General features: G+C 47.9%; 1 non-coding gene across 1 annotated transcript; it reads right to left on the reverse strand.

Annotated features, from left to right (window-relative positions):
- Nucleotides 1–42,339: 42,339 nt before the first annotated feature.
- On the reverse strand, nt 42,340–42,472 carry LOC142430070 (small nucleolar RNA SNORA8). The gene has a single exon (XR_012780546.1). It is a non-coding gene; the product is annotated as a small nucleolar RNA SNORA8 (small nucleolar RNA).
- Between the last annotated feature and the right edge of the window lie 29,617 nt (nt 42,473–72,089).

Here is a 72,089-nt window from a genome sequence, read left to right on the forward strand (position 1 = left end):
GGCGACATAGGGAGAGGGAGGGAAGACACTGTTACCATGTGGGGATTGCAGTGAGTGTCATGAAACAAATGTGTATGAAATGTTGACTGGAAACGCAGTTTGCTCCCTTCCACTTCTACTCAAAGCGCGATGTTGTAAAACTGTGGTGCTGTGGACAGCGCCCACAGCACTGGGATCAAGCCATCTGCCCAGAGTCCCTCAAGATGACGTTGTGAAACAGCCCAGTGTGAAGTGTGGCCTGTGTCATGTGCAGTGAGGATGCTTTTACACGGACCACGGGGTGAGTGACCAGACCAGAGGATTAAAAGCACGAGCAAGAAAATGTATCAAAGTTGGCTAGCCTCAGCATTTTCAACATATCTTTGAATATTTTTACCAGCCCATCTATCAACAGCTCATAGAAAACCACTTAGGAAAATCACTAACAAGATTAAACTTGTTTTTTTCTAATGAGAATTTGAAATCATCTTTACAATGTAAAAATTGAGGACTGTAGATGAAAAGTTGAAGTTTTACTAGTTTCAATGAGTTAATTTCATTGCACATCATCACGCAAATCCAAATAAGTAAAACTGCTGCTTTTCCCTCATGTTCTAGAAAACAATCTTATCCCAACTACACATGCAACCAACTAGGGTTCTTTCAACCGCATGTCTTCCTCAAAATTCTGTTTACATTAAGGCATGGAGGAGGACTTCAAAAACTTCCTGCAAGAATGGAATTAAGATAATAGGGTTTTCCCATGAACTTTAAAAAAAAAATGAATTTCTATCGTGAATCAGACGGAGGGGGACATACGTACCGGATAATCATTTCTGCACACAGTAAGCTTCAACCACAGGTGTGACTGTTCTTAAAGTATGATAAAGAACCTCCAGAAAGGAGCAAGTTTAAGTTGCTGGGTTTTCTCAAAAGGTTTTTGGTGTGAATTAGGTGACGATTTACACTGCCAGACACACATCCTGTGTGACGTCATTGTCTGCGGTCCTCACGATGACACGTTGCATACCCCACATCCTCCCAGCACCACCCATTCCCATCCCCCTCCCTCCCTAGCCTTTCTGAACTCTGTGCTTGAGACACTGGCCTCTGATTTCCAGCAGGTGATGATTCTCAGGGCGGCGTGCCTCACCCACCTCAGTGTTCTCCTTAGAGAGCTGCCCCGTTTGACTGGACACTGAACCACGGTGTCGGAAGTTCTGTCCAAAACATCAGAGCCGGTTTATTTCTTAGGATTTTGCATTTCTGTCCCCCTCCATCCGGGGCCCCCTAACGTGATCCCTTTTAGAGCAGCCTGTGGCGACACTGGGCCACCGCTGAGTTCGTCTGATCTTGGAGTCAGAGACTGACCTTCACGTGGTCCCGGCTCATTGTCTCTGGGTGTCGCTCGATTGTCCTCATTCATAAAGAACTCTTTGTTTTTATCTTCTGTGACTTGAAAATGCTACGGAGGCGATCGAAGTGCTGTGTTTTCTGTTCTTATGATTTTGTCTTCAGGATGGTTTTGTTTGTGTTTGTTTCACCAAGAACATACTGTTAGGAACCCATCCTCAAAAGTCAGTTGCCAGAAAATAAATCGTTCTAATTGTTCAATTCTGTATCCCCTCAGGAGTCTTCTACCTGCCTGTTCTCTGTACCTGAGCAGTTGCGGTTGGAACCGGCAACTTGTAAAACTCCACACGGACTCTAGCCTCCGGTCAAGGAGAGTCTCCTCTGGCAGGTGGTGAGCTCTCAGCCCCCAGCAGCTGCTCCTCACGGCCCGGGGCCTGAGGTCACCGCGGGCAGGGGGTTTCCTTCCGTTCCGAAGTGGTTGGAAGGCAATTGCCAGGCCTTTTCTCCGCAGCACCCCGGGGGGGCTTTGGCCCCAGCATTTCGCCTGCTGCCTCCAGAGGCTCCCACATGTGCTGTGGTGGGCGTAGAGGCGCAGCACTGGGTGACCCCGCAGAGTACATGGAGCAGCACTGCCTGCCGTAAGTCACAGCTCTCGCAAGATTTCACCCGTGAACCTCTAGAGGCCCCTGGTGAACGAGATATTCCAGGGACTTCCGGTCGGGCCTGAGAGAAGAATGCCGCTGATCAATCGATGGGTGGGTGCTCACGGCGTCTTCCCATGGAAGCGTCACGAGCCTGGTCCTGTCCCCAGGCAGTGTTTCTGGAGTGGGCATGTAAAAAAAGTCCGCACATCTTCGACTTGCTGCAAGGTAATTTTCTCAGAGAATTCCCCACGATTTGTTCTAATCAAGCCTTCCGTGGCAGGTGACAAGCCCATCCCAAATTAGCCCCAGCAGAGAGTGGCGCGCCAGCTCCTGAGCGGAGTTAATGGGATCATTCGGGGTGGGTTGGTGCTTCAGGCCAGACTAGCTCCTGGGCCGTGTGATAGAAAATGTTCTCCCGTTCCATCTCCACTATTCAGCCCTGCTTCCTAAGTTCCTCACAGGGGAGAAGCTCCACCCACTCTAGCCAGACCTCCTACCTGCTCAGCCACCTGCAGAAAGAGCTCCCCCTTCCTTCCCAGCAGCCCCAGTGCCCATCCTGGCCTGTGCCCAGGTGGGTGACACTGGTGTCTCAGCAGGTTGGCATCCCGTGCCTGGCTCCCTGACGAAGACCAGAGTCCAAAGGGCACAGAGCAGGGGTCCTCTGAGGAGACCTGCGATGCTGATGTATCAAGGGACAGTAGGAGAGGTGGCGGCCATCTCTCACTCTACTCATCGAGTTTTGAGAGGTCAAACAGACCCCCCTTTGAAGAAAATATCATTAGAATTGACAAAGAAAGGGTCACCAGTCGTGACAATTAAGAAACAAACTAGGAGCAGGTCTGCTCTTCAAGGTTTTATAAAACAAAGATGATGAGACTTGGAGGGCTCAAACCACAGTTTCCTCAGTCCCATCAGATAGAGTTTGGAGTTCAACAGTGAAATGGGAAGCCAGGAGGTGGCAACGCATTGAAACTATGGTGTTGACAGAGCATGTGCCATGGACTCAGAGAAGGGACCAATCAACCTTGTGAGAAGTGCAACCAGACTGCCCCTCAGAGAAGCAAGGCTGGTAAATCGACAGGTCACTTACTTAGTTCTGCGGTCAAGAAAGACCAATCACTAGGAAAGGAAGCCATCAATGGAAAAGCAGTGTGTTAGTCCAGGTAGACTAGAGAAACAAATTCATAGACACTCATGTGTATAAGAAAGAGCTTTATATGAAGAGTAATTGTATTTTAAGGAACATCCCAGCCCAGTCCAGATCAAGTCCCTAAATCCGATATTAGCCCATATGCCCTATACCAGTCTATAAATTCCTCTCTAGACTCACACAGCATGTACAATGATGCCTAATGCAGGGAGATCACAGGCCAATGATAAGGCCTTGTGGATCCAGTGGCAGTGGAAGCATCTTAATGCTGGCATGGGTCTCCATATGTCTCTCCACCAGCTGAGTGTCTCCACAGCAGGAAAGGGAAGACTAAGAGAGTGTGTGTGTGTCCCACCTCCAGGGAAGAAGACCGGAGTTCCCAGGATGCTCAGGAGAAAGCCATGCCCACACAGAGACACCATTGGTTATGACCTACTTGACAGGCTCCACCCCTTCACTCAAGTTAACAGGATATGATGGAACTGCCACACAGAGGGTCATTGAAAGCAAGGGATACCCTCTAGGAGACAGACTGGCCAACAGCTGCAACTCACATAGACTGACAATCTAAAGATGGCATGAGCTGGGCTGGAGCCCACTCAAGTGCAACTAACAGTAACAGGAGTGGTTTTTCTTTGGGTACAATTGTCTGCACTGGGCATGGTCATTTTCACTGAAGTCGAGCATCTTTTCCTGCAGTGTCTGTCTGTCCTGTTCATGTGAGCTCTTGGTTTCATTTGTGATACAATACACAGGGTGGAGACCGAGCATAATTAAGATCCTTGTCTTTAAAGTGTGCCGTTGGCTGGCTCTTGGGTTTTCACTGTGCATCCGCCTGAGATATGAACCTGCACCTGGGGGAACAGGTTGCCAGGCCAATAGCTAAAGGGAACCAAACCTCCACCACCAAATAGCACCGCCTTCCTTCTCCTCAGGTTTGGAAAGAGACTGTCGGATGGGCGCTGGTAACGCTGAGCAACCCCACCCCCCCACCAGCACCTGCAGCCTGTGTCCTCAGGCCTGGGAGCAGACTTTCTTTAAATTAAACATAGACAACTGGGCTAAGTCAGCTGATGGGAGCGGCTTGAAAAATCAGAGTTTTCTATAATGTCATTAAATTGTCATGGACCAACGGTTGCCACAATTATGTATAATAATTGTGTGATGTTAGCCCAAACCAAGGAAAGTAATCTCCTTATGCAATATGTATGTGATTAATAAAAGATGAGCATTCTGGATTCCGCTGTCCTTGCCCTTCCAAATACTAATCATATTTATTCCTCTTATTCATTCAAAGTTTTTAATAAATGTAATCATGGCTTCGTCAACTCATAAGTGTTGGTGGAACAGCAATGTAGATCACATCTCTCCCATGATGACTGCAAAGCATTCCATTAAAATGGGCTTTGCACCAGGGCTTCCCTGAGGAAATGAATCTGTGACAATGGAGGGCGGATACCACCATGTGCCCACTGGGGCCTCCCCCAAAGCCTCCTTAGTTTTCCTTACACTTTACCATCCTTCGTGGCTGGGAGACTTCCTTCTTCCCACATTGGAGGGCAGGGTGGGGACAGCAGGATGGTCCTTAAGCCAGAAAGATGTAGACGGGCTTGTCTTCCTCCCGTGGAGTGGCTGGTGACGGGTGGGTCTGACCTTGCAGTTGGCAGTACAATGGTCACCATCCAGAGGGGCGCAGGCCTTTCACCACCACACTTCAACGGACATGAGAAATTGCCGTGATGAACACAGATGGAACGACGACCCTGTACTGTTTCCCTGTGAGAATCAGGGGGAGTTCTCAGGGTAATATAGGAAGGGGTGGCTTCAAAACATTCAGGGCACCAATTCCATTCATTGTCTTTCAATCCCATTCTCCATGAACTTTTGGAAATCCCCCCTGTGAGATTGCATTAGAGATTTTTCATGAATTTTCGATATTTACACAAGTAAAGTTCCCCCCTCCCCCCCAGCCTGATCTGTCCTCTACAGCTGTGAGCCTTTGAAAAGCAGAGTCTGGAGGAAACATTTCCCCAGGTCTGTCTAGTCGCTCTGATGACATTGTGAGTGTTGGGTTGCTAATGGAAAGGTCGGTAGTTCAAACCCATTAGTCGTTTCTCTATAAAAAGGACCTGACCACCTTCTCCTGCTAACCTAACAGAAAGGAAACCCTATGGGGCAGCTCTAGTCTGTCACCTAGAAGACAAAACAGACTCAGCAGTGGCATCTGGCAGCAGCAGCAATAGTCAACACGCCTCCCTGCTCACCTCAAAGTCTGAGACGCAAGCCCACCCAGAGGCACCGCAAAAGACAATGCGGTGATCCACTCACAGACCAGCCACAGAAACCACCACTGGGCACTCGGTCGGCAGACATGATAGTTCAAGGCCAACTTCCGAACAATGGCTCTGTGTTGCTCTGCTCTGGACATCGTTAAGCTATCAACTGAGTCACCGGGTTAAAATAGAATTCCCCGAACCAGGCTGCAGACTGGACCCAGTAGACGAAGTGGCCTAGGAAGGCAGGCCCATGCAGTTCCTGAGGATGGACCCCCAAGTCTGGGGTCCCTACCCCAGCATGCAGATGTAGGACACTTGGCAGCAAAGGTATGAGCCAGGATTGAGTGTGTCTGTGGAGGGTGGGGATGGGGTGTCCAGGGAACCATCCCCAACACTCCCAATAAAATCCCAATTGTGCTTCACTCTCTATGCCCATCTCACACAGCATTCATGTACCTCAGCCCGGCCCGGCCTATTTGTGCAATGCCCAGCCTTCTCTTCATTGGCTCTGGCTGGTCCATCAATAAGCATGTGCCTCTGTCTTTTCCAGAATAAAGAGGCATTTTCTTGGAGGTCTCTTCAAGGAAGATGTCTCTTCACTCAAGAAATGTGAGTAAGGTTTAACACCTGGCATTGCCTCCACCATCTTGCTACTGTGAAGAAAACTCCCAGGATGGTGGACCTCAGGATGAGTGGGAGTCCTTACCAACACCAGGAGGTCTCTGCACTAGCAACTCAGGTCTGCTGTGGGCCAGATCTCCTTGTAGGGAACAAGGGAACATTCCATTTTGTTAAGGCCAAGTTCATTTATTTGAAACCATACAAACATATAAAGATCGGTATCTTTATCGATGTTTTGGGAAAGAACAACAATCTAATAAATGATATTTACCTAATAGAACACAGCCTGTTAGTGGCTCAGCAAGGGACTGGATTGGCTTTTCTGGTTTCTGGTCTAATGGAGGACAGAGGGGTGGGCCCCGGTCACATCTGAGACTCTTCCACAAAATGGCTGGAAAGAGGTGACAACATGGCAGACTGAGCTGGTCGGAATTTTTATTTATTAGAGAGACAGAAAGGATAACACCCAATCCTTCATCCTAGCTTTTTCTTTAAGCTTCAATCTGGCCCTCATTCCAGCGGTTAGATTGAATTCTCCGAGAAAAGGTAAATTGAAAAGTGGAATTCTAACTCGTTTTCTTTTTAACTCTCACCCACATCCTTTCCCCCACCCCTTCTGCCACCCTCTGAGCCGCTGATGATACATTGGTTCTTAGGGGTGGAAAGCCTGCATCACCGAGCCTTAGCACCAATGTGCTCCACACATCTGCCTCCCTGACCCTCCTGTAGCTTCTGGTAAGGCCATGTAGAAACAGCTGCCCCAAGAATCACTCACCCACTGCTCCTTCCAGATAGGATGTCCACTAGCCCTGCCTCACCGACTTAGTTCTGAGACTCGTGGGTCAGCCCGAGTCACTCTTTGATTGTCCCTGGTCCTACGGCTGTGCGGGTCTCGTCTTCCATCAGGACTCCAGACTCCACTCCTGACCAACACACCTCAAGAGCACCATCATCCATCCATCGTCCATCTGTCTGTCCGTCTGTCTGTCCATGGAGGCTGCCATGTAGCTGGGATGCTGATTAGGCTTTAGTGGAGCTTCCAGACTCAGAGGGGCTAGGAAGAAGGGCCAAATGGTGGACTTGCAAAAATCTGATTGTGGTAAGAGTTGTATGAGCCCCTAATAAAATGATTTTTTTTAAATCTGAATTACAAAATTTTCTGAACTTTTGGTTTGCATTGTTCCCTTTGGATTTTGTCTCAGAGGCGTCATGTCATTGGAGGTCACCCTCTTGAAGGTGTGGTATATGCTCTTCCACTTTTCAATGTAGCAAACCTAGGATTGATGAACCTATAGAGACAGCAAGTAGAATAAGGGTTTCGGAGGGGGTGGGGTACAGTGGTGGAGGGAGGGGGTGGGTAAATGACGTCAAGGAGTCCATGTAGACAAAGGATGCTTGGAAATAGATTGGGGTAGCAATTTTACAATTCTGCTTGACGTGATTGAACTGTGGATATATATATATATATATATATATATATATATATATATATATATATATATAATCATAAGAAAAAAATCAGCCAATGGAAAATGCATGGATCAAATGGCCAGGGGCCTAGGAAGTTATTTGGGTTTTTGTTTTGAATTTTTTCCGGGCAGTGTTTTGTTACGTGAGACCTGTGCTCACCAGGAGTTGGGACTGGGTATGTGGATGTGGCACTGCAAGTTGGAGCTCTTTGTTTCTCCTTGTTGTGCCCACCATGACTGGTCAATGGAAAACTCAACCTGCCCAGAGAATTAAGCCAAATGCCTTTCCCCCATGGTCTTGGGAAGTTCAGAAAGCAAGCTCAATCCACATTTCTTATCAGAGCCCTGGTGGTACGAGTGGCTAAGGCATCAGCTGCACATCACAGGTCAGCGGTTCAAACACACCACCAAGCTGCAGCAGGAAGTTGGGAGAGTCTGTACCATAAAGAAAGAGTTCCAATCTTGGACACCCAGCGGGGTAGTTCTCCTCTGTCCGACAGGGTCACTCTGAGCCGGAGTGGCCTTGACAACCGTGGGTGTGGTGCTTTGGCTCATTTTGATAAACTGACAGGTTTTCCATAAAGCGCACCCCGTGACTTGAGAAACATTAGCCTTTGAGTCTGGTAAGAATGGCTGCAATATTCTTTTTCCTTGTTCTTACTTTTTAATTTCCGGAAATGGCCCAAGATCAATGCCCCAAATATTTTTGTTCTATAAAAACGTGACCTAGCTGTGGGAGCTGTGAGTCCGGAGCTCTGCCGTGCAGATAGATTCCAGGGAATGTGAGTGAGAGCTACCGGTGACCTAGCTGTGGGAGCTTCTGAACACAAGTCACTAGCACCGGGCCGCCTACCCACAGCCTTGGGGACGGAGGAGCGTGTAGGCAGGCGTGAGTTCAATTTCCTTCCGGTAATGAAGCCGGGCCCTCTCTGGGCAGGTGCCATGGGGCTGAACGCAGAGTTGACAAGTCACAGGAACCTGATCTCAGGAGTGCTTCCCCCAGAGTTACAGATTGTTTCCAGTGGATTCTAATGGGGCCCAAAGTGTCTCCAGGGACAACTCCTTTCACTCGGCCCCACCCTGGTCTGGCGTTCAGTGATACTGGCAGCCCAGGGCGTTTTCCTCATTAATGCCGCAGATAGAAATGCTTGCTGGAAAACTGCAGCTGTTTTTAAGGTCACTCTGCTCACGGATGCCCCGGGGGGCACAGGGGTTAGGTGCTCACCTAGTGGTTGGTTTGAACCCACCAGCCACACCCACTTTCAAGAGGAGGAGGAGGCCGTCTGCTTCTGTCAAGGTGACCCAGCCTTGGGAAGCCTATACTTCTACTCTGTCCTACAGAGTCCCTGTGATTTGGGCTCGGCCTGGTGAGAGTGGGTCTTGGATTTGGGGGTTCTTACGTTCGCATGGGGAAGCTGGGTAGAGGTGATGGGAGAGGGGATCTTCCAAGACCCATAGGTCACTTGGTGCTGGAATTTGGGTTCACAGGGGGCTGTGCCCTCCACAGGCTGAAACAGCATCAGAACAACACCTCAGTCACCACTGAAAGTCACCACTGGCCAAGAATGGATCCCGGGTCTCCTGCGGGCGGGGCAGGAAGTCCAGCACGGCGCCACCATCACCCCTCACTTTCCACCTACCAGCATCAAACACACTCCCCCCGGCAGAACTCAAAGGGCTCAAGAAGACCTGAAAAGTGAGCATTTGACTGAGGATCATACCTGGTGCTGCCAAGGACCCCCGTGGATGCACGGGTACAAGGGTGTGTCCCTCTGATCTGAGGACATGACTTACCCAGGCATGGTGGCTCAGGAAGGACTAGAACATGTCATTGGTTTCTATATCCATGAGGACTGGGCAGAAATGCCCACATGGTTATGACATTGAGACACTGAGAAGACCCTGCCAAGATGGAGAAACCAACAGCAGGGTCTCAGGAAGGGTCAGTGAATGCAAATGTTTGGTGCTTCCAACCAGCTCATTGGGACCCCAGCCCTTGCTGAGAATTGACGTCCCTACTATAGTCATATGGAACCCAGAGCTATGGTTTTAATAAGGTCCCCAGGTGATTCACATGTGTTCACAGAAAGCCTCTGGGAACCCATAAAACACACTCAGGCATCTTGTACCCCTGAGTATTCTGTCTCCCTGGGTGGGAATGCAACTGCTCAGTAGTGGGTTTGCAGCCTTGGCTAGGAGGTGGATGGACACTGGTTAATAACGCAGGAACGATACCTGCCCTTGTGGAGTGAGTATCCCACCAGCACGTGTGTTTTTCAAAGGAGCAAGGATCCTGTAACATCCCAGTCCCTGCTCAGCACACAACGACCAGTCTTAAGTTTCACTTGTAAGACAGGGCAGCTGACCATAGCCAAATCCAAGTCATCACTTGCTTGGTAAATAACGTTTTGTCGAAATACAGCAGTGCCCAATCATTACTCTCATCGATGGCCACTCTGACGGCAGCACAGGAGGTTAAGCATTAGGATGGGTTAAGCAAAGAATGGGAGCCATCAGAGGTCAACGAGGCCATCTGCTCCCCTGAAAGTCACAAGCTTACCCTTATGGGAGTTCCACTCTGTCTGACGACACATTTACCATTAAGTCAAAATGGAGTGTTTTTCAGAGATGGAATTTGTTGTGGTTACATAATCTGGTGTCAACTTGAGACGATTAGGAGCAAAGGGGTGGAATCTAGCCTGTCAATCAGGTCACAGCTTGATGACCTCACTTGTAGGCACAAAGGAGACAAATAGCTCATTGAAGGCCAGATACACTCTCTGACTGACACTCCTAGTGACAAGCCACATGGAGCTACACTGAAGGAGCCAGAGCCCTGGAGCTGGAGGAGCCACATGGAGACCCACACCAGAGCTCAGATGCTTCTACTGCCACTGGATCCAGATTTTCTACCCACTGGTTTGTGATATTCCATCATATGTGTTGTGTGCGTCTGAAGAGAAATTTATGGACTGGTATCAGACATATAGGCTAATAATGGGCTTATGAACTTGATCTCAACTGGGCTGGGATGTTTTCTTAATATACAATTACTCTTTGGTATCAAGTTCTCTCTATACATATGAGTATCAATGAATTTGTTTCTCTAGTCTACCCGGACTAGCACAGAAATTTTAACTGCCAGGCTAACTAACCCCTGTCAAATAGCAAATGTGGCCAAGTTCTAACCCTCTGCCACATCCTGTGCCAGGTGATGAGTAGTCACTGCCGGGCCATCAGCAACAGGGCCTGCCCTTGAAACTTGTACAGGAGGAGGGTCAGCATCCCTGTTCCAACCACTGATAAATAAGAGAAACCTCAAAAGGGATTCACGGCCATCAAGTGAATGCCAACTCAGCAACCACCCAGTAAGGAGCGGGCATGCAGAAGGCCACTGCCCAGCTGACAAAGGTCTGTGGGTGCTGGCTTGTGGGCCTCAACTGCTAAGAAGACCCCTGTGCCTTTAACTCCACCCCTCCCCCCTTGAGGTCCCTTTTGGAACTGGCAGGCCACAGTAGGACCTTGAAGTAAAGGAAGGCATGCTGCATTTCTCCCTATCGAAAATCAATGTACCTTCAAGTAGAATTTGATTTTCTTCTCATTATGTTGCTAAAGAGCCTGCCTGAGTCTATTCAGGATTACAAGGCACTGTATGGATTATTAGCACGATTGTGATCTCTTATCCCCGTACACAAGCCATGTGCCCGTGCGTGGACTCCCTCGGCACAGTTAACTCATTAGCTTAATGGGGACTGTGACCTCTATTGCTCCGGAATTGTGGCTTCTAGCTATTCTCCTGAGAGGGTTCTGTCTCTGTCCCTTCCATTGATTTCCTTGGGAGAAAGGCACGGCTTCCTACTCCTGCAGAGTTAGTCTCAGAAAACCCACATTGGAAGGTCTAACCAGGTCGCACAGGGTCGCTGAGGGTCGGAAATGACATGATGGCGTGAGTTTGGAGTCTGGCGTCCCTTGATTGCCTCCCTAAGCACGTTGCTCAGAGCAAGGTCCCCTACGGAACTGAGATGGCGACGGGCGGAAAGAGGATGTGCCCTGACATGCAGAAGGGGCTGAGAGTACCGCGTCTCCTGATTGCTGATGCAAGTTCAATCTTCCCTGCCCCCGGGCTCAGACAGGAAGCCCAGGTCTTAAATATCAAGAATCTCCCCTGAGATCTTGAGTTAGGAGGATCCAGAAGAGCCCGCTCAGCCCAGGCACTCACTGAGCCACTGATAGGGTTCAGGAAGGAACCTCAGAGAAGACTCAGGCCCGTGGTGACCCTGAGCTGCTGCAGCCCACCAGGTTCTCTCTGCCTCTCCAGGGTCCTCATATTACTGCCCTAGGCAGATACAATAGGGAGTGGACAAGGATGCCCCCATGTCTGCACCCCACCATCTACCCACCCCAAAGCCCAGGCTCTCTGGTCCACAAGGAAGGAGTGCACGATTGACAAGTGGCCTTACAGGCAAATGACCATGGGGTCTGCCACCTGCCTATCCCTGTGTCTTGGATTTCAGCAGAAAGAGAGTCCTTTCCTCCACTGGAAGCGGGGGGCTCTCGGGAAACCACAAAGCAGGAGATGCAAACACATCTGTGGTGATCTGCATCAGGGACTAATGAGGCAGCATTGCTTCGTCTTGGATCAAAAAGGGATCGAGAGAAGCGGGCCTCTGAGCCAACATGCTCAGCACCCCAGCACAGGCGGCGTCTACGACGCTCTGTCAGGAAGACGTACAGACCATAGTAGTCTCTTATTGCCCCCCCAAAAAATATTACTCAAGATTCAATACACATGCAAGTAGGCTCCCCTCCCTCCAGCTCTGCTGTATCTGGGCAGCCTGCCAGCTGGCCTGGTTCTTGGCTTTCTGGTTGGCAGAGAAGCTGCTCCTCCCACCAGCCCCAGCACCACCCCTGCCAGTAGTCAGTGGGCCACTTCTCCAGTAGGTGCTTTGACGCCAAATGCAAATGTCCTCCGCTCTCAATGAGAACTGTGTGCTTCACATCAGACCTCTCTGTTCTCCAAAGCAGGGTGTTTTCTGGTCCACTTAAGCCCATGGCTGCAAGCTTCCCGCGAAGTTCGCTGTGGAGCGCACACGAAGAAGACGTGCCCTCTGAACTCTTCCTCACCAGGGTCTCTCCCTGGATCCTGGCATCTTCTCCTCGGCCTGTGATAACAACGATGACAATGGCCAAGGCAGGAAGAGGCCGGAGAAGGCAGGTCACAGCGCGGAGGTGAGAGGCCACGTGCCCACCATCCCAGAGAAGAGTGGCAGAAAGGGGTGGTGGAAATGCCTTGTTCTCAGCAACCGCAAGCAAGTACCCAGCTTGAGTCGCCCAGCACACTGGAAGGAGGGAGTTCGCCGCCCACCCTTCACAAGAATGACTCTGGTTCGGAAAAAGAAAAACACGGTCTAAGTGCTGATTGTGCTTCTGAGAATGAGTTTGTGGTTTTGGAGAACAGTGTGCACCTTGCTCCGCTACCAACTTTTAAAAGAAAGTGTGCTTAAAGGGGTGTCAAGCAATACCCCAGTCAGAACAGCCTGCACCACGGAGTTCTTGAACAAATAAATACTGTGCCTCAATTCTGAGACTCATAAACCCAACCTTGTCAACATGTAATGAGTGTTGCCTTTGTCTGGGGGGGCTGAGTCAGGATGGACTCGACAGCACTGCGTCTCCTACGCACCCAGGTGCATGCATCATTTCATTGAGGGGCCACACCAGCCCCACAGAGCAGGGGTGAGTCCCCATTCGAGAGACATGGGGGCAGGGCTCAGGGTAGAAAGCCAACCTCAGCCAGTCACGGTTAAGATCCCCCGTCACATTTCCTTCACCTGGTGTGAGGACCCGTAGGGCCCATCGTAGGAAGAGATGGGGTGGCCCCTCTAGGGACTGACGTAAAACGTGGCTTCTCCTCTAGGTGACAGTTCCTAAATAAAAGGCCCCGTTACGTTGGCTGATGAGCTCCTCCTTAGGAGTTGGACTTTTCTGAGCCCCCAATGACTGCAGTCCAGGTAATTTATTAAGGTTGGAGACTGGTGACAGGGTCGAGGCAGAAAACTGGTTTGATTTGGAGTTGAAGTCCCTTCCTCAGCTGATGGAGAGTGCTGGAGCAGACTGGCACTGCGGAGTTGGCCATGTCTCTGGACAGCGGGAGCTGGGCACCCACTGGCGGCTGTTGCAGGAACATCTCCAAGGCCAGGCAATGCGCCTTCTGAAGAAGGCCAGCGCGCCGAGTATCTCAGTAAAGCACAGAGCACTAGCAGGGCAAGCTTCCAAAGACAGACAGGAGGTGAGAGGCAGCGGCAGGACACGAGCACATCTTGTCTTCCGACTTACGGGGCATCCCAGTGTGCGGTCTTCCTCGCAGATGGCCAAGAGATTCATTCCTGAAGCCACTTGTGGGCTGACCTCCTCTCGGGGCTGGCACAAAAAAACAACACCCAATTAGACCGCTGGATTAAGCATGGGCGCTCCGTACAAGAGCACTTTGGGTAGCTCTTGAGTGGCTTTCTCAACAGTCGCAGCGACTGACTGGACTTCTCAGGAGGGGCCCCTCGCCCATGACAGTTTAGAAACCGCAGCCTCTGGCACAAATGGCAGAGAGTTTTGCTCAGTGATTGGTTGTGATTTCTGGGAGAAAGGCCAAGGAACGAGAGGAAAATGAAAAGAAAAAAAAAACCAGTAGGTGATGGAAAAGCTTTTTCCTCTCTCTGCAGACGGAACCCTGGGAGCCTCAGGGGGGGGGGGGGCAGATCTCAGAGTGGTCTCAGACACATGTCCCAGTCAGACCAGGGGCTGACCAACAAAGTGACAATCTCAATGCCCTGAGTCGATGATCCGTGTAGTGTCTCTCCTTACAGGGCTTTCCACTTGAGTAAACAGTGACAGTCTCAGCACCTCACTGGGCAGTTCTACCCTGTCCTGTAAGGTCGCTGTGCATCGGCATCATTGGTAGTGAGTTTGGAGTTGAGTAACTGGCATCTCGGGGTAACTTCTCAAGCAGAATTTGAACTCATGGAAAAAAAAATACTTGATGAAATTCACCTTGGATTTGGGGCAGTCTCTGTTCACCCACTGAACATCAGAGTGGCTTGTCATGGAATTGGGGGTGTCTCTCTCCCTGCATTCTAAGAACTGGAGATGCCAATGCTGTTACCCACTAGTAGGTCCTTTCCTAAGTCTGCACTAAGTCCTGACACACGGACAGGAACCACACCTTCAGTCTGCCTCTCTGGGTCCTCCTGTCTCATCTCACCATGAGCCGTACAGTCTTGCAGTCCCGGCAAGGGGAATCGGAGTGATGAACGCCCCGCCCTGCCAGTGAGTCTGAGTGAAGACCCCACGGGGAAGCGCTAAGAGCTCCCACCAGTGAGATGAGAAGATCTGGGACCTCGTCGACACACGCTGTGAGGGCCCCTGGTACAGCACGCAGTGGCCTGCGGATGCAGGACACGAGTTGGGCCAGATCTGAAGGAGAAGGCTAGAGGGAAGAAGATTGCTATGAGCAACGCTTGATGGGTGTCATTTTCTCCTGTCCATGTTGATGGGCACCATCACGCCCTATTGCAAAGGCTTCCTGCAGACCCAGGCCCCACCTCATAAAACCCCTACCCACTCGCACACTCATACACTCACTCATTCATACACACTCATATACTCACACATTCACATACTCACACTCATATACTCACTCACACTCACTCATCCATACACACTCGTATACTCACATACGCACACATTCACATACTCACACTCAATCTCACACTCATATACCCACTCAGACACACTCATATATTCTCACTTACACACTCATTCATATACACTCATATACTCACATACGCACACATTCACATACTCACACTCATATACTCACTCATATACTCTCAAACACACTCATACACTCCCTCACACACTCACTCATATACTCATTCATACTCACATAATCACACATTCACATACACTCAAATACTCACATACTCATATACTCACTCAGATACACTCATAATCCCTCACACTCACTCATACACACACACTCATATACTCATTCATACACTCATATACTCACATATGCATATTCACATATCATACTCAATCACACACTCATATACTCACACAGTCACTCATATACTCACTCAGACACACTCATATACTCCCTCACACTCACTCATATACTCACACTCATATACTCCCTCACTCACTCATATACTCATTCATACACACTCATATACTCACACACTCATATACTCATTCACTCCCACACTCACTCAGACACTCCTCATTCAACTCACATACATTCACTCATCTCACTCACACATCACTCCTACACACATTCACACACTCACTCGCGCAGACATTCATTCACATACTCCTCCCTCACTTGCTCACACACTCACTGACTCACTCAAACACGGCTTTAAGACATGATTACAGACTGGAACTCTGACCAGTACTGAATTGAGGCCTATCTATGGAGATACTGTCTTGTTGTGAGCAAGAGGGACATGGTCTCAACCCTCAGAGAAGCGCATTCTATGGGGGAAGGAGGCAGGGAGAGAAAGAAAAGCAGAATAAATGAGCAATACGGTCGACACTGGTACATGTTGTTGCAAAAATAAAACTTGGAAGCAGACATGCGAAGTCCTGGAAGAAGATCAGCCAAGCAGATGAAGCAATATGCTGCCGACGCCCAGAGCCTGCTCGGTGTGCTCACTGGAGAGCATGGCAGGATGGAAGGTGCTGGCCCAGAGCTAGGCAGCCACTATCTTACTTAATGCGCCCAGCAATCCCATTAAGTATGAATGTCGTGGATGAGGAAACAGACACAGTGAGGGTTATCGATTTTTCTCCTAAGCGATGGAAGTAAGAGTTGGATTTCGACATGCACTTTGTCTCCATAGCTGTGCAGGCCAGTGTCATGCTCAACTGTCGCTGGTCTACTTCCTGGTCAGCATCCCCACCTGACGGTCAACTTCAGTCATTCTTGTTCCTGCATGAAGTCCATTAACCCTAGTTTCTCCAACAACAATCCTGGATAGCAAAGGGCTGGCTACTGTGGACCAGGAAATGTTGAGCGCAGGTCTCAAGTGCAGAGGGGTGGCGAGGCACATCACGGTAGGTTGACCAAGAAAGAGGATGCATTCCTGGAGTTGACTCTCAGAGCTTTGATCACCACAATGGCAGCCACACGGTACAGATGACAAGACTGCAGGAGGAAGCCTAGTCAATCCCCCCAATGTGAAGGCCACCCGTGGACTTTTGCTGGCAAGATGCCAGAACCACGGCTTGCAGAGGCCACTCTCTAGAGTACAGGTGATTCCTGCACTGCAGGCATTTGGGAGGCACCTGAATCAGCAGAGGCCACTGCCACCCTGAATCCTGGGCCAGAGCCAACACCGAAGCACTGAGGGAAAGAGCTGCATCCAGAGAAATCGTCACTAGGAAGGAAGAGCGTTGTGTGGCTGATGTGAAATGGCCCAGCAACAGGCAACAAGGAATCGTGGACCTAGACCCTCTGCCCACTTCTTTTCTTGTCGCATGCCCTCGTTTTGTGGAGGGAGAACCGCCTCACTCTCCTCTGTTGACATGAGGGTTAGCAGGCAGGGCTCTGGTGACGGTATTCCCAGTGCCCGCTCATCCGCAGGCCCTCAGACACAGATGCTTCCAATTTCTTCTGGCAAGAAGGTATGCGAGTGGGATGTGGAGGTGGCTGTCTGAGTAAAAGCTGTTCGATACAATGAGGGCAGTGATCCATCTAGAACCCCGACACTGCTCCAGGTCACCTGGAATTGGCGGTGTCTTTCCTCCACTGCCTCCCCACGTGGACAAGTGTCTGCAGAACTGGCCTGGGTTCTGAGGCATGTGTTTCAGGAGCATTTGGATTTCACATCACAAGCATCCAGCAGAGCGTTTAGCAAACCCGCGTGGCTAGAGGAGCCAACACTGGAGTTCACAGCTGCCAGCAAAGCCAGGAAGGAGACACAGGGAAGTAGATGCCCTGCCACCTGCTCATGCGTCACAGAAAAGAGCCCGTGAACATAAGCAAAAAGTTGCTAAACACACACACACACACACAGAGTCTGCAGCATTCTCAAGGTGCTCAGGAGGTAGCAACTTAAAAAAAGGAGGCCGGTTGTGAATGTGCATGTGTCTCCTAAGGGGGCTGTAAAATGCATGAAGCCAAGCTGAGAACGAGAGATGTTTTCCCTGGAGTACAGACCCACAGCCCATCGGTAGGCAACTGGACATCCCCTTACAGAAGGGTCATGGGGAGGAGACAAGCCAGTCAGGGTGCAATATAGCACCAATGAAACATACAGCTTTCCTCTAGAGTTTTAATGTTTCCTCCCCCCACTATCATGACCCCAATTCTACCTTATAAATCCAGCTAGACCAGAGCATGTACATGGGTACAGATAAGAGCTGGAAACACAGGGAATCCAGGACAGACAAACCCCTCAGGACCAATAATGAGAGTAGAGATACCAAGAGGGAAAATAGACGGTGGGAGGAGTAAGGGGAACCAATTATAATGATCTACATATAACCCCCTCCCTGGGAGATGACAACAGAAAAGTGGGTGAAGGGAGACACTGGACAGAGTAAGACTGACAAATAAAATGATAAATTATCAAGGATTCATGAGGGAGGGGGAAAATGAGGAGCTGATACCAAGGGCTCAAGTAGAAAGATGATGTTTTGAGAATGATGACGGCAACAAATGTACAAATGTGCTGGACACAATGGATGGATGTAAGGCTGGTGATAAGAGCTGCACAGGCCCCCAATAAAATGATTTTAAAAAGAAAGAAAGCTCTTTACCTTCATTTCCCTGGAGCAGATTCCAAATCAGAGCAATCCTGTGGTGAGAGCAGAGCTGCTCCACCGGGAGTTAAGGCTCTGAACTTTTGGAGGTGGATCCCAGGCCTGTCTCCAGAGTTGCTTCTTGGTGGGTTTGAACTACCAATCTTGAAGAGAGTAGTCTGCAGCTTAGCTACTTATGCCAGCCGGGAACTGAGACAATAAATGGCAGAGAGTGAAAGACAGACAGACTAGGATATCCTCTCCCCCTTCCTCAATGACTTATGTCAGACTAGGTTGGTCTGTCCCCAGCATGAGTCAGAACAACTCCGAGAATTCTTCTGCAAGAGTCTATGACCTGCACCGTCACTCTAACTGCGTCTCACCTACTGGGGACGTGTTATCAGGAGAGACCAGCCCCTGAAAAAGGGCACCCCACTTGGTACAGTAGAAGGGCAGTGAAAAAGCAGCAGGCCCTTCAGGAGATGGAGCGACACCGAGCTGCAACCATGGGCTCAAGGGGGCCCTTGTGAGGGAGGCTCAGGAGCAGCTCGAGTTTCATTCTGTCCACTTAACGGCACCTACCAACAATGACATCCTCCAACTTGGATTTATTCTGCTCTGCATCTGTGTTTTCCTTTGAGTTCATGCTCAAAGAGTGATTTGTCTTCACACGCCCACTCAGACCTGGCATGGCGTTCGGCACACCTGCGTATACAGGGAACATCTGCTGGCTGAACACACTCAGCGTCTCCTAAGGGTGAGCAGCAGGAGAAGGGCAGCACTCCTCTCTGGTCTTGGGGGCGATGCTTCAGCTCGACTTCAGACTAAAGGAAAAGGTCATACTTGTATTTATGATTGACTTTTCAGACAATAACCAGTGCCTTGCCGGGGCCCCTCCTCACCACTCTCATTCTTTATCCTGATTCATGTGCTTCTGACGTCAATGGCCCTCTCTTTCTCTTTCATTTGTCCGTAAACCAATATGAAGAGCATCTTGAGGGGCTGAGCATGTTGATATGGAGAGAGAGGAAGATGACCATCCTCCAAGTTAAATCATCTTCTGAGTGCATTTGTGATCGGCCACATATTTATGAATCATCAATACAGCCTGTCATTTAAGCTAAATACATTAGTGTGAGCTTTGACATTCCTTTTCAAATTTTTTTATTCAGCCACTCAATCAATAAGTAAATCAATAAGCAAATCACTAAATAACTTTTGAAATGCTGACCTCACCCTTATTGTATAATGCCATTCCCTTAACCCACGTTAATACTCTCCATGACAAGTCTACTCTCGATTTCGTGACTTTTCGTCTCTCATCCCAGTGACCATCAAAGAATGCTTCTTTCGGTACATAAACCTTTTCTTGACTTTGATCATAGTGACTTCATATGATACTTATGCTTCTGGGAGGCACTAACTCCACTCAGCATTGGCAAAGGAAGGCACTAGGAGGTGCAGGCAGCAGGGACAGCAAAGGTAAACACTAGCACAGACTCAGTCCTGCAGTAAGTAATAGCAAACAGTGGAAACAGACAGATGTACTAGTTGAACAGGTTTGGCCAAGGATATTTCCAATGTGCATTTGATGTGATGCAAAGAGAGCCGTGTATCTAGTAAAGCCCACGGAGGCGGTGGGGTGCACAGTTATGAAAACATCTTAGCCTTAACCCAACACCTTGAGGGAATTAGTTACTGGACTTGGGATCTTAGGGACATCATCTTGGGGAGAGGAATCATCTAGGTCAATGGGCATAACAGTCCACAGAGGGAAGGCTTGGCATCCTGCTTTGGTGACTAGAGAAGAGGTCTTGAAGCTTCTGAGTAACCATCTATGGTACAGCTTCTGGTCTCGCCCCAGCCAGACAAGATAACAGGGAGGAAAAGGCAAGATGCCGGGAAACAGTGAGTCCACGGGACTAATGGGCATGGAGAACCTTAGCCCCATGACCCTGGGCCCAGAAGAACTAGATGGCTCCTCCCACCACTCCTGACCATTCTGATGTACATCACAATAGAAGATCCTGCACAGAGTGGGAGGAAACTGTGGGACCAAATCCCAAATCATAAAAAAGGCCAGACGCGATGGGTTGATGTAGACTGATGGGACCCCTGAGACTATAAACCTTGGCTCCTTCAAACCTGGAATGGAACCATCCCTAGCTTCAGCCCACCGACAGACAGGCCTGGCATGGGAACAGTCGGGACAGGGGGGAACCTGCTCCATCAACCAACTTCCCAGACACAGAGGGCAGCACCAGTCTCGAAACAGCTCTCGGGAGGGTGAACGTGGACAGGGCAGGAGGGCAGAGAGGAAAGAGAAGACCGGGCAGAAGCGGGAAGGGCGCTGTTGCGCTGAGGGGATTACAGCCAACGTCACAAGGCAAAATGCGTACGAGTTGGATGGAAAGTTAATTCGCTTGGTCAACGTTCACCTACACCACAATTAAAAAATGAAGAAGGAAAAAACACCCAGAAGCAGTAATTGAGGCACAGTCATGAGATAGGTGAACACCATGACCCCAACTCGAAAGACTGAAAGCTGCATGGAAGTGAGGTCCAGCCAGAGGCCAGAGGCAAGCTCTGCCGCTTGCCGATATTGGAAATATTGGCAGTGAGTCACGTGTGGAGACGGTGAAAAGCACGGGTCGTACACCACGTGCCAAGGGAGTTTACAAGTGCATGTTGACTCAGAAGAGCAAGAGCAAGAGCAGACTTTATGCTTCGATTCTTACCTGGGTGCCGTTTACCTCACTGCTTTCACAGGCTTTCTTGACATTGATCCTGATCGTGAGCCACCTCGATCCTTTTTACAGAAAAATTGGGTCAATAGTTTCAGAGGTGCTAAAAAGAGACCTTGGGTGAAGCAGTGTGTTGTTGCCAGGAGATCCCAGAAATTCACCCCGGATTCAGAAGAGGATGTGGTGTACGAAATATCATTGCTAGTGTCAGATGTGTCTTGGCTGACAGCAGGGAGTACCAGAAAGGGATTTACCTGGGTTTTATTGACTATGCAAAGGCATCCGATTGAGTAATTCATAATAAGCTACAGATAGCATTAAAAGAATGGGCATTCTAGAACGCACAATTGGAACGAGGGAGGGTGTTGCCTGGTTTACAGTCAGGAAAGGCGTGTGTTGGAGTTGTTTCTTTCCACCACAGTTACTCGGTCTGTGAGCCGAGAAAATCATCCAGGAAGCTGCTCCCAGGAGAAGAACACGGCAAAGGGCAGAGAAAGATTCCTTAGCAAGAGGTCTGGGATGACAGCTCTGCTTGTTGCGAGCCAAGAGGCCGAGAGGCGCTTGTTGATGAAAATCAAAGGCGACAGCCTTCAGGACAGATTTCCCCTCAACACAGAAAACAAGAAACAAAACATCCTCACAATTAGATCAATAATCAATACCCTGACACATGGAGAAAATGCCGAAGGGGTCCAGCATTTCATTTCACTGGGATTGACAGTCAATGCCCATGGAAGGAACAGACAGGAAGTCTAAGGTAAAGCATTGGGCAAAACTGCCACACAAGATTTCGTTAAAGTGATAACAAGCCAAGATGTCACTTTGAGGACTGAGGTGCATCTGACCAAAAATTGTGATCTTTTCCAATCGCTTCATAGGCGTCCTGGACAACAAATACGGAAAGCCACAGAAGAGTCGATGCCTTGGAATGATATCGCTGGTGAAGGATATCGAATATGCCACAGACTGTCAGAAGAATAGATAAATCTGTTCTGAAAGTAGTAGTCAGGATGCTCCTTGGGCGTGAAGAGAGGGAGAGCTCATCTCAGTTCTCAGGAGAGACCAGCCCTTGGAGAAGGGCGCCCTGCTTGAAGTCGAGGGGCAGGGAGAAGGAGGAGACCTTTGATGGCATGGGCACTGTGGGTGCAGCAGTGAGCTCAGACTGCGAGGAGGGTGCATGCTAGGCGATGGGTCTCTGCTGTAGGCCGGGTGGCTATGAGCTGAAAGCTCTCGACTAGAGCAATTTCCCCAAAGAGGAAGTCACAGAGACGAACGGATCCGTCCACGTCCTCAAAGATGTAACACCTTTCTGATTTAAGCAAAAGTGGTAGGGCCAGAAAGCTCTCTAGGAATTTCATTTTCCATTGCAGGCAGGTAATAGAAGCTGAACAGCAAGAAGCTAAGCCCTGCGGACTGCCCCCCCACCCCGCCCGCAGCTTTCCCCCCATGCTTGGGCAAAAAGGAACACCTTCCTCTGTTTCTCTCAGTGCCCCTTGGGCCTCTGCAGCACAGCCAGCCAGGGCACCAGGTGCCTCCTTCTCTGGCTGCCTTGGATCATCTCTATCTTACCCAGTGTTGGTACACACGTGCTCACTAACCACCACTGCCCTTTACCTTAAGTGTAATTTGCCCAAGACGGATGGGACTTTTACTATAGCATGAAACAAAATACCCATAAAATATTCACAGCCATCATTTGATTATTAACTCACAGAGACCCTCCAGGGCAGGGCAGAACTGCCCCCTTTAGATTCCCAACACATCCAGTCTTTACGGCACCAGGAAAGCTTGCCTTTCTCCCCAGGAGTGGCCCATGGGCTGGACCTGCGGAAATTCAGGTGAGCAGCCCCACACCTCACCCTCCCCACGCCAGCATGGACTGGATCTTTCAGAAGGAGGAGAGGAAGGCGAAGTCTCTTTGTGATCCAATCCCTACCAGCTCTAGTTCCACAGAGGAGCACACCTTTGGAGGTAGCATGTCAGGCATAAGCATCTGAGACCACAGTGGCTGGGTGTCAGGGATGGTGGCAAAGTGATGGACATGCCACGGTGTGCAGTGATGTCCAGGGAAAGGTGATCGCTTGGGTATCTGCAAAGCTGCAGAAGACGTGGAAGTAAGCAGATAGGCCCAAGACATCTCTGCTGGCTTGAGATTTGTAAGAGGACAAGGTGATGTCTCCCGGGAGCGGGCTCACCTGGCAGGGTCCATCCCTGCCACCCAGCCCCGTGATTTCCAATGCGTGTTCCCTGCATTCTGCCTCCGAAGGTGTGCTCCTTCACAGATGCAAGTCAGACTAGAGCTGGCCCCCGAGGACATGCGCCTGGGTGGAGGGTGGGGAGACGGGGGTTCAGGGCAGAGCCTCTCATGCTTGGTAATAAATGGAGATCATCACTCATACCCTTGCCTGGTGTCTCTGTGATTCTCCCCACACTCCCTGCGATCTCATTTTCCAAAGGACTGATATCGAAAGCCGCCTGTGCGCTGACATTTACAGAGGGCCAGAGGACGGATGATACCAACGACACCCCTGTGGCTCCGTCAACACGATTTCTTGCGTCGATTTCAATATGATGCACTCATCCCAGGGGCAGAAGTTAAAAAGTGTTTTATCTTGTTTTGCTTCCTTTAGAGCTGATGGTAAATGTCTTAGTTAATGGAAAGCAAAGTAGGCCAAGAGAGACTTCTCTCTAACCTTGGAAACGCAGCAAGCAATTGGCCGTCCACTCCGGGATGGCGGTCTCCCCCCTGTACAGTCTTTAAAGACGGAGCCATCTCTCCGGGAAGGACTCAACGCTCGCTCGCTCGCAAGGTCCCCGTGCTTGTCTGGCCTCACTCGTCTCATCATAAAAAACAAACAGCAAACCCCAGTAGATTGGAAATAATTACCAGCAGTGCCAGGCTAGGTATAAATAGCATTCCTCATACTTCTCAATTGGAATGAAGGCCGCTCCTTGCCCAGGATGCCCGCGGTCAGGGTGGTTTCAACATCCATCAGATTCATTCGCTCAGTCATTATCTACGCAGCCACTCCAAGGCAAGTGCAGGCCGTGGGGCAGTGCCTGCGGGGGCAGCTGGGAGCAAGGGGATGGGGCACTTCTCTCTGGGTCCAGAATCAGCCGTGGACAACGTCGGACAGCTAGACAGCCATCTTTTGCAAAATGACAACAGTGGGGCCATGCTAAAGCTCCTCTGGGCACAACAGTGGGGCCATGCTAAAGCTCCTCTGAATCATCGCCGCTAGGATATGGGACTGTACCCGCTGAGCAAAAGACGCCCTTTTTCCTAGGGCGTGTGAAGATTGGTAAACACACGTCCCACACCCCACGGAGGGGTGTAGCTGTCTGCAGGTGCCTACTGACTCCTCCCTTTTGCTGGGAGGTACCTGTCTTGGGTCACCACAGTCCCTCAAAGAGGCCTCCTCCATCTGGGCCAGCTAGCTCACGACCTTTGTTATTTAACACCATGACTTAGAAAACAAAAATCACCATGATTGTGTGATCACCACAATTGCCTGGAGAACTGTCTGTGTTGATCAGTTGCACTATGAAGGTCAAGTTCAAGAGCATGTCACATGTAACTGAGGGCTTTTGTCTGCTTCAGGCTCTGACCCCTGGAGATCTGTCCAGAGAAAGGGGTCTACACCTACATGGCCAGGCAGGGGAAGCTCCTGACCCACTGGGTGCTTTACAGATGGAAGTAATTTCAAGGTCCATTAAATAACTCCTCATCTTTGCTTGGCACTGTGCGTATTATTCTGGCTAAACACATCTGTTACAAGGAGCAGGTCTGCGGCAAGAATCGTGTGCACTAGGGCTGGACACGGCTATCTGGTTATTGTGGGGATTTGAAAGCCACTGAAAAATGGTCCTCGGGCTAAGAATGATGTAAATCCTGATATTTTCACTTTAAGCGGGATGCCGGGCGATTACAGTCTTCAATTATCTAAATGTTGCAACGCTGCAAGGCAAATGTTCCCCGGGTCTAGCATATTAATCTGCTTGACATTCAACAAATTATTCTGTGTTTTTATAGAGTGACACCCATTTGAGAAGGCCACAACTCCCGTCATTCAGCCTGTCCCTGGCCTGCCCCAGCACCTCCATTAATGCACCTATTACCGAGACAAAAGAAACATCTTCAGATGCTTCAGAGAGCGAAAGCAGCTGCAGACTTCCAGAGGATCAGCTCAAGGACAGACAAGCTCCTGTGAGGCAAACCAGCCTTTCTTTTCAAGTCCAGCTGGAGTAGATGAATTTTGGAGCTCGGGGGGGCGGGGGGGGGGCGGGGGACACGGCATCGCTGCATGAAGAACAGGGTTTCTTGCTCAGCCTCAGGCTCTGATCCCTGGAGACCTGTCCAGAGCCAGGATGGAGGGTAACAAGGCAGGGATGCTCCTAACCCACTGGAGCTTTCCAGATGGAAGCAAACCCCATTCCATAGCTGCTGCTCAGCTAACTGGCCTTCACCGCCCCCTCCCTCTGAAGAAGGAAGAACAGAGGGCTCCCTGCCTGGACATCCCAAGGCTGCATGTGATCGTGTGACCCAAGGAAAGGCCACTGTCGGCCCACTGCCAACTGGCTAAACAACTGCCGCCTGTGAGGCACAGCCCACTGCTTGACAACTATCATCGCCATAAAAGCAGGTGACAGCTAACAGGTCCATGAGCTCCCCGGGTATTGGCTTGTTCTGAGAACAAGTCAATGAGGCCTTGCAATCTGTCCACCACCCTGCCCAAACCCAAAGCCACGGCCATGGACTTGATTGTACCGCATCCCAATCCAATGTAGGGTTTCTGAGACTTCCAAGCTTACCAGGAGCTTGGCAACCTCATCGGTCTCCTGCAGAGCAGCCAGCCTATGGATATGAACCACCGATCTTGTGGTTAGCACCCCCATGCCTAACCCATGGTGCCACCAGGACGCCTTCTTCCCCCTCCATCATTATTTTCATTGCCCTTGGCGTGTATTGCTCATTACCCTTAGAGCTTATGAATCTTCCTATCCTGTTAATACCCTCATTCCCCTTAATTATCGCTTGTATGATCCTTGCTGGTTAATACTCTTGATACTCATTACTCGTGTTACCCTTAGTACTTATTAAACTTCTTAACTACTTAGCGCTACTTATTATTCTCATTATCCTATTTGTTGCTCTTATTAAATGAAGTACTTATAACTCTCTCTCTCTCTTTTTTTTTACACATAACAACTCTTATTATCCTTACTATTCATTTAGGAGCCTGATGGCATAATGGCTTATGAGCTGGGCTGTTAATCACAAGGTCAGCCGTTTGAAACCATCAACAAGGCTGTAAAGCGTTACAGGCTCAGGAGCTCACAGGGCCAGTTCTACCCAGTCTTACAGAGTCACTATGAATCAGAAGCGCCTCGATGGCAGTGGGTTTTCTTGCGTCTTGTTACTATTCATTTTACCCATGGGGAACCTGCAGCTAAAGAAAGCAATTGAAAGGTATAGAGCAGAGAAAAGCAGATGCCCCTCTTCCCTGACCCTCCCCCATTCTTCCTGAGGTGACCACTGGAGGCAGGCAGCAGTGCCCACCCTGCAGACCTGAATGCAGCAAAACCCCTGCATCACCGTCAGCAAGTACGCCCCACTCATAATGACCCTACAAGACAGAGCAGAATCTCCCCAAGGCTGGACCTCATCTTTCTCCCCACTCCGATTGCTATAGTCATATCGCCCAATCCATGGCCTCTGTTTTTCAATATAAATAGTAACGCTATGTGTATATTCACTATTAGCTAACTAACTACCAGTATCAAATGTAAACCTATCACCTATGCTTTAAATGCAGAGAGCGCCAGTCCAGTGATTCTGCCGTCAGTTCGGACGTTAACTTAAAGACCTCTTTGTTCCATGACTGTCGCTTTCCATTATCTGGATCTTTCTAAATTCAACCTGTCTGTCTCACTGCCATCGAGTTCATGCCAACATCGAGTACAGTGTTCTTGTACCACAGAGCAGAACTGCCCCTGTGAGCTTCAGAAACTGCAACTCTTTAGGGGAGTAGAAAGTGCCGTCTTTCTCCTGAGGGGCGGTTGGTGGTTTCAAACTGTTGACCTTGCAGCCCAACTAGTAACCAGTATGCTTCCAGGGCTCCTCTGTCTTTAAGGTGGGGAAAGTTATATAGAAACCTGAAGATCCATTTTAACATCGAATAAAGCACAAAGGATGCCTGGTGGTGTGAGGGGTAAGCGCCAGGACAGCTCCCTAAGGCCTCTTTACACGGACAGAAAGACGAGGTTTGGCTGCTCCTGTAAAGGAACAATCTGGAAACCCCACAGAGGATTACTACGGCTTGACATCAACCCAGTAGCAGCAAGTTTGGGTAGGGTAGTTTACAGCACATGTTACTAACAATACCATGTACACACACACAGAGAGATGTTCTTTAAATAGCGTTTGTAATACTGTAAGTTGGGTCACCAGTCTTTACCGAGCCTTGCTCCCTGCCATAATCACAAGAGGTTTGCCAATCCATTCTGTTCTATTCGAGTGACATGCTGTTGATTTTGCTCAAGGTGGGTTCCAGCCTTTATGCCACAACACTAGTGTTCCAGGAAGAAATCCCAGTGGGGCTTCATCTTATGTGTTGGGCTGCTAACCACAAGGCCAGTGATTCAAACCAATGAGTGGTATAAAGAGGAGGCTATCTGCTCCCGTCAAGATTGACCATCATTGACACCCTGCAAAGACAGGGTGTTTTGAGTTAGAAAGAACTTGATGGCAGGGTGAAAATGCTCCAGGACGAGGGCTGGCTTGTGAGGGGACACCTCCTAGATCAGAGACCAGGAGGAGCCCCACTGCATGCCCCATACCCCAGCCACCTAAGGCAGGTTGGCTAAGGTCTCTCTCCTGCCTCCCAGATGACACAAGAAGGTCTCTATAGCAACAGGCTACACAGGACTGTGGCCTCCTCAAGCATTCTTTCCACCTGGTTCCTATCCACTAGGGTCTCCAACATCACAGAGACCAGCGCCTACCTGAAACAGCACAGGAAGGAAGGCTCTGCGAGAAGAGGGGTTTGGATGAAACTCGAACCATTCCCCGGGATCAACACATGCATTTCTGTCAATAGAGGTAAATGCTTCGACCTGTCCTCTAAAAAAGATGGGATGGTGGGAAGGAGGGAGGGAGAGAGAAGGTAGGCAGGAGATTCTGGAGATGAAGCAAGAGCGATTCAAGCGCAGTCCCTGCTTTTATACAAGCAGCTGTTTGACTTGTGTCTCCCATGGGTGTCAGAGCGTAACTATGCTCTCCCGGGTTTTCAGTCTGGTCTTTCGGAAGCAGCACCCCATGGTTTTCTGGGAGCTACCCCTCCATGGATCTGGAGCTCCATTTGCAGGTCTTTCTTTCAGGACTCCCCTGGGTGGACCTGACTGTCCAGACTTTCAGCCAGCAGCCAGGCACGTTACCAGAGCTCAGCCCCAGGGCCTCTGCCCTCGCTCCCTGGTGGGTCACCACTGCCAGGGCCTCCCCTGGTGGGATCTTCCCAGTATGAATTCATGACGTTCCAACTACTTGGAAGGGGACCAGTAATCAGCAGGTCCAAGTGCTCTTGGAGAGGAGGCGCGGGGAGCAGGAGGATGATGTGAGTTATAAAATCTTTGAACTCTTTTGTCTTCTCCAAACTTTCCTATAAACCCTCTGTCCCAGGTGGCTGGGCAAACGCGTGAGCCTTGAAATGAAATCCCGGCGTATTCAGTACCTCACACAAACTAAATCAATCATGAATGCGTGTAATAAACTTTTAGCCTTTGGCGTTTCATGATTTCAAGACCGGTTTATCGCATCAGCTATTTTTTTTATAGTTTATCTTCTAGGCTATTTGTGGTTTCTTTATATTTTGTGTAAACTTTTCTTTTTTTTAAAAAAGAGTATTATGAAAACCTAACATTCCGGAAAGAATACCAAGAATGGATGCTCCCTGTTGTCGTGTCAGTTAAAGCATTTCATATTTTTATTTTCACGTGCTTTGCCTTTAAAAGTAGTCTCTGACATGGAAAACCCTATTTAATTGCTTTTAAAACTCCATTGATCTGAGGAGTACGCCAAGAAACTCTGATCTGGAAAGTCAATTTCATGTGAAAGTCTTTAAAAATAAAATCTTTCATATTTGTTTACCAATTATTAAGACATAGACAAAAGACTGAAACAAGAATCCATACCAGGGGAACTAAACATACTTCACAAAGAGTAGCAATCAACATCCAATACCCATGCATCAGTGTCTAGGAGACCTGGTGCTGCAGTGGGTTACACGCGGGGCTGTTAATCACAAGGTCAGCAGTTCAAAACCACCAGGAAAAGAGCAGGCTTTCTACTCCCTTAAGGAGCTAGTCCTGGAAACCCACAGGGGCTGTTCTACCCTGTCCTACAGGGTTGCTACGAGTCAGAATTGACCCATGGCAGGGGGTTTGGTTTGGGGTGTTGAGTATTGCGGAAGTGCTCATGTTGCTGTGATATTGGAACCTGTACCATGAGTGTTTCACATACTAGCAGGGTCACCCAGAGAAAACGGGGCTCAGCAGAGTTTCCAGACAAGGACAGCCTAGGAAGGGAGGTCTAGCAATGTACTTGTGACAAGTGTCCAATGATGACCTGGGATCATGCCATCAGGAAGGATCACTCCTAGGGAGGAGGGCCCCCTATATGATGAAATGAGAGTGTGCAAGACCCTCTGTGAGATGGACGGGCACAACAGCCAGACACCAGGCTCAGAGCTGGTACTGTGAGGACGATGCACAAGCAGGCACGGCTTCCTTCCTTCTGTTTACACACAGTCTGTAAGTTAGAAGGGACTGGACGATCGCTATCTATCGGCTCTCTGGCAGTCAACACGCATACCTGCGGATAGCTAGGTGGTGGTGTCGTTGAATGATTAAAAGCCCGGTGAGCAAGACAGCTGCCAGACAGACAGGGGCCCACAATGCCACGCCCATGGGAAGTAAGGAGTGCATATCCACCCCGGCCTGTACATCTATTCTGACCTCTGCAGCAGAGGGGAGGAAAAGGCTTCTGGTTTCACACAGTCTGTGTACTAGGATAATTTCCTGACAAAAACTCACAATGTGTCTCAAAGGTTTGCACAGACATATGGCAACATGTTTGCAGGAGAGTGGTGACTCTCCATGTGGACAAGCAATGATGAGGGGGGCGGCGCTGCTGAAGCAGTAGAAAAAGAAGAGAGACATGTAGGTGTAGCTATGTGCAAATGAAAAACAGCTGAACAATGAGCCTGCGATCAATGAATAACAAATGAGCTACTAAAGAAAAATAAACTAAATAAAGTCATAATTCCTAGTGTCTTGATAATGAATCATATAATTAAAAATTATTAATGGAGAAGACATTTTAATATAAAAATACAAGCTAATGAATAATACTAATGAATTAATAAGCAGCAAATGCTTGCATACTAAGTGAACCTTTTTGTTTTTATCATAATTAGTAAGCAATAAATGCTTGCATACTAAGTGAATTTTGTTTTTATCATACTGAATTGTTTATATTTACACCTACACATACTATATGTATGTGATATTATATAGTAAGCATATAAAAAAATTAAATGTAAGTGAAAAGGAATCATAAAATAAACAACAAATAATATTGCAAATAATTGACTAATAAATTATAAATACACAAAAATGATAATTTAGCAGGCAAATAATGAAAATTATACAAACCCATTTAAATAAATAAAATGTATTGTGTTAAAATAAAACAACTGAAATCAAGTTATTAAATAATAAAGATAAATAGTAAAGATATTAATAAGTGGTGGTAAATAGTAATAACCTGAAATATAAAACTAAAACAAACAAATAAAAATAAGAAAAAATCATTTTAAATAGATTAAAATGAATATTCAATTATCATAAATGGTAAACAATAATCAAATTAATAACAATTGTAAATAATAGTAATTACAGCAATAACAATTTAAAAATAGATATCTAAAATATGTAATAAGAGTAAACAGTAAATAGCCTAAATAAAACTAAAAAGTAATAAATAAGAAATCAATTGCAAATGACAAAGAAAGCAAAACAAAGTAAATTAAATGAATTGATATCATGAAAAGCTAAAATTAACTGTTAAATGATTAATAAAAATAAATTTAACCTGAATAATAAATTGCTAGCAATAAAAATGATAAATTAGTGAATAATACAAAATCAGTTCATTAATGATAACAATAAACAAATGGCAATTAAAATGAGAATAAATGTTTCAATAAAAAATAAACTATTGAAACCCCTAGTAGACTCTAATCATTTAAATAATTATAAGTACATACAATAAAGAAAAATTAAAAATCAAACTTAAATGTAATGAAACCTTTAATATATGTGACAATAATGTAAAGATTGTAAAGATAAATGCTACAAAACCAATATAAGTAATTTATAAAACACAAAAATTAGAATAACTAGTAAATAATCAATAAATGCTACATAAAAACTGAGACAAAAATTAAAATAAATAAAATTAGCCTCAAAATATAAAAACAAATAGATCTTAAACAATGTCACAATGGCATAACGTAAATTATAAACAAAAATTTTAAATACCAACATATATAAATAAAAAGATATCTACAATATGACTAAAAGGAAAGCTCTATTGAAAATACATATGAAGCAAACGGAATAAAAAGTCATGAATTTCGTATGTGTTTGTGAGGGGCAGAGAGCAAGCGTCTGAGTATGCGTGGTGCCTGCTGGACTACGCATTTCTGGCTCTGTGGTGACGTAAGTGGAAGCCACTGATAGGTTTCATCAGAGGGACCTGCTTGCTTGTTGGATTTCCTGTGGGCTGTGCACACAGAGAATGAGAGGAAACCAAGAGGCTAAGCAGGGCAGCCTGCAGACAGTGTCACTAAGATGTGAGGAAAGCAGCAAAAATGGAAGAGAAGCCAAGATACGTACTTTCGTGAATTCTTGAAAGAGGCTCGGGTCTGGCTGGGCCGGACAGCCCAGCCTCAGGGAAGCAGAAGCAATCTGCATAGAGGGAGGGGCACTTGGTTAACCTTCCAATCCTTGACTACCGCTGATGCTCAACCCTGAGTCAGGATCGGTGAGCCCACCCTCCTAGAACCTAGGAGGCCGCAAGTGCTCCCAGGAAGCGGTCAATGTTAACACTCGGGGCACAAAGGGCTTCACAGATGTGACTAAAGCAAGGATCTTGACGATGGATTGGAGACTGGAGGGCTCTTTGGCTTCCTGTAAACATGCTGTGCCTCCCCGTGCCACTGCTTCTCAGAATGCCCCATGTGTGCCACGATCCGCTTCTCTCTGGATGCAGTTGGACATCCTCGGTGTGTGTGGGGTGGGGGGGTAGGGGTTGTCACTTTGCCAGGTGCCCTGCTGTCCAGCCCAGCAGACCCAAGCACTGCCACCAGTGCTGAGGCACGCTCACTTCTCGCCAGCTACCCCCACAATGGGCTGCATCCGACACAAACGAAACAGGCATCAGACCATCAGAGGAGCATGCTAGTGGAAAAGGTTGAACGGCCACAAAAACTCACTGCCAGCAAGCAGTCAGTTATGACCCACAGCGCCCATAGGATAGGGCAGAACCACCCCACATGGAGACACAAGAGTGGAAATCGTTCAGGAACAAGCAGCCTTCTCTTTCTTCCACAGAGTGGCTAGTGAGTTTGAACTGCCCACTGTGCAGTTAGCAGCCCAACATCTTATCACAAGTGAGTGTGAATCCCACTCAGTGTGATTTCTCACTTCACATGGTACAGAGTCTTGCAAAATATGTATTCACTTCTTCCATCTACAGGGGCTTTCTGGAAGGGTTTCTCACCATTACCATCTGGAAGCTCATACAGTGCATGGAAGTTAGTACCTGCTCTGAAGAAATTCATTATTGCATATTTAAAAGCACCATTGTGGAACAAGGGTCTAAAGATGGGTTCGTACCTAAGTAGCAAAACCTAGGAGGTTCACAGACAATAGAGTGGACTGTGGGCTGCGTGGTCATTGTCAATGTTAGGTGCAGACTCACAACGGAACAAAATATTGCCGCTCCTGCACAATCCTCATGTAAGTATGTTGTTATGCTCCAGCCCATTGGTGGTAGCTACATAATCTGGTGCCAACTTGAGACTATTAAGAGTGAAAGGGTGGAGTCTAGCTTGTCAATCAGGTCATAGCAAATGGGGCCTCTGTGTGAGCATGCCTTCTCCTGAGGATTCTGGGAACTCCTGTCCTCCTCCCTGGAGGCGGGACACACACACTCTCTTCTTTCTGCTTTGTCTCCCTGCAAGACATTCCTGTTGACAAGCCACATGGAGCTATGCTGATGGAGGCAGATGCCTGAAGCTGGAAGTGCCACGTGGAGACCCACCCAAGTGCTGAGATGCTTCCACCACCACTGGATCCACAAGACTTTCCACCCACTGGCCTGTGATCTTCCTGCATTCCACATCATTGCATGCGTTGCGTGAGTTTGAAGAGGAACTTATAGACTAGTGTTGGACATATGGGTTAATATGGGACTTACGGACTTGATCTGGACTGGGCTGGGATGTTTTCTTAATGTACAATATTCTTTATATAAAGCTCTTTCTTATGCACATATGAGTGTCCATGGATTTGTTTCTCTAGGCAACCCAGACTAGCCACCATTGTTGGAGCCACTGTGTCAATCAAGTTTATTCAGAGTCTTCCTTTTGTTCACGGACCCTTTACTTTACCAAGCATGGTGTCCTCCTCCAAGGACTGTTTTCTCCTGATAACATGTCCAAGGTACGTGGAGCATTCAGCCTGTATTTCTTCCAAGAAAGATATTTTTATTCTGGCAGTCTGTGGTATATTTCATATTTTCTCCAGCACCTTAACCGAAAGGCATAAATTAGTCTCTGATCTTCCTTCCTCACTGTCCAGTTTTCCCAAGCACACAAGGCCATTGAAAACACCACAGCCTGAGTCAGACACACCTTAGCCCTCAAAATCCATTTGCTTCCATGAAAACTCAGCAAATTCTATAATTACATTCACCTTCGCCCAACTGTCCACAGCTGATGCGTCTGACAGAGCTTGGTTTCTGGCAGGATTTAAGCTAAATAGCTCAGCGGACAAAACAGGCTTAGTTTGTTCTAAAAGCTGAATTTCATTACCATCTCAGTGGAAAATTACAGCATTGGCCGGGAGAAGAAAATCAGCTTTTATAGTATTACAAGTCAACGCTGAGCTTCTAGCCAATTTAGCAAAGGTGAGATTCGCAAGTACAGGGGAAAGAGAGGCTGGCAGAAGGGTTTTCTGAGCCTATTGACGGGTGGCACACTAGGTTTGCAATCGGCTGGCAGCCTAAGCTCAACAGCTGGAACTCACCCAAGGGAGCAGTTCTGCTCAGGAACATATGAGGGGCTGTGAGTCTGGACAAATGAGGGTTTTCTTCTTTTTTTGGCCTCGCAGAGTCTCGCTGGATGACCCTAAACACCTGTCATGTATGACGGTCAGCAGTCCACAACCAAACCCAGGATCCAGTGTGGGGCAGCATCCTAGCCCTGATGGGCCTTACACTCTAGGATGTCTGTGGACGTGGAAGTGGGCCTCGGGTGGTGTGGTAATGTTGGTGGGCATGGGCCCTTAAAGTAAGCCAACGCAGCACCTGCTGCCACAGCTGAGAGGCAGTTGGGAAGGAACAATGAAAAGAAACAGCCCCAAAGAGAGCTCTCCTCCTCTGAATGAGCTGCTGAAAAGGCAGCCAGGAGCACCTACCTGCCTGCTGCAATGGCCAGGTGCACGTACACTTCTGCTTGTGCTGCGAGTCTTGGGGCCTGGTCCGTGTGCAGTCTCTGAGCCTCCTCCCCCCACAGCACAACTCTGTGTCCTCCCTCCTTAGAGAACGGCAGCTTCAGGCCCCCACCCTCCAGGGCCCTTCCTGGCCACATGCCCAAGGTCCCGTGGCAGATCTCTCTGTCCAGCCAGCCGTGTCACCGGGCAGAGCTCACCTCCAACCCAACATGACCTGGCACCTGAGTGGGGAATGAATGCATTTCCTGGGCCAAGTCCAATCAGAGCTGTAACTCGCTCACCTCTGCCATGTTCCCTGTTGGAGACTTGGTCAGCCTCAGGTGCCCATTCCCACCCCATGCCATAAAGGTTGAAGATCAGGCCGTTTTGATCCAGGGGGTTTGTTAGCTGAAATTAGGACACACAGTGCTGGGCCTCTCTTCCTGCTCCACTTTCTTCTGGAAGGTCCTCTGAGGCTTGTTCAACACCACAGCTACACGCAAGCCTCCGGTGACGGGCAGACGTGGGTGGCTCACCCATGGCAAGGATCTTCCTCTTTTTGATGGTCTCCAACTTGATGTATGCAGCATGATGTCCTTTTCCAGAAAGCGGAAGGTGAGAATTCTCCCCGGGAAGTATCACTGCCTCCAGCTTACTTCTCGACAGCAGAGAGAGCACTGGGAGCTGGCACAGCTGCATGTATCAACGCAGGCTCCTTGTCCACAAGCAACAACCCTGCCATGGCGACAGCATCCTTCCCTACATTGATCTCGTGATTTATCCCCAAGGTTTTATAGCATGCCTTCAGGCCCTTCAGAGCCTTGGACACAGGAGTGGAGACCGAGGGAGAGTCCTTCAAAAAGTTAATGGGAAAAATGGGAAGAAGAAATCATGGAATGTTCCCAGAAACCTTCTGAAGGTCCCTTGTGGAAAGCCGAATAAAGCATAAACAGAAACAGGTCAGGCAACAGCCTCCCTTCCCCCGGACAGGGGACCCATGTTTTGGAACGGTGGCAGGTGCCCCTGGACCCTTAGAAAGGTCAGGCTCTGGTCTGCTCCCACAATTCTCTTGGAGCTTCCCCAACACGGACGATCCAATTTCCCCTGGCAGGGATGACTAATGTGCCCCGGGCGCTGCCACAGCGGATGGAGGAGGGCAATCACATGTATTGATTTTCCTTCCTTCCCTACACTTCATGTTTTCAGAAGACAGGCAAGGAAGGATGCCCGAGTTTTCTCTGACAGTGCTGGGTTTGTGATGGAGCAAATCATAAACAGTTCTGGGGAGGAAGGGACACGGCCGCTGAGTCCCACATCTCTAAATAACATGTCTTAGTACATTGGAGGAACGGTTTGCAATGAAAAGTTTTGGAGAAATCACAAGCCTTTTCAACTACAAATGGTTTTCACTAAGAACTTCTCACCCATTTCCTGAAAATTGAAAAGGAAAATGATTCATCATGTTGTTCGGTGTCGCTGCGTGGGTGATGATTAATCTTGACCCCATGCACAACAGAAGGACACACTGCCCAGTCCCGCACCGTCCTCACAATGGTCACTGTGTTTGAGCCCTCTGCGGCAGGCCCTGTGTCAACCCTTCGGGTTGGGGGTTGTCTTTTGCAATTACTTTCTACTTTACCAAGCACGATGTCCTTCTCCAGGGACTGGTCTCTCCTGGTAAGAAATCAAACATCCGTGCTTTTAAGGAGTGTGCTAGCACTCCTTCTTCCAAGATCTGTTTGTTCGTTCTTCTGGTCGTCCATGTGCTTTCCATATTCTTTACCAACACCAAAAGTCAAATGTCCCCATTCCTCTTCAGTCTGCTTCATTCATGCCCAACTTCCATATGGATATGAGGTGTTGCAAAGCACCAAGGCCTGGCTCAGGTGCACGGAGCCCTCACAGGGGCATCCTCTCACTTCCACATACACACGGGCGATGTCACGTGCGCAGGTCTGCCCAGTGCGATATGCTGTTAGATCTCTTGACTGCTGCTCCTATGAACCTTGATTGTGGATCCAAGAAAGATGAAATTCTTAACGATGCTAATGATTTCTCTGTTTAGCGTGCTTTTGTCTATTGGTCCAGTTGTGAGGATTTGGGTTTTCTTTACCTTGACCTGAAATCCATAACAAAGGCTGCAATCCCTGATGCTCTTCAGCAAGTCCTTCAAGTCCTCCTCACTCTGAGCAAGCAAGCTTGTGTCATCTGAATATCACAGGTTGTTAATAGGCGTTCCTCCAATCCCGAGGCTTCATTCTCCATAATGTAGCCCAGCCTCTCTGATCATTTGAGTCTGTAACGACTGAATAAACATGATGAAAGGCTGCAACCCTGACACACACCTTTGCTGACTTCAGACCGGACAGCATTCCTTTGTTCTGTTCGTATGGACTGCCCCTTGCTCTGTGGATTTATTTACGGACTAGTCGTCAAGGAAAGACTCAATCCCTGTGAACTTGTGTTCAGAGCACCTGCATTTTTAATTGCCTCAAGTGAGAATAAAGTCCCAGAATGTGCTCAGAAGCAAGGATGGCGAGACCTCAGCTTGGACCATAGTCAGGAAAGACCACTCACCAGACAGGGTTAACACGGTTGTTACAGGGACAGTGAAAATGAGGGGACTCCTCCATGAGATGTACTGACACCCGAGTCACACCGCGGCTCAAATGGACGGACCATGGGAGTGGTGTAGGATGCAGACAGTCATGGAGATGGTGTAGGACCCAGAAAGAAAGAGTCTGTTTGGTCGTATATGGGGACCCATGAGTGGGCACCAATGCAATGGCAACCGACAACAGGCTTGGTTGGGATGCTCTCCAGTCGGCGGGTGGTCAAACAGCCGGGAAGCTACTGGGCCACACTGGGACACCTTGCTTGATGGTGCCTCTCAGACAGTACCGTGCTGCACGCATAGCGGGGGGTGGGGATGGGGGGCCTGCCTGTATCCATCCAGCTAGTCTCTTGGTGCCATTGTTCCCATGGTGCCTCCTCACTTTGTGTCTGTGTCACATCATTCCAGTCACTCCCTGGGTAGTTCACCATTCTGTCTATAATTCTGTCTATAATTAGCAAACCGTCATTTCACCCTAATTTTTCTATGCACTGGGGAACAAAGCACCGGTGTACTCACTTGCCTGTGATGTTTGCTCTATGGTGGTGGTCTGGAACCCGCCCACAATTGCTCTGAGGAGCTCTCTTGTACACCACACCTGGGGTCACTCTCCGGGGAATCATTTTGACAGGGAAAAGGCCAATCCCCAAAGATCGGGTGCTGAGTGATTCTGTGCTGAGAATGGTTTAGCAGAAGAGTGGTTACCGAGGGATCAAACAAGAGGGCGGCACTGAGAGGAGGGGGCAGGGCAGGACGGATGCGGATGAGAGGGCAGCACAGGGATCCTTGGTGGGGGAGGGGGCGCTGTCAGCATCTTGACCCTAGAAATGCCTCATGGACCACCCCGGATAGAACTGTGCAGAACTCCAGACACAAACACACGCCTGCAAACAAGCACTCCGTTCAACATCATCTCCGTGAACTACCCTGGTGTCAGCAGCCTGGCCGCCCACAGGCTACAGCTTTGTACAGTGCTACTACTGTGGGAAATGGGGCAGAGGCAATACAGCCCTCTCCATGGCGTTTCTTACAAGTGTCAGATTCTACACCGCGTTCCTTAAAACTTTCTAGTGGCAAAATAATAATAAAATAATAGCGTGTGTCCTTGAGATAAAATATCACACAAGCGGAAGGATTTTCTATAGAATGCCTGACCAATCCTGAAACCAATCCCACTGCCGTGCAGTCAAACTTCAGCTCAGAGTGACCCTGGAGGGCAGAGCAGACTGGCGCCCCAGGTAGGCTATCTGGGGCACTGAATCTGCCCTGAAGCAGATGGCCCCATCTCGTTCTCCGAGGAGTTGATAGTGGGTTTGAACTATAGACCTTGTGGCTAGCTCTGCAGCCTGAAACCCACTCGCCCTAAAACGGTCAAGGTTGTCAGGACAAGGAGACTCCGTGAGACAGTCAGCAGGAGCCTAAGGAGGGCATGACGACTGAACGGCACCTGGGGTCGGTCCCGGATGGGAAAAGGATGGGAGGTGAGAGCTGAGGAAACCCGAATGGAGCATGGACTTTAGTGAGTTATCGATCCATGGGTCAACCTTGGATCCTTCATTTTAACCAAAGCCCTAAACGGAATGCAAGAGGCTGGCCATGGGGGACACTGGGGACAGGGGCAGATGCGATTTCTGTGCGCCATCTTCACCGCTTTTCTCTGAAGCCCAAACAATTCTGAAATAATCGCTTAGTCTGAAAACTTTTGTAGAAACCGATATTGTTCCCACTAGGGCTAATGTCAAAGGTCATCATGGGTCACCTTTGCCCTGATGATACTGAGGGTCTCTTTCTCATGGTCCAGGAAAATGCCCCTAACCCATGGGAGAAGGGCTTTGACATCTCCTGCCTATAAATGCCAGTTTGCTCATTAATATGTAAGTAATCATTGACATGTAATTTGCTCATTAATATGCAAGAGGAGCATCTCGGGAGCTCCCCTGTGTGCTCTGGCCTGGTAGCATTAGGGGGATTCTCTAAGTTCAGAATGGGGAGGTGCGGGGGAAACCAGTCCTGACAGGTCAGAAGCGCAGCTGCTTAGGGTTCTGGACGTGACCAGGGATGTCAACAATGGAAACATGCCCGCAAGTACAACGCTGCCCGGAGGGCAGAGGGCTGTGGGGTGTGCTCTGTTCACACCGTCTCCAAGGCCCGGCTTGCCCCCTGTGAACATTCGCTGGAAAGGAAACTGCATTCTGCTTTCTAACCTCGGTGATTCAGTGCCTGAGGAGAAAAAATGGGTCAGATCCGATCGGAAGGCTGCCTGGCTCTTTGGTGTTAACTGGGTCGGATTCCGAAGCTGTTGGCCGTAAATCTGTGGCCCTGGAGGATTCGGGTGAGGGCACTTGGATGGAAAGTGGAGGCTTTCTGAAATGTACTGGTGAAATGGGCTGAAATGGGATTTATTTCTCAGGCTCTGCTTTCTCTCTTGATATATGTGCTTGTTTACCGCATAATAAAATAAGAAAGGACTTAAAAAAATACACACTCTGAGCTTTCTTGGGGAAGTTACAGGAAAATAGCAAATATTTGAAAGTCCTAATAAAGCAACATTCCCTAGCACCAACTGCATATACTATGGCTCTTGGATTGATCGCCACACCTTCAGTTACTCTGTCCGCATTTTTCATGCCGAAGAGAGGGCAGGGCGGGTCCGGCAAAGCTCAGGCCTCAAGTGGAAGTGCCCTTGCTTCTGAGTTGCATCTTCCCAGGTCCAAGAGTGTGACTCTCTGATGGCCGAAAGGACTTCACTTGAAGGCAATGCCCCTTTCTGCTTTCCTGGGTTAGTCTGTAGGTCCCCGGTACTGAACTGATTTGATTCCGGAAGGCGTTGAGCCCAGACCAGGCCTCGATGTTCCAGGAATGAAGGAAGACTATAAAACCAAGTCTGGCTGATTTCTGACTTTCAGAGTATTTTTTAGTTTAGCTTGAAATAGAGACGATCCCCAAACAATTGCACTTGATTTAGCGCTCTCTATGACCGAGGGCAGACATACATCAAAAACACAATTCGTACTCCCTCTCCACTCTGTGGAAATACGGAATCAGCCTTAGCATCGTGATTCTTCTAGCGTCTGGCTTTTCCCCATACACCACTGGATTTCGTCTGGTCACTCGCCATTCTGAAATCTTGAGAGGAATGTGAACACGTACGATACAGATTATGACACTCCTCAGAACAAAAGTATAGCCTGGAGTGACTTATTTTCATCCCCATGCAGTCAGTATAAGGGCACATGGCCATCCTGGTGAAGAATCCCAGCCTTTGCTGCTGCTGGATCAGGGTGGCTCCGTGGGTCTAAGAGTTCTGAAGAAAGTGGGGGGTCACACGCAGCCTCGATTGCCTTTGAATTCTGGCATTATTGGGAAATTAACGGAGTGCGTTCGCTGTAAAGGCCTTTTTATATTTTTGTTCAGTTTTGCCCTGGAACTCCGCTGAGTTTTCCATGGCGAGGCACCAGCATGAATCAATTGTTTCGGCCGTTATTTCCCGTGAAGTGCAATTTATTGGGGACAGAAAGCCGAATTTAACATCAGCAGGAAACTCTTTTGGAAAGCTCCAAGTGCAGAAAAGCCCAAATACTCCAGCACAGAGAGACGCCAGCCTCTTTGGGCGCGACTGGAGGTGTGTGTGTGTGTGGGGGGGGTATTCACAGGGGTAGCAGCTTGTACTTCTGCTAAGCCACGCCCAGAAAAGCAAACATCCACGCAGCTGCGAGAAGAGCTATTTAAAAGTGTGGTTTGTTCGAGCTAAGACCCCTGGTGGTGTAGTCCTTATGTGCTGGGGGCTGCTAACCTCAGGGTCAGATGCTCCAAACCACCAGCCACTGTGCCGGGAGAAAGAGGAGGCGGCTCTCTACTCCCATTAGCGTGACCGTCTGGGAGACCCTTGGGGGAAGTTCTACCTTGTCCTAAGGGGTCACTGAGTTGGAATCCACTCAATGGCAGTGTGGGTGGTGCTGGAACATGTCCAAGACAAGTTTAGAAACAGTACTTCGCATTCTGGCTAGACCTGAGCGTGTACACTGTACAGATAAGAACTCTCAACACACAGAATCCAGGAGAGATAAACCTCTCAGGACCAATAATAAGAGTAGCAATACAATGAGGGTAAAGTGAAGGTAGGGGGGGAAAGGGGAGAAAGGAGGAATCGATCGCAATGATCGACATACAACACCCCCACCTAGGATGAGGACAAAACAGAAACGTGTGTGAAGGGAGACAGCGGATGGTATAAAATATGAAAATAAAAATAATTTACAAGTTATCAAGGGTTCACAAGGGTGGGAGGGTAGGGGATGGAGGAGGAGGGGAAGGAGGAGCTGATACCAAGGGCTCAAGTAGAAAGAAAATGTTTTGGAAATGATGATGGCAACAAATGTACAAATGTGCTCGATACAATGGATGTATGGATTGCTAGAAGAGCTAGCTGTAAGAACCCCCAATAAAATGATTTATAAAAATAAAAAAATGAAATAAAACTGATGGTCTGCTCTGCAAACCTTCGGCTGATTGACAATAAGACATTTCAGGAAGGAGAAGGGAGAAAATGAAAGCCACAGGGCAGTAGCTGCTCAGCCAGTGACATCTGACAGCACATGCAGGCAGGAGTCCTTTCCTGTGGAGACCACTCACCCCCTCACCCCACTCCCTAATGTGCAGGTGCCAGGGTCACCAAGGAGACACGTCACACACAGGCTTTGGGTGGAACAGCGCCTCCATCCCTAAGAGACAGCACAGAGTAGGATCAGCTTCCACAGGCGCCATCAGTCCTCATGGGCAGAGGGTTTATCCTGCCAATCTTATACAGACAGACATGAAAAAACAAAAAACCCTTATGAATAGTTCTAGGTCTCAGACCCATCAGTTTTATATCCAACCATTTAATCTTAAATGGTTGGGGTTTTGTCCCTTTGAAGTGTATCAGTAGAAATAACAGGTTTCACATGCACAAAGCCAAGAAAACCCACGAGGCCACATGCTGGATTTCTATGACACTGCCCTCTGAATATCTAGCCACAGCAAAGGGCTGAAGGTAGATTAAATGGTTGATTAAACTAACAAAGGGTGTCCTCACTTCCAGACTTGAAGGGTGATTGAGAGCCATATAAATTTTCTCTTTCCAGGGGTCTCTACCTGTGTCTCTCCTACACAGAAGCCTAGGCTGCTTCACGAGTGGGTTTTATTAAAGTTTCCTCTCACTCTAATGGGCCCTCTAATGTAAGGTGACCAGACGTCCCGCTTTTGGCGGGACACTCCCGATTTTTAACAATTTTTCCCACATCCCGTGGTGTTTTTAAAAAGTCATGATTTTTGGAAAGAATGCACGATAAGCTAGGGTATATGGTTTTTGGCTGCCATGTGGCTATTTCACCAGGATATGAGTTTTATCAATGGTGTCCCGCTGGTGTCCCACTTTACCAATGTTAAAATCTGGTCACCTTATAATGGGATCTTTCCTCAGAGCCCAGTAGTTTTCCAACTACAGATCCTTCTTCCCAATGTCCAACTTAATCACCGCAGTCCCCAGGAATCATCAATGCACCTTGATTACATTTACCAACTTCAGCCTGAAGCAATTGGTAAAAATCTTCGATGTTTTCATCACTGGTTCTACAGGTTGGTGGACAGACTTAAGCAACAGTCGTATTAACTGGTTTTCCTCGTAGGCATACAGGTATCACCCCCCGCTGCAGACCAGACGGCGTTGTGCAGCTTAGCTATTGAAATGTTCTTTTTGATGATGGATATGATGTCATTTCTTTCCAACTTGGCAGTCCGAGCCTTAGATGACTGTAAAACTTGAATGAGTACCTGACTGAAAGCGGCCGCTGTCAGTCCACTTCTGCTCACTGATGCCGAGGGCAGCGATCTTGATGCAGCCCATTTCATTTATGACCTCTTCCGATTTTCCTACAAACATGCTTCCTAATTCTACACTGCAATGGATGGTTGTAGCAGTTCCTTCTCATGTTGAGCCCTGTAGCATTAGCAGATCAAAGTACCCAGAGCTTGATCTGTCCCTATCGTGGAAGCTGACTTTACCTGCAGGAAGGAGGCAGCCCCGCCTCATTTGGCGTTTCTGCTGGTCTGCAGGGCTCCTCTCCAAGCACAGTCTCAGACAATGTGGTTCGACTCTCTGTCCGGTCGTCAGTGTCTACGTTTTCAGAAGTGGCCCACCTCTTACCTTCTCCTAATGATACAACTGCTGCCTACACACCACACATACCCCACACCTGCCCGCTCACTAGGACTAGGACTACCCACATACTAGTACTTTGAACTGATTGCTTCTGGTCTGGCACCTGCTGAGACTTTGCCATTCCATCGCAGAGACACTGAAGCGAATGTTCATTTTTAACAAGATTCCCGGGTGATCCGTTTAGGTCCCTAGAGAGCCACACACATGTTTCTCGCATAATGGTAGCACCGTGTCAAAACCCAGAGAGCGACCTCGAGAGCAAAGATTGTGCATGGCCTTCACCGGTGATACAGTGTGTGGAGTGTCTGGTGTGTTTGTGATGTGTGTGATGTGTAGTGTGTGGTATGCTGTGTGTTATGGTGTGTGTATGTGTATCTCTGGTGTGTGTAGTGTGCTGTGTGTATGTGTATCTATGGTGTGAGTGGTGTGGTGTGTGTGGTACATGTGCGCTTGTGTGTGTGTGTGTATGTGTGTGTGTGTGTGTGTGATAGGTGTACTTGGGGAAGTTGCATAAAAGGTAGACTCCTCCCCATACATACCCTAGCAGGTTCCTGAGAATCTACAATTTTAAAATAAAAATATTTTAAAGGCAATCATCTTGCTGTTCTAAAGAATGATAGACAGTTTTTAGTCCTTCTTGGGTTTTTCTTTTCTTTTCTTAAACCATTATCCTGCTCCAATAAACTTTAAAGGCTGAAGGAAGAATGATTGTGTTGAGATCAGTATTCGTGGCCTGGAAGCTCTGCCGTAGCCTACCCACATGGGTGACTGTCTGAACTGCTGGTGATGCAGCTCCCAGGAGCACAGCTGCACCCGCGCTAGCCCGGAGCACAGAGGAGCAGGCGGGCGGGGCAGAAAGGCCTGGCAATCAGTCACTCAGGGATAACCCTACATATCCAAGCAGGACATTGTCCTCTATAGTAGGGAAGATGCCCAATCCCAACTACATGGACAGCCGCCCCTCCCACACAAATAATTCACTGCAGAGGACAGTACTGAAGCTACAGTTCAGGGAGAGGGACATCTGATCAGATCACATGGGAGCAAATGAAGGGGGAGGAAGAGAGAGTGGAACACATCCTACCCCACCAAGCCTTGAGGACGAAGTCCCTTCTCAGAGCAGCCAATCCACAGAGAGGACCCTATGGCCGGCCCCACTATGAGACACGACATCCCTCACTGACCCATGGCCTTACAGGGGACAACACTGGAGACACAGTGTGGGAATGGCACCTGATCTGACCCCACCACACTGAGGCAAAACACTAAAGGTGTGCAACAGAACAGTAAGGGGAAAAGAGCAAGGAAGTCCCGAGAAAATACCAAAAATAAAACTTGGGGGCCAGGGCATGGCACCCCATCAGACTCAACTGGGAAACACTTCTAAAGGTCAACAAACAGACCTTGAACTATTTACAGGCCTCTCTCTCTCTCTTTTAGGGGGGGGTCATTGTTTTGTTGTTATTATTGTTATCTTTTGTTGCTTTGTTGTTCTCTGTCTTGTTTTGTGCATATTATTATCTCTGCAGCTTTATCTAAATAAGATAGGTGGGATAAACAATCTGGAGGAGAAAACAACGAACCAATGGTTCAGGGGGACACAGGAGAGGAGAGGTGGGTAAAAGGAAGTGGGTGTTAACACACCCAGGGACAAGGGAACAACAAGTGATCCAAAATTGGTGGCAAGGAGGGTGTAGGAGGCTTGGTAGGGCTTGATCAAGGGCAATGTAACCAAGAGAAATTACTGAAACCCAAATGAAGGCTGAGCATGATAGTGGGACAAGAGGAAAGTAACAGGAATTAGAGGAAAGAACTAGGAGGCAAAGGGCATTTATAGAGGTCTAAATATAGGAGTGTATATGTAAATATATCTATATATAATGATGGGGAAATAGATTTATGTACATATATTTATAGATTTAGTATTAAGGTGGCAGATGGACATTTGGCCTCCACTCAAGTACTCCCTCAATGCAAGAATACTTTGTTCCAATAAATTGACATTCCATGATGCTCACCTTCCCCATACAATCACTGAAGACAAAATGGGTGCATGAGCAAATGTGGCAAAGAAAGCTGATGGTGTCTGGCTATCAAAAGATATATCATCTGGGGTCTTAAAGGCTTAAAGATAAACAAGCAGCCATGTAGCTGAGAAGCAAAACAACCCACATGGAAGAAGCACACCAGCCTGTGTGATCACGAGGTGTCTATGGGATCAGGTGTGAGGCATCAAAGAACAAAAAAATCATATCAATGTGAATGAGGGGGAGTGCGGAGTGGGAACCCAAAGCCCATCTGTAAGTAATTGGACATCCCCTTCCAGAAGGGTCGTGGGGAGGAGATGAGCCAGTCAGGGTGCAGTATAGCAACGATGAAACATACAACTTTCTTCTAGTTCTTTAATGTTTCACCCCCCCCCCCACACACTATCATGATCCCAAGTATACCTTATAAATGCAGCTAGACCAGAGGATATACACTGGTACAGTTGGGAACTGGAAGCACAGGGATTCCAGGACAGATGAATCCCTCAGGACCAGTGGTGAGAGTGGCGATACTGGGAGGGTGGAGGGAAGCGGGTGTAGAAAGGGAGAACCGAGCACAAGATTCTCAATATAACCCCCACCCTGGGGGACAGACAACAGAAAAGTGGGTGAATGGAGACATCAATAGTGTAAGACATGAGAAAATAATAATTTATAAATTATTAAGGGTTTGTGAAGGAGGGGAAAAGGGGAAGGAGGGGGAAAATGAGGAGCTGATACCAATGAGGAGCTGATACCAATGAAAGAAAATGTTTTGAGAATGATGATGGCAACAAATCATGCTTGACACAATGGATGTCTGTATGGATTGTGATTAAGAGTCGTACGAGCCCCCAATACCATGATTATTTTAAATAATAAGGGAAGATGACACTCCTCGCCCCCACCGCAGGTTGGAATGCGTAACAACGGCCTTGAGCCCAGCGCTGCTCTCATGTGATGCAGAGCCAGAAGGTGACTGTCTCTGCTCTCCATGGGTCCCCGTGAGTAGGAGCTGAAGCAACAGCAGCTAGCAACCACAGCCAGTTTCTCTTTCATTCAAAAATGTGCAAAATTTTCTAGTGGCTTCAAGCTGCACAATCCGCAGTTCAAACCCACCAGCTGCTCCGAGGGAGAAATCTGAAGCTGTCTGCTCCCATAAAGCTTATATTGTAGTCTCAGAACCCCCTCTATTGGGTCACAATGCGTCAGAATGGACTCGCTGGCAGCAGGTTGGCATCTAATGACTGTTTCTCATGTCATTAAATAAGTGTGAGCAGAATAATTTCCTCTAAATGTCTTCATCGTATTCTATTGATCCCCCTGCCCTGGGATCAATTCTGACTCATAGGGACTCTATGCATGGATTCTGGGCTGTAGGAACAGAGAGCTTCATTTGTCTCCACGGGAGCTGCTAGTGGGCTTGAACCACCATCCATGCAGTCACAGCGGGATGCCTAACGCACCATATTTTATTGCACTACTCCCTGTCACCAGGCATTTCAGTTGTGTCCTACCTGTCCCTAGCAGGGCAGGATGGAGAGCCAGTTTACCCATGCCCCACCCTTCCGACTCCTGCACTCAAGAGAGACCTCTGAGATACCTAATGGAACATACCGAAGGGGCTTCCAAAGGCTTGTGGGAAAATGGAATTCAGAGTTAATGAGATTTTCCCACATGCTTTTTGAAGCACCCTCGTGTATGTGTGTTAGTTATTCATGATTTAACTTTTAAAATAATTTGATTGGATGCAAATGTAATGTCTGCCATTGGACCACAGTGAGGTAACTTGTTTAGTGGATACAGGGTAATATTTTTATTATTCTATACCACGTTTCCTATATAGAGAAAATTCCACACATGCTACAACACAAAAACAAGTCGAGGAACTTAGTTGTTTCGACAACCCTGTTGACCTCCCCCAGTGAAAAATTAACTTTGGCCAATTGTGCTTTAAATAGCTTATACTTCAATATGAATGTGTTTCATAATAAACACTAGAATTATAAATGAAGAATAGGATCAACTCCTCTGCCCTGCCCTCCCCAACAAATAAACAAGCAAACAAAGAACCTCATTGGATGCATCAATTAGAACTTTTCAAGTTAAATATTAATATATCCAGTATTGTTTGGATGTTTGCTGTGTTGGTTTTAAATTATTTTTCATCTCAGTATTGTATTAATTGTATGTGAGATTACATACGCTTGTATGCCAGATCTACTTTAAAGCTATAGATGTTGTTTACAAGACTTAAGCTATAAATCTGTATGCAAATGCTAGATACTTATGAAGTACCTCGATTGAATTTGCTGCGACAGTCAACTCTTCCAGCCCCCTTGAGCTTGCACCCATCTGGAGTTGTTGGATCAGAAGGTGCTCGTGTGGAGGGCATTTTCTCAGACTAGACCAGAGACCTGTTGGCTATTTGACAGGACATAGGCAAAAGCATGCCTTTAGGTTCATAGTCCTGCAGCAGGCCTTGCTGGTCCTCCTGGCTGGAGTGGTTAGCACGGGTGTGGCCGAACAAGACTGAAGTGGACCGGAGACCTTTCACTGACTAATACCACCCATCCTTGGGCAGCAGCCGCTCAGGCTGAATCCAGCTGCACATTGGATGGATGTAGCAAGTGTTAGACTGCACAGCACACCCCCATCTCCTGTTCCTTAGGAAGGAACAGAATTCTCCCCAAGAGCCTCGCTGAGATAAGGAGTTTCGGTGACCCAGGAGGGACCATCAGAAGATGTGAATGAAGGTGCTGAAGTGGCCAGGGTTTCGTAGCTTGGACAGCATGACATGTGGTCCCTTTGTGACCCTGCATGAGCATTACTTCCATCCAGCAGAGTCTGTAACATGGGAGCTGGGGTCAGCGTCCCTGAGTGTCCAGCTCACTGTGAGGTTTGCTCTGCCCTGTGTGCTGTCTACAAGGCCTCTCCGGTCTTTGCTTTGAACCACAGGTGCCCTGTTTCACCGATGCTCTAAGCACAGGCTTACTGGGTCATCGGCCCCAGCTCGGCATTCCAAATACTAGTGTACTGCAGTTAATTACTTCTAGAATTATTTTCCAGAACAGTTTTCTAGAAGCAGAACATCTGGCTCAAATATTTTGCAAAATGCATAAGGCTTCCTAGTGGACACTATGTCCCGTCTATCCACCGACTCTCCTAGAAGCACTTATAGTTGTGTCCCCCGCACACTGACCGGGAAAGGTTCCATCCCTGCTGAAGATCTGCTTGCTGGGTGCACACAACTGGCTCACGGAACCTGTAAGCACATGACGCGGAGTGAAACCAGTCCATCCCCAAAGGATAAACACTGCATAAAAGGTTAAGAAAATGTTTATATACAAAGATATATATTGGATTCTCTCTCTCTCTCTCTAGCATTACCAGCAGTCTGAGAGGAAGAGATCGTAAATCCCTAGTGAGAGAACAGACATGGGTGCAAGGGAGGCAGCAGACTCAAAGGAAGAGGTGGCCACAAAGCGATCGAGGCAAAGGGTGACACCGTGAAGAGCACAGGCTGTTGTACAGCCGATCCTGCTGTCACCACAAGAACAGTCATTGACGGGTGGGGACATAGACACGCAGCTGCCTGGGGGAAGGTGAGTGGGGCAACACCCACAATCCATATAGGTTTGAGAGAGGAGGCTTCCACATGTGTAGTTACGTGTGCTGCCCACATCTGTGTGATTACAGGGGGGCACACAACACACAAAGATGCAACCACTCCTTAGCCAGAACCAGATACCTTGAGGGAATGAAGGGACCGGGGACACTCAGATCAAATGGTGCCCACCAACACAGTGTTCTCCAGCCTCCCGTGATAAGCAGACACTGGGCTCTTAAAAGCTTTGAAGTGGCCCTCTAAGGTACAACTGTTGTCTTCTCCCTTCTAGATTAAAAAGGGGTGTCTGTGTGTGAAGAAAATCGAAGATAGAAGGAAACCCCTCACGCAAAGACTAAAGGATCACGTAAAACCCACCCTCTGCCGCCCTGAAACCAGAAGAAGGAGCTGATGCCCACCTACTTCTGCTGAGACCTCTCTAAGGCATCACAGCAGGAGAGCGAGGTAAGTCGCTGTCCTCGAGTTAGTGCTGACTCACAGCACCCTCCAGACTGCAGGTCAGAGCAAACCTGTCCCTTCGGGTGTCTAAGACTGTAAATCTTTGCAGGAACGGACAGCAGCATCTTTCGCCATTCACTGACTGGTGGCTTTGAACCACCAAACTAAGAGTTAGCCACCCTGCTTTAGGTCCTGGATAGAGTAGGAGGAAAAGGTGGAACAAAACTCAAAATCAGGGGAAAAAAGGCAAGGCTTACTGGTCTGATGGAAACCCTTTATGGACGCCCTTCACACATCCTTCAAGCCTGTAGCTGAACTCACCCCATTGGCTCAACTTTCTGCCGAAGAGTAGGCAGGTGCCTAAGGTGAACAGGAACACCAGGGAGATAGAGACCCCTGAGAAGAGTCAACCACAGGAGACTAACGGGCAGCATTTGCTCAGAGAGAAAGCTCCTAAGGCAAAAAAAGGCTAAGGAACAAGACAGAATCGAAACAGGAAAACTAGGAAGCAAGTCGAAGCGTGCTCTTGTATTGTGGCGGGGGTTTTAATCAATGTCATGAAACATACATGAATTGTTGAATGGGAAACCAATTTGTTCCATAAACTCTGACCCAAACACAATACACAAAATTTCAAAATAGCTCTTCATTGACATATAATGTAGATATGGCAAACCCCTCATACAGAGTTTGTCCAAATGCACACACGTATGTCCCAGAAGTCCTCTGCCGTCTTCCCAGTCGTTTCCTTCCCGAGAGCAGGCTCCTCTCACAGCAGCAAGCTTCAGTCATCACCCATCTGTTCCGATGCCCTATGGAACTGCACCCACTGCAGGTACACGGTGTGGGCTGTCATGCCATTGAAGCGTTCTGCTGCGGAGTGCAGCAGTAGGTGGTTCCTTGCCATCACCGGACAGCACGATGTATCACAGTTCATCTCGCCACTCTGCTCCTGACGAGCAGCTGGGCAGTTTCTAATGTTTGACTAGTAAAAATGGCGCAGCTCTGAACATTCTAACACACTTCTTTTCTTTTTCACTCCGGCACACTGAAGGGTGGTAGGTACAGAGACAGCTGATGGGTGTGTTTTGGCTCCTACCTCTCTCTGTCATTGTCTGTTTAATTGTGGATCTAAGCTCTGCGTCTTGGCGAGTCACTTAAATGTGCTTTACTTTGCTTTATACATTTCATTTCCTGACTTTCTCCCCACGAGCACTTCTCTTGGTGAACATGTTCACATATTTCTGCAGCCATATGTCCTCAGCAGGGCTGTTGTCACATACCATCAAGTCGGTTTCACTTCACAAGAAGCCTACGTACAGAGCCGCACATGCTGCCTGGCCCTGTGCCCCGTTCTCCCCATCCCAGGAGCTCACTGCTGCAGCCACTGGCTCCCGCTTGTTTTGCTGACCCTCTACTGGACCAGGCATGACGTCCTTCCCCAGGAATGGTCCTTCCTGACAACCTATCAAATGGATGTGAGATGAAGCCTCACCTCCTTGCTTCTAAGGACAATTCTGGCTGTACTTCACCTAAGAACGATTTGTTTGTTCTGCTGGTAGTCCGTCATATTCTCCTTGTCTTCCTGATTCCTTGTCCTATTTTCTCATGTAAATGAGGTGATTAAAATTACCCTGTCCTCGGGTAGGAGGCCTCAAATCCTCAGACGGACATGTTTGCTCTATAACATTTACAAAGGTCTGGTGCAGCTGACTGTTCAATACATCATTCGATTTCTTGAATGCTGCGTCTTCTTTGGCGGTTGATCCTTGGATACTTCCATCTTTTCCATGATTATCACAAGGTTGGCTCATTGGCCTGCTTGTGCGGGATTTTGATTTCTTAATGTTGAGGTCTAATCACTTCTCAGTCTTTAGGGTAAGATCAAGTGTATGTTGAGGTCTACTCCATGGTGAAGGCTGTCATCTTTGATCGTCACCAGTGTTCCAAGCCTTTCTCCCTTTCAGCCAAGCAAGTCATGTTGGTTGTTTACTGAGTTTTCCTCCAGGCCTGCTCTCACAGTCTTGTTCATGCCTACCAGTTTCTCGGGGTATTTGCTCAGCATACAGACTGAACACGTATGGTACAGGGTACAAGCGTGAGACTCACCTTTCCTGGATTTTAACCACCCAGTACCACCATATTCTGTGCCAGTGCCTGTGGCTTGGCCTCTGTACCAGCTCTGCATCAGCACCAGGAAGTGTTCTGGAATTCTCAGTCTTCTCAACGGTATCCATCGTGTATTATGGTCCACACAGTCAAACGCCTCTACACATCTGTATGGCACTCTCGACCTTCCACCAAGCTCCAGCTCACGGCAACCATAGTATCCCTCGTTCCACACCCTCTCTGGAATCCAACTTGGACTTCTGGAGGCTCCTTGTCAATATACCACCGCAACCATTTCCCAATGATTTTCAGCAAAATTTTATTTGCATGTGCTATCAATGATACTGTTCGATAACTTCTGCATTCTGTTGAATCATCTTTCTTCGGCATGGACATGCATATGGATCTCTTCCAGTCAGTTGGCCAGGGAGCTGTCTTCCAAAGTCCCTGGCAAAGAAGAGCGAGGGCTTCTGGCAGGACAGCTGTTTGTTGAAGCATTTCAACTGGTAGACCATCCATTCACGGAGTCTTGGTTCGCCATCAATGTCTTCAGTGAAGTTTTGACTTAGTCCTTTAATGCCATCAGTTTTTGATCATGGACTACCTCTTGGAATGGTTAAATGCCAACCTATGCTTTTTGGTAGGTTGACTGTATTCTTTATATCTTCTTTTGATGTCACCTGTATTGGTCAAGACTTTGCCAATACACCAAATCCTTAAATATTGCAACTCGAGTCTTTTCTTCTTCTTCCAGAAGTGAACCTGCTGGACCACAAACGCGTGTGTTCTCGGTTGTCCAGTGATGCTGTTGCAGAAGAAAATCCCACAAGTGGCCTTCTCTAAACAACAGAAATGTGTTTGCTTGCTGTTTAGGAAGCTGGAAGTCTGGGTTCAGGTTGAAGATGTTAGGGAGACCTGTTCTATTGGGTCTGGGGGAAGATTCTCGTATCGCTTTCTCTAAGGGGCATCACTATTACCCCCCCTCCACCTCCATGCACCTCATCTATGTCTGCTTGTGAGCTTCTATGTCTACGCTGGTCCTTACAGTACTCAGCAATTGTTAGGTTTAGAACACAGGCTACACAAATAGGGCCTCACTCACATAAGAAAGAAAAGCTCGTTTCCAACTACGATCACCACTCCCCAAAACAGTGATGGGTATTCCAGTACATAAGAAGAAAGGTCTGGTGATCCCCTTCAGGAAATCAGCCACTGCAAATCAGATGGGGTCCAAAGGTCTGATCCCCTTGTGCAGGAGGATCACCTTGCACAGAGGACTGACTTGCCCACAGCCTAAGACAATAAGAGGTTAACAGAGTGGCGGTTTCAACTAGGAATGAGGTCGTTCCAGGCGTTCTCTGCTTCCTCTGCGGGATCATAAAGACCAGATAAAGTCATGGGCACAAGAGCTGGTCAACCCAGAGGAGCTCATGTCCATCTGTGGACCACACGCTCAGCTTGTCCACCATTGCAGCTGGGCTTAGGGTCTGCAAGTTACATCAATGCCTCCACTCTCTGAAATGTGAGGAGCACAAAGCATTGACACCAGAGTGGACCAGACCAGACTGTTGCCATCTTCCTTTGGTTTCGGCGGGCAGGGAGATGGTTAACTGTTTATGCCCAACAGGATTCATTTGAAACTGTGTTTTTCTCCTCAAAAGATGATTTCTACAGATCTATTCTGCAAGAGGACAGTTCATGTGCTAAGGCAGAGCTGTGGACACTGAGCCCCAGTGCACATAGTTTCTCGGGAACTTGCTGCGAGTCTCAGCGGGATCTCCCCTCTCTCCCGCTGCCCGAGCGTTGGTTTCCCTGACAGCACCTGCTCGCGGGTACCGACTTCCTGTTTTGCATGTTTGATTACCCCAATCCACACACTGTGCACGCCTGGTCTATGCGTGGTGCATGCTGATGCTGGGATGAGAAGGGGATGTTTGGTTTCTGGGGTGGCTGAGTTGGAATTAATACCGAGGTAACCTAGGAAACAAAGAAAGGATGTTCTTCTCTCTGAAGAAATCATCGGTGGTTGTCCCAGTGACCTCACTCACTAGATCTGGGGGACACAATTACACTTTTGAGGTGCACAGGGGCTCAGGGCAAAGGACAGCTGTGTTTGCAGGTATGTCTGCCCCAGCAGAGAGAGAAGAACCAGAGACATGGCGAGGAGCCTGCCCTGCTCCCCAGGTGCTTCCTGCAGCTCTGCCTCCTGCCTTAACTAGACACACCCACAGCTGTCCAGCTAGTGGCCACCCTGCAGGGCAGAATAGCCCTGCCCCGTGGGATTTCTGAGAGTGCAAATCTTGATGAAAGCAGACTGCCTCACTTTCCTTCCAGGGAACAGCAGGTGGGTTCAAACCACCAATGTTTCAGTGAACAGCTGGACACTTTTAAGTGCTGTCCCCCAACCCCCACCCTGGGACCGCTTCTGCCTTAAGAGGTTTGCATCCCTCATTCATCCTGATGGAGTGGTGCTCCTTCCAGGGGACCTGTGGAACCAGTGTGAACACCGCGGTGGGTTACAGACCACAGGCAGGCTCCTGTGAAGTCACATCTCACATCTCAGAAAGACCCATCACTAGGAAAGTGTGGCAGTTGCAAAATCTGTCCACTTGCGAGGGGGAGGGGTCTAGTCTGTCATTCATGTCACAGCCAATGAGGTTTCTCTGTAGGCATGGCCTTCTCCTGAGGATTCTGGGAACTCCTGTATTCCTTCCTGCAGGTGGGATACACACTCTCTGCTACACATTCCTGTTGACAAGTTACATGGAGCTATGCTGATGGAGCCAGAGTCCTGGAGCTGAAGGAGCCACATGGAGACCCACACCAGCGCTGAGATGCTTCCACTGCCACTGAATCCAAGAGACTTTCCACCCTCTGGCCTGTGATCTTCCTGCATTCAGCATCATTGCATGTGTTGGGTGAGTCTGAAGACGAATTTATAGACTGGTATCAGACATATGGGCTAATATCAGACTTACAGACTTGAACTGAACTGGGCTGGGATGTTTTCTTAATATACAATTTCTCTTTCATATAAAGCTGTTTCTTAAACACATGAGTGCCTCTGGATTTGTTTCTCTGACTGGTAGTCACATCCCACTGCTTCCATCCTGACATCTCTCTCTCACTCTGCCCCACCCCTTCTTTCTCATCTGCTAAAAACCTATGGGATCACACTGTGCCCACGCTGAATTCCAGGACAATCTCACCACCTGAAGGCCCTCATCACATCTGCAGAATCCCTTTGCCATGCCAGGCAGCATATACAAGGTCCCAGGGATAAGGGGACTGACATCTTTGGGGGAGACAGGATCCCTTCCTAGGAGACTGTGTTAGTCCAGTCAAAGAAAAGCTGGAGAGGGCAAGGAATACATGTAGCTCGGAACCCCTAGAGGGGCACAGTTCTTGTGGCAGCTCCTCTGTAGCCCCTTCAGACCCTCTCAGACCTCCATGCTGTGTGGACTCACTCAGAGTGTGGTTGTTACAGCACCCACTAGGAGCTCATACAGCTTGCTCCCTGAACTACTCACCCTCTCTCATGAACTTCTCTTCGTAAGCTCCTGGCTCAGAGTGTGGCTTGAACAAGAACAGGTGTTGCACAACACACATTGAATGAACAAACTCATGAGGAGAGAGCTGTAGATTCTGGCTAATGACTCCCCCTCCACCCCCCACCGCCCCAGTGTCCCTAACCATAGACTTCACTGTCCTGAAGTGCATGGTGTCCCCTGGGTTATCTGTGATTGTCAATGATTGGACAGTTATTTGATGATGCAATCACCTCATGTGATTACATGTGATCTGGTATGGCTGGTCAATCAGGTGTTAGGGGATTCGGGTGGAGTGCCACGTTCTTCCTGGGGTCCCAGTCCTGATCTGTCCTATGGGGTGCTTCCCTGGGATGTGGCCTGCTGCCACCTTCCTGTCTGACAAGAGATCAAGGAGAGAAGTGAGAAGAGCTGGAGAAAGCACATTCCCACCAAGAAAGGTGTGCAGGGAGCAGAGGACGTCCTTTGGGCCCGAGGTCCCTGCTCTGAGAACCTCTGAGGTCCATGCGAAGAAGGATGCCAAGACGTGGCGTTCTCTGAGGAACAGCAGGCCCGTGGATGGCGATGGAGACAGAAAGCTTTCAGCTGTGAGAGACTCTATTTGGGGAAGCCATCCATGGAGGGGAGGGTGTCTCTACTGTAGCAGCGCTGGACAGCGAAGACACCAATCAGAAGGGCCTGGCTCTATTCAGCCACTTTCCCAAGCACACAGACTGTCAGCTGATCGCCCTTGTTGCACACACCCCTCCTGCCCAGGCTACTGCTTCTCCTACATTGGAGTTGGCTCGGGGCGGCGCCGACCATGGAGCTAAGCGTTGCCGGCCCTATACCCTTGTCATGATCGTTGGCATGCTTGAGCTCATGGCTGTGGCTTTTATGTCACTCCACCTCATGAAGGGCTTCACCTGCTTCTGCTCACCTTCTCCATCACCAAACAAGATCCCTTTCTGTGTTAGTCCGCGTAGACTAGAGAAACAAATCCATAGACTTTCATGTGTGTGTAAGAAAAAGCTTTATAGAAAGAGTAATTGTGTATTACTCAGCCCAATCCAGTTCAGGTCCATAAGTCCGATATTAGGCCATATATCTTATACCCGTCTATAAACTCTTCAGGCTCACACAACACATGCAATGATTCCGAGTACAGGAAGATCACAGACCACTGGGTGGAAAGTCTTGTGGATAACATGAAGACAGAGAAGAGTGTATCTGGCCTCCAGTGAGCTATTTATCTCCTTCCTACCTCCAAATGAGGTCATCAAGCAGTGACCTGTTTGACGGGCTAGACTCCACCCCTTTGCAAGTTGACAGGAGATGATGTAACTGCCACAGGTGACAACACAATGGCAACTAATGGCAACTCTGAAAGGGCCTTACTGGGAGTTCCAAATCTTTATGGAGATTGCACCAATTGCTTTCCTCTGATGGAATAGGTTTTTGCTTGGTTTTACCTGTTTGGTTGTTCACTCTCGACCCATCAACCCATCATCTGACTGACTGTAAACTGTTCCTCACCAGTGGTGTGGAGCCAAGAATACATGTTTACCCTAAGCTATTAAACATGCAACCTGCCCAGAGCCAGAGGCCAGTTGGAAATCCAACACAGAGTGAGATTCCTCTCCTCCCACTGAAAAATCAGGTGGCCTTGAGCAGGGTCCCTGCTGCACTTGGCCTCAGTTTCCACATAGTGAAACGCAGATGGGAATTTCAATGACAAGCTTCCTTAGCATCCTTACTCTCAGGACTAAGTGAAGACAGGTGTGTAAAGCACCCATACAAAGTACCTAGCACGTAGCCCTCTGTGTACGTCATTGGAATGAAGTGTTGGTAGTGCTATCAGCAGGCTCTGTCCCGGTATTCCGTCTTTAAGGTCGAAGAACACCAGGAGGAGGAGGAGTGAGCTGGAGGGTAAAGATAGGAAGTAGCAAGAATATCCTGATTCGGTAGACAAAGGCTTGCCTGCAGCCCTGTGATGTTAGTTAAAAATGGAATTGGACCCAAAGCTACATCAGGAGATGTAGAAGCAAAAGCAGGGGAGAGCCTGTCCTTGCGTGGGGAATGCCAGCAATTTTGCCTGGGGAAAGCACTGGACTAGACCCAATATGAGCTTTACTTAGCTCCCACTTCAGTGTTCATTTGCTCCAGTTGAAAATGACCTAACTCTTAGAGGAAACCGGTCTCTAACATCTGAAGGGTCAGTAGGTGCAAAGGTATGGCAATAATATATAAAGATCCAAGCACAGTCACAGTGGATAGGAAAGATTGGCAAGAGAGTATAAGGGAGCCAGATACATTTTATGTTAGCATGCTAGCCTCAGGCCCTCTTGATGGTCCATGTGGATGTGGGAGAAGTGAGAGAATTTTTATTATCTTGGGATATTTATAGGTAGCCATAAGGCATTCATATTCAGTAGTTATATACGTCACAAGGTGGGTGGTAGCTACAGTAAGGTCCCTGAGCTCACGGGTCAGGAAACTTAATACCTGCATTGGGGAAAGTTATGAGGGGGACTGGGTGACATGGTGGAAGAGATAGCAACAGGTTGTCTGCTTCTGTAGGGAGAGAGAATCAACTATGCGCTTACTTTAAGGCAACATCGCTGTGAGGGGAGAATCTGTGGGCACAATATTTAAAGCAGGATAATGTACTTGGACTTGAACTTATGTTTCCTACTGGGGAATGCTAGCTTTCCAGAGTCCCTCTGTTATAACTTAGGGAATATAGTCCTCATCAAACTTCCCTCGGTGTGAGTTCCCCACACTTAAGGTGGAGAATAACAGCCATTGCTAAATCAATGCTTCACCCCAAGGCATATGCTACTGCTGCGCACCCAGTTGACTCCAACACAGAGTGACCTTAGAGGGCACGGTGGGACTGCCCCATGCAGTTTCCTAGACTGAATCTTCACAGGCCCAGAGCACTAGGTCTTTTCTACTGTGCACTGGCTGCTGGTTTTGAACCACCAACCTTTCAGTTAGGGGCTTAGCACTTCAGCAGTGGCACCACCAGGGCACCTCCCCAAGTTGTCCAGAGAGCATATATTCTATTCATCTGTTCTGTTTAATCATGTGAGATTTGCCCTTTGATAGGTCAAAATGGCCAAATGCCAGGAATTTCACACGCCTAAACTTAATAACAGCCAGAAACACTAAGCAAATATAACCAGCAAGCTACTGAGCAAAATTCACATGAATATATTTCATTTAGACACTCTTTATATTTAATAGATGTCATTTAAACACTCTTGATATTAGAACTTCAACATTTCAAATATTTGCCAGTTCCCTGAGGCTTGTTTTTGCTCAAAAAATAATAATAATCCTTTGGGTACTTCCTGCAGCAACCCCCACCTCCACCCCTTCCAACCCAAGACTCCCCGAGATCATCAGTCTCTGATTTCCTCAACTGGGAAACGTCTAATGGATCCTGGGGGCCAGTTCCATGAGGTGCGGTTGGAAGCCTGCAAGCCATTAGGTATTTTTGCTTTGCTCTAAAGACCTGCTTCTTCGTGGCGATCTGCCAGGGAGCCAAGGTGCCGCCTTGTCTGAGTGGGCCTGTCATTCTCAGTGCTGTGCACCTGTCAGAATTAGCTTTTCTCTGCTGGCAGCCTCTGAGCCACTTAAGCAGGTGATGGCCTGCGTACAGAACACAGAGAGGAAAACGGGGACAAGGTGACACATCAGGAATATCTAAACGCCCAAGAGTGGAAAGGGTCACAGGCTTCTCTCTCTGGGGACCTGTCCTAGGGGCACGTGGGCAGAGGGCCAGGTTTGCTGCAGCTGCTGCGTTAGGTAAGGGGAGTGTCAAGGGACTAGATTCGCAAGTGCACCTGGGGCCCCAGACGAACAAAAGGGCGGTGTAGGGACGCCCCTGGACCGGAGGCAGGCCAGATTCCCGCCACCCATGTAACTGACTACAGCTTCTGATATTGAGTCAACTGCTTATAACTTTTGGCCTAATGTAAACAACACAAAAATAAGTATTTTTCTTTGGATTTCGCTCCCCAAAGCACTCTCCCCCTGTGTTAGTCTGGGCAGTCTAGAGAAACAAATCCAGGGAGACTCATATATGTATAGCACAGAGGTTTATATAAAGAGCAATTGTACATTAAGAAAACATCCCAGCCCAGTCAAGAGCAAGTCCTTAAGTCCAATATTAGCTCACGTGTCCAGTGCCAGTCCATAAACTTCTCTTTAGACTCACACAGCACATGTGATGATGCAAAAAGCAGGAAGATCACAGGACAATAGGTGGAAAGTCTTGGGGATCCAGTGGTGATAGAAGCATCTCAATGCTGGTGTGGGTCTCCACGTGGCTCCTACAGCTACAGGGCTCTGGCTTCCATCAGTGTGTCTCTATGTGGCTTGTCAACAGGAAGGCCAAGCAGAGAGAGTGTGCCCCACCTGCAGGGAGGAATACAGCAGTTCCCAGAATCCGGAGAAGGCCATGCCCACACACAGGCATGATTGGCTATGAACTAATTAACAGGCTAGACTCTACTCCTTTACTCCAGTTGATAGATTATGTAACTGCCACACACTCCCCATCCCCCCCCTTTTTTTTCAACCAGCGTCGGGTGGACATAGCCTTATAGCATGTCCACAGACATAGTCAGAACCTTCCGCCCGAGCTGGGATGCAAATCTTGCAGGCAGGTATAAGCTCATGGCTTCACAAACACAGCTGCGGGCCAGGCCCTTCTTCCCACCCGAGAATGTCATCTGACTGGTGACTGGAGAATTGGGGGAAACGCCTTGGAATTCCTTTCTTCTGGAAACCTGACCTTAACCCTAAGGAGCTGAGGAGTGTGTGTCTTTGTCCTGGGGATGCATGGCAACCCTCTGGGGAGGGCCCCAAGTATCAGCTTCTGCAGGGCAGGGGAAGCAGAGGTTGGGCATGCCTGGGGCTTTAAGTGAGGCCATGTCTCTAACCTGTCTCCCAAGACCTTCACACCTGTTCTCTCATGTACTGCCCCCACATGGCCTCCAGGCAGCAGTGAGAGGCCTCCTTCCAGAGCCTCCATCCCACCATGCCACGCACGGGCTAGCTCCCCCAGTGTGAACAGGAGAAATGCCCAGGACCCTCACTAGGACCAGAGTGCAGGTTCATTATGTTGGGAACTTTCATTATGAACCTGGATGGGTTGGTTTCTCTGAGCAGGACCAATGAATCTTTTTTTTTTTACCTAATAACGATGTTGAAAGTTCTGGGTTGGCTGCAGTAGTCTGCTGGGCATGGGAGGATTTCCCACAGATGCCCCTCACCGTCATCTGCTTGTGCCAGAGGGAACTCCGCAGATTCTGTTCTCCCTCCGTGTGCCGAGTGGCTGTGCACACCATCCAGGGGGCAGAGGGGTGGCACACCTCAGCCTGTTCAACATCTTGCTTTCAGCGCCCTGGCAACTCCACAAATGCTCACCGTGCACTCTTGTTTGATCTTTCTTTTGAACCACATCTTCTCCCCTAGGCAGAATGTGTAGAAGGAAACGTTCCTTAAGACGTGCTGGCTTTGCACAAACACCGGCTCCTGGATCTTCCTGCACTTCCCCTCCAAGACTCCTTCAGGTCTGGGTTTCTTTTGAAGACATCAGGTTGTGGAATAGGACCATCGAGGGAATAGACCAAAGGGCTCTGATGGGGTCGTGGGCTAGCTACTGGGCTGCTAACTGCAAGGTTGGGGTTTCAAGTCCACCAGCAACACCGTGGGAGAAAGATGGGGCTGTGTGCTCTCATAAAGACTTCCAAATCACAAACCCAGTATCAGGTTGCTGCAATTCAGAATGGACTCAGTGGCAATGATGGAGTTTTTTTGTTTTGTTTTGTTTTCATCTCAAAGGATAGGCCAGGTCCCAGCCCTCCCAAACAGTGGGAATCGGGGCTTCCTCAAGCCCCCGTGCTGGAAAGGGTTAGGAGAAATCCTTGGCTGCAGGGACAGCACATCTGAAGCTCCCACAGAACGGGGTCGAGTAGCCCATCACACCGGCTCACAGACTCCCTTTAGTTGTGGGCACTCCTAAGATGCTGGGTGGACTTCATCCTGCTACCTGGTGGTTTTTCTGGCACATGCAAGTGACAGAAACAGACAGACACAGCTATAAACAAACGAGGTAGTGTGGCAGTTACATACTCTCCTGGCAACTTGAGTGAAGGGGTGGAGTCTAGCCTGTCAATCAGGTCATAGCCAATGAAACCTCTATGTGGGCATGGCCTTCTTCTGAGGATTCTGGGAACTCCTGTCTTCTTTTCTGGAGGCAGGACACACAGTCTGTCTGCTTTGTCTTCCTGCTGGCAAGCCACATGGAGAGATGCTGATGGAGCCAGAGACCTGGACTGGAGGAGCCATGTGGAGACCCACTCCAGTGCTGAGATGTTTCCACTGCCACTGGATCCACAAGACTTTCCAACCATTGGCCTGTGATCTTCCTACATTTCGCATCAATGCATGTGCTGTGTGAGTCTAAAGAGGAATTTATGGACTAGTATCAGACATATGGGCTAATATAGGACTTATGGACTTGATCTGGACTGGGCTGGGATGTTTTCTTAATATATAATTACTCTTTCATATAAAGTTCTCTCTTATACATAGATAAGTGTCCATGAATTTGTTTCTCTAGTCTAGCTGGACTAACGCAGGTGGTGTTGACCAAATGTGTTGGAAAGCAGGAGCCCTAACAGCAACATGGGGAGCCACAGAGACCAGCACCCTGGGGATGGGGTGGGAATAGGACAGAGGGCTGTCCCCTCTGTGAAGGTCACACCCTCCTCTAGGAGCCTCTGTGTGGCTGGGCTTTTCCATAGCAGAAAGACCTTCATGACACTGAGAAGCCTCCTGACACTGAGAAGCCTCAACTCGCTCCCACCTGCCTGTGAGTGCGGAGACATAGCTGTTTCTCCTGAAGCTGTGAAGTCCTGAAGGAGAACAAGAGGCTTGGTCCTGGTCACATGCCACCCTAAGGTCCTGTGACTCGGTGGCCCAGCAAGGACTTGAACACCCATTCCTTAACAGAGGGGAAGGAGCAAAGCTTTCTGAACAAAGTGAATTTACCTGACATCCGACCAAGCCTAGCTAGCTCCCACTGCCAGTGAGAAAATCCTGACACAGAGTGGCCCTAAAAGATGGAGTAGAACCACCCCTCTGGGTTTCCAAGCTGGGAATTTCTATGGGAGCAGAAAAGACCCCAACTTTCCCTTGAGGGAGCAGCAGCAGGTGCTTTTGAACTGCTGATCCTACAGTTGGCAGCCCATCTCATAACCCACTGTCTCTGACCCAGGGAGTTCTCAATCAGCCCCCAAGCAGGATCAGGATGGGGCCTCTCCTCTCCCCAGATGGTTGCCAGAAAGGGCTGTCTTTCACATATACATGAAATTTAATAAGGGTGAACATTTGTTGACCCCACGTAATGAATCAAGCCTCACTCTTAGAATTGTACATCTATTGGCCACAGTAATCCACAGCCATCTATAAATTGCACCTGGTTACTGTCACTACACAGCCACAAGCACAGCAGCATTGACAAGCAAAGCTATCTGTCCAAGGTCCCAGGGCTGTGAGAGCTTGTGCGCCGAACCCCCAGGCGACATTCTCCCCCATTCATAGTATGGAAAGTGTAATCAAGGGAGACTGCAACTTAGATTCTTCCCACGGAGCTCATTTATTGATGAATTGCTTTGGCTGGAGGTACACTGATCTGAAAACAGACCCCATTACCTGACTCCCAAGGAAATTCATCCTGAATGAATTGCTGGTCAGTGTATAGCAATAACCCAAAACGTTTTTTGTTCCTGATATTATTTTATGAACAACCCCAAATGTTTCTTTTTGTTATTAAGAATATACTACATACAATATAATCACACACCAATTTACCAGCTTCAAAATGTATAAAGCAGCAGTCAAGAAACCAAGTGACACATTGCACAGGGCAAATCTGTTGCACAAGACCTCTTTAAAGAGCTGAAAAAGCTGGGATATCACTTCAAGGACAAAGCACACCTGATCCAAGTCATGGTATTTCCCATGGCTCCGTGTCCATGTGACAGTTGGACAGGACTAAGGAAGCCTGGAGAATTACCGCGGCATTTGGAAGAGAGCGTACATGGAGACTGTCGGAGGTACTGCGGACTGCCAGACACAAGCAAATCTGTGGCAAAAAAGAAAAAGCAAGAATGCTCCTTAGTAATAAAAACAGTGAGACTTCATCTCATGTATTTTTTATCTCATTATATTTGGACATGTTAACGGGAGAGATCAATCTCTGGAAAAGACATAATGATTGGTAAATAAGTACAGGGTCAGCCCAAAAAGGCAGGCTCTCAAGGAGATGGGTGGACACAGAAGCTGCAACAATGGGCTCAGACATAACAATTGTGCAGATGGCACGGGACCTGGCAGCATTTCACTCCGTTGTGCAGATGGATTGGAACCCTATGTTCCATATGCTGCTATGGACTGGAACCAAGTCAATGGTGTCTAATAACACATGACCAAATTCAGTCACATACTCTTCTAGTTCTGCACCATCGCCAATCATCTTCTTTCCGAATTGCTCCATGGCCTCCTGCGTTTCCTTTTGAATAGTCCTCCCCGCCTTGTCAATTTGATCTCATGCAGAGAGGTCTTGAAAGAACAAGACCATCAAGGTAGACGTTCTTCACCAGCAAAGCTCAACTCTGGTTTGGTTTTAAGATGATGTTATGGAGATTTGGGAACGAAGGTATCTCAGGACAACTGTTTCAGGAGTTTGTTCCGCCTCTGTGAGAATTGGAATTCTGTGCTGGATTCCCTCCCCCACCCCACCCCCCATTTTAAGCAGGATCTTCTAAAGAATCTTTGATCAAAATGAGTAGTCATAGTAGCCAGGTACCACCCAATTCTTCTGATCTCAAGGCGAAAGAGGCAGTTAGCCTCCTGTTCCATGCACTTGACTTGTTCTCTTCCTCAGGTTTCTCCAGGTGAACAGAGAACAACTGTTGTGCCGCCCTCGCAATCGTTTAAGACCCAGGACACGATGAGGTAAACCAGGAGGTAGAACAGATGCGCCGAACACAGAAGGCAAATTTACTGGGCTAGCCCATGAAACCTGATCCTGAAGCTCCAAGTCAAGGACCCAAGTCCTGTGAGTTGTTTGGTTGTACATTAATAGCTTCAACATCTATACTGCATTTTATTTCACTTTTTTTGGTCACTGTTTTAAATTGATCTGTCAGACAACTTTTGCCACTTCTACTTTTTACAGGCGAGGAACTCATTGACATCTGTTACAATCAACAACAGTTGCACGGCCCCACCCTTAATCAATGTTGTATTTTCCATCACTGTATACACTCTTGATCCCCCTCCCTCTCCTGTCTCTTGGTAATCACTAGCCACATCTTTTATTTTCCTTGTCTTTCTACATAAATGAGGTCATGCAGTCCTCGTCCCTTGTGATTGACTTTTCTACTCAGTGTGGCAGTTACATAATCTGTCAACTTGCGAAGGGGTGGAGTCTAGCCTGCCAATCAGGTCATAGCCAATGAGGCCTCTCTGTGGACATGGCCTTCTCCTGAGGATTCTGGTAACTCATGTCTCCTCACTGGAGGCCAGACACACGCTCTCAATGCTTTGTGTCCCTGTGAGACATTCCTGTTAACAAGCCACATGGAGCTAGACTGATGGCAGCCGAGCTTTGGAGCTGGAGGAGCCAAGTAGAGACCCACGCCAGAGCTAAGATGCTTCTGAGGAGGCATTTATAGACTGGTATTGGACATTTGGGCTAATATCGGACTTATGGACTTGATCTGGACTGGGCTGGGCTGTTTTCTTAGTGTATAATTATACTTTCATATAAAGCTCTTATAAATATATGAAGGTCTTCCTTCAATTGTTTCTCTAGTCTACCTGGACTAACATGCTTAGTGTAATGTCATCAAGTTTCAACTATACCTTAGCATGAATCAACACTTCCTATCTCCTATGCTAAGTGAAAGAACTCAATCACAAAGGACAAGGATACACACACTGTGGCAGTTACATAGTCTCATGTCAACTTGAGGATATTAAGAAGGGATGGAGTCTAGTCAGTCAATCAGGTCACAGCCTGATGATGTCTCCTTGTGGGCATGACCTTCTCATGAGGATTCTGGGAAATTCTTCCCTGGAGGCTGGACACACTCTCTTTGCTTCACATTCCTGTTGACAAGCCACCTGGAGCCACGCCAATGGCAGCCAGAGCCTTAGAGATGTGGATCCATAAGACTTTGCATCATTGCAAGTGGTTACGTGAATCTGAAGAGGAATTTATGGACTGGTATTGAACTTAAGGGCTAATACTGGACTTATTGATTTGATCTGGACTGGGCTGGGAAGTTTTCTTAATATACAATCACTCTTAGATATAAAGCTCTCTCATACATAGATGAGTGCCAATGAATTTGTTTCTCTTGTCAACCCGGTCTAACACACACACACACACACACACACACACACACACACACAAAACCACTTCGTTATTCATTCATCTATTGATAAGCATTTAGGGTGTTTCCACCTTTTTACTATTGTCAATAGTGTTGATGAGTGTTGATATACAAGTAGCTGAGTGTGTTTTCTAGTCTTTGGGGCATATACCTAGAAGTGGATTTGCTGGGTTATAAGTGGTTACTAAATACCTTCAAGTTGACTACAACGCATAGAAAGCCTATATATAATAGAACTAAACACTTCCCAATCCAGCCTCACAATTGTTACATTTGAGCCCATCCTGTGTCTCACTGAGCGTCTTCCTCTTTCCCACGGATCCTTTACTTTGCCAAACAATGTCTTTTTCCAGAGACCAGTCTCTTCCAATAACATAGTCAGAGTATGTGAGACAAATTCTCCCCAACTCTGCCTCTGGGGAGCATTCTGGCTGTACTCCCTCCAAGACAGATTGGTTTGTCCTTCTGGATGTTCATGGTACTTTCAATATTCTTTGGCAACACCCCAATTCACATGCGCCAATTCTTCTTATGAGGTTCTTTATAAGGTTCCTGGAAATACTATGAGTTATGGTTTGGCACACTTTAATCTTAAAAGTGCCATTTTACTCTTCAGACTTTTAATTGGTTTTGTGCAGATTTTCCCAATGCAATATATGCTATTTGATTTCTTGAACGCTGCTTCTATGGTTGTTGATTGTGTATCAAAGTAAAATTAAATCCTTGGAAACTTCAATCTTTTATATATTTATAATACTACTTATTGGTCCAGGTATGAAGATTTTTGTCTATCTGCTAATTGCAAGATAAGCCTTGTGAAACTGCCAGCCACTCTGTGGGAGAAAGATGAGGCTTTCTACTACTGTAAAGAGTTTCAGTCTCAGAAATTCTCAGGGGGGCAGCTCTGCCCTGCCCTATTCCATTGCTCTGAGTTGACATCGACTCAATGGCAGTGAATTTGGCTTGGGGAGTCTATAGAGATGGCTGCTTATAGTCTATGATCTTCATCAGTAAGTGCTTCAAGTCCACTTTCAGCAGGCAAGGTTGTATCATCTGCATACTGCAAGTCGTTAATGATATTTCTTCCAATCCTAGTGCCTCACTCGTCCTCATATAATCCAGTATCTCAGATTATTTCCTCAGGGTACAGACTGAATGAGTATGGTGCAAGGACTCACCCCTATTGCACACCTTTCCTGATTTGAAATCATACAATATAGCCATGTGTTCTTTTTGAATGACTGCTTCTGAATGACTGCTTCTAAGTCTATGGACAGGTGGTTTTCACATGAGCACAATTAAGTATTCTGAAACCCCCAGTCTTCAAAATGCTATTCATAGTTTGTTATGATCAACACAGTTGATTGTTTTTATACAGTCAATGAGTTACAAGTAAATATCTTCCAGTATCCATTAGCCAAAATCCATCTCAGGTCAGCAATGAAATCCTTCATTCCATGTCCTCTCCTGAATCCACCTTAAATGCTGGCAACTCCCCATCAATATACTGCTATACATATTTTGAAAATATCTTCATCAGAATTTTGCTTGCATCTGATATGAATGATACTCCTGTAAAGCGTTGCAGTCTCAGAAACCCAGTGGGGCAGTTCTACTCTGTCCTGTAGGGAGGGTTACCACAAGTCAGACTTGGCTCAATGGCAGTGAGTTTGTTTTTGGTGGGCTTGGGCTTTGGAATGGTCTCATACACAGTCCTCTTCAAATCAATTTACCAGGTAGCAGTCTTCCAGATTTCCTTGCAGACTAGGGAGTGCTCCCAGCACTGCACGAGTGTTGCAACATTTCAATGGTCATCGCATCAGCTGCAAATGCCTTGTGTTTCTCCAATAATTTCAGGACAGCTCTTTTCAAAACCATCGGGTCTTGATCCTATGCTACCTCTTGAAATAGTTGAATTATCAACCAATATTTTTTCTTATAATGATTCTATGTATTCTTTCCATCTTCTTTTGACACTGCCTGTATCATTCAGTGTTCTGCTTATAGACACCTGCAGTATTTCAACCAGAGGTGTGAATTTTTCTTCCATTCATTCAGCTTGAGAAATGCTATGCATGTTCTTCAATTTTGACTTTCTAGTTCCAGGTCTTTGCACATGTCATTACTGTGCCTTACTCTGTCTTCTAGAACTGCCTTTGGAAATTGTTCAGCTCTTTCATCGTGTCCTCCCTTTGCTGTAGCTATGCTGCCATCACGTTGTAGAGTTTCTTATGACACTGACTTGTTTTCTTCTTTCCTGTCTGTTAATAACCTCTTGCTCTCCATATAGGGTGTTCATGATGCCATCCCACAACATGGATGATTTTCAGTCACTAGTGTCCAATGAATCTAATCTGTTCTGGACATGCTCCCTAAACTTGGATGAGATATACTCAAGGTCCTATTTTGGCTCCTATTGATCTTGTTAAACTTTCTTCAACGGAACGTACGTAGGAGCACTTGATGGCATGGTCCAGTCACTCTCTGACCTTGTGTTGGCTGATGGTATTAAGCTTCTGCATCTTCTCTTTGTATCCATGAAGTATATTTGACTCTTGTGTACTCCACCTGGGAGGTTCATGTGTCTAGTTGCCGGTTTTGTTATTGAAAAAAAAGAAAAACTATTTGTAATGAAGATGTGGCTGGTTTTGAAAAATCCTGTTATGCAATCCCCAGCATCATTTCTATCACGATGACAATATTTATAATTATGGAATCTTACTCTTTGTTTCCAACTTTCCCATTCCAATCACTAGTAATTATCAATGTCTATGCAATTCCTAGTCCATATAGTAGTTGTATTGGGGGGAGGGTAGCAGCCAAACTGTTTCCCACAGCAGCTGTACCATGTGCATTACCAGCAGAATTGGAAAAGGGTGCAAATTTCTCCTCATCCGTGCCAGCAGTTGTTATTTTATGTTTTTCCTTTGTTTAATCTTAGCTACCCTAACGAGAACTATGCTAACTACATAATCTTGTGTCAACTTGATAAAACAATGAAGGGGTGGAGTTTAGCCTGTCAATCAGGTCACAGCCGGATGATGTCTCCTTGTGGGTGTGGCCTTCTCATGAGGATTCTAGAAACTTCCTTTCTTCCTCCCTGGAGGCTTGACACACTCTCTTTGCTTCATATTCCTTTTGACAAGCCACATGGAGCCATGCTAATGGCAGCCAGAGCCCTGGAGATGCCTCCACTGTCGCTGGATCCACAAGACTATCCACCCATTGGTCTGTGATCTTCCTGCATTCGGCATTATTACATGTGGTATGTGAGTCTATTAATGAATTTGTGGACTAGTATTGAACATATGGGCTAATATCTGACTCATGGGATTGATTGTGACTGGGCTTGGATGTTTTCTCAATATGAATTTTTTCTTTGATATAAAGCTCTCGCACATATGAGTGTCTCTGGATTTGTTTCTTTAATAAACCCAGACTAACACAGAAGTTAAATGGCATTTCATAAGGATTTTAATTTGTTTCTCTCTGATAGCTAACAACATTGAACACCTGTGTGTGTTTAATGACCACCTGAATGTCCTCTTTCTAAAAAATGTAGCAAATAAATCTCTGGACCCAGAGTCTGATTATCACTTGGATTTCCTGCTCTCCATTATTACTCATTACTAGTTCTCATCATTTGAGGGAATCACCCCCTTCGCGTCCCTTTAATTATTTCTGATCAGCATGTTGATTGCAACCATTAAACCCATGAAACACTATCAAATCTCAAAGACACAAGAGGTGCCCTCAGAGGCCCAAAGGTCCTACTGACCCCTGCCCCAAAGGGACAGCTAAGACAACTGGATCACTGCATCACACAACCCTAGAGGCACTGACAGCTTCTCTCACTAAAATTCAAGTGTCCTCAACCACACCCCCATTCTGCTTCCTTTCCAGTTAAATTCTAGAGCTGTTTCCTGACAGCCTCACTGTCATGTCCATGGTGACGTGGTGGTCTACAGAACAGGTCAAGGTCTGGTTATCAACTAGCTTCTAGGACAGGGAACTAGACTTTGGATTCAAATGCATATATGCTATATACCTATGTCCATGCATCTATGCATATGCTATTGTACAATACATGGGCCCTTGGTGGCACAGTGGGTTTAGCATTGGACTGCTCACTGAAAGGTCAGTGGTTAAAAGCCACCACTTGCTCCACAGGAACAATACGTGTCAGCCTAAAATGTTTCCGTCTATTTCCATAGAAATAGCAGCCCTGGAAATCCTAGGAGGTGCCTGCACTTTATTCTACAATCACTCTCAGTGCCAGCTCAACAGCAATGCCTGTGTTTCCTCTGGCTCCTGTATGTCTAACAAACCAACTGCCACCAAACTGATTTAGACTCATCCACTCTACATAGAGTTTCCAACAGTAGAGATCTTGACAGGAGCAGACAGTCTCATGCTTCTGCTGAGCAGGGGCTGATGGAATTGAACTGCCCGATTCCTAGCTCACTATACACACAGGGCTCCATACACATGGTTATACCTGTGTGGACGCACACATATGTCTCTAGTCTACGTGTGTCCATGCACATTTATATGTCTGTTCCAGCAGCTTCCATTTGCTTGGAATGTGTGACTCCTAAACATTTAAATACAGACCAGAGTATGAGACATGGACTCCTGGGTACCCTGGGGGACAGGAGTGAGGATGGAGGGAGGAAGCGATGGAAACACTGCGTGAACACAAGATTCGGCGTGCTGACCGGCAGAGTAAAGACAGAGAGAACCAGTCTTCTGTGATCACATTCCGGTTGAGGTTACTTTCAGAGGATTAGTGCTATGGGAATAATTTGCATCTAAGTCAAAATTGGACTTCAAATGGGTTCAAGGAGCTTTCATTTATAAGGATCAAAAACACTGTGATGGACAGGTTACTAATTATGAAGGAGCCCTGTACTGGTATCTGGGGAGAAGAGATAGTGCAGGGGGGCTGAAAATGGGGCAAGTTGGGGGCACCTGGCAGGAAAGACAGGAAGAAGGCAGCTAGACACCCAGAAACCAACATCTGGAGACCATTAACTGCTGTGATGCACACTGGATACCTCACGTGTCTGTGTAGAGACAATGCATATCTGCTCTTTCTACATGACTTTTGTGAAAAAGCACACAGCAAATAGGTGTCTAACACGAGGACACATGACATAGCACTCTTATCCACCCACCAGGAACGTGGCCTTAAGGTGACGTCACGTGGGTCAGAGTGGAGTGGAGTGGAGCTCCCTGGGGCATCAGGGCCTGATATTTCAGAAGCAGATCACCAGGCCTTTCTTTGGAGGCACCTCTGAGCAGACCTGAACCTCAAACCTTTCCATTAACAACAGGTGTGGCAGCCCTTTGTAGCACACAGAGACTCGGGGGACTCCACCACTAAATTAACACAACATTAACACCACGCAGTTGTGGCACTCAGCACCATATAATGACTGGGTCAACACTGTATTAACACTACAGACAACGTTAGATCAACCCTACACCATTAGTGTCATGACACCACCCACAGCACACAGTGCTAACTCTGCGGCTTTTGTACAATACATATCCAGGGACGGGAGTGCGCTTCTGATCATCCATAGGCCGGGTGGTCTCTGCTGTCCACACAACGTGGCAGGATCATGCTCGCCCATGGGATCCGCCCGACTTCATGTGGCTGCCTCTGCGTGGGTCACCCCTCCCCTGGACTCCGCAGGGTTTTATCAATGGGCGTGTTGTGAGGTCGTTCTCCCTGGCACCTCTGGACGCTTGCCAAGCTGTGAGCATGTTAACCCTTCCATCACCCAGGGCCTCCTTGGTCTCAGGGCACTAAAGAAACTTCTTATTTTCAGCTGCTCTGGAGAAGAGGCGTGGTTGAATACAGGAAACAATTGCCTGTTTGACCCAGGCTGCCTGCCTGCAGGATGTTGTCCAAAGGGCCAATAGGGGGTACAGGGGGAAAGCTGGGCACATCCGCCAGGCAGCCTTCACCAAGAGCTGGCCCTGGAGCTGCCAAGCTGTGGGCACACGCACTGCTTCCAGGGGCCGACAGAGGGTACAGCTCTAAGTGACAGAACAAGTGAAGCCTGCGAGGTTGGCTGTTTGCTAGAGACGGAGGGGTCTGCAGAGAAGTGGAGCTGCACCTCAGGGGCCACCCCCAGGGAGCCCACGTGGCTCTTAGGGTGAGGAGACTCCGAAGGCAGGTGCTCTGCTCACCCGTCAGCCTGGCTCTCTCTCTCCTCCTGTACTCAACTCCTTCACCTCCTCAA

The sequence above is a fragment of the Tenrec ecaudatus genome, chromosome 16 (assembly GCF_050624435.1).
Source record: "Tenrec ecaudatus isolate mTenEca1 chromosome 16, mTenEca1.hap1, whole genome shotgun sequence".
In the NCBI taxonomy this organism is placed as follows: domain Eukaryota; kingdom Metazoa; phylum Chordata; class Mammalia; order Afrosoricida; family Tenrecidae; genus Tenrec; species Tenrec ecaudatus.